Genomic DNA, 69,708 nt, shown 5'->3' with positions numbered 1-69,708 from the left:
CCGGCAGCACGGCATTCAGCGGGGAGCCGGCACGGCGCTCGGCGGGGGGGGGTTCGGGGGGCGGAGCTTTTTTTTGCTGCTTGGGGCAGCAAAAAAGTTAGAGCTGGCCCTGGGCACCACCCGCTGCAAAATGCTTCAAGATGCTCAGAGAGAAACATAAGTACAAAGTACTATGATGAAGGACCCGTGTCATATCCTTGTAAGTGCCCCCTGCTGGCCACCCACTAACATTGCTGTGAGGGGCATTCCAGCCTGTGAGCGCTTTATCCCTGGGATAAAGAACAGAATCCAGCCACTGCCCCAATCTCGGGATCCCTAGGCCCACTCTTAGGGCACAGACTTTGGTGCATGTTGGAAGCTGCTATCCAGCTACCTAGTCCCTCTGGTTGCTTCCCTGACCCCTCTGACTTCCTGATATTTAAACACACCTCTCTCCCAGAACTCCAAAAGGTGTGATGTGTCAGTTGTAGCATTGAACCCCTCGGGGACATGCAGTAGTTGTGAAGAGCGAGACACTTTCCTGAGAGTCTAACACATGAATGCACTTTTATACTTAATCATGTAGAGCACAGGAGAGCGCAGATCATACAAAACAATCAACACTAAACTCATGTCCCTCACCGCTCCAGGGCATTCTCTGGGCTGGGGTCCAAGTCCCTCGGCTTGTCTGCAGTCCTTGGGCTCAGGAAAGTGGGCATGAGGCTGCTACATACTGAGGAGTGCTCCAGTCCTTTAAAAAAAAAGACAAAAGTACCGGAACATGCTTCCAATGCCACCGCTAAGTGATACTGGCAGCACCCAAATGCCATTGCAGCTCCTCAAGAAGGTGCTAGAATGGCGTTCCGGAGTGTTCCGGCACAATTCAAGCCCTGGTGCTGAGTGACCTTGTGACCATGCGGTTCTGGCGGAACCCAACTGAGAGGGCCAACTCAGGACAAATTGCTCAAACAGGGCAGTTACAGCCCAAGCCTGGGGTTTTTCCACCTCTAATGCAAACCAAACCAGCCAGACTAAGAGGACTTCGGTCTCACCCCACTGGCTAACCGCAAGTCTCACAAGCAATTCCCTTAGACACTCCAGTTTCCCAGTATCACCACCAGTACCACTCGTTATGGGGACAAATGGTTATGAAAACCAATACCCAAGTAAAAGAAAAAAGGTTCTCCTGATCCCAAAGGACCAAGCCCCAGACCCAGGTCAATATACAAATCAGATCTTACCCACCAATCACGCTGTTGCCAATCCTTTAGAATCTAAAATCTAAAGGTTTATTCATAAAAGGAAAAAGATAGAGATGAGAGTTGGAATTGGTTAAATGGAATCACTTACATCCAGTAATGGCAAAGTTCTTGGTTCAGGCTTGCAGCAGCGATAGAATAAACTGCAGGTTCAAATCAAGTCTCTGGAATACATCCCCAGCTGGGATGGGTCCTCAGTCCTTTGTTCAGAGCTTCAGTTTGTAGCAAAGTCCCTCCAGAGATAAGAAGCAGGATTGAAGACAAGATGGAGATGAGGCATCAGCCTTATATAGTCTTTTCCAGGTGTAAGAACACCTCTTTGTTCTTACTGTGGAAAATTACAGCAAAATGGAGCCTGGAGTCACATGGGCCAGTCCCTGCATACTTTGCTGAGTCTCAAGGCATATTTGCCTTCTCTCAATGGGTCCATTGTATAGCTGATGGTCCTTAATGGGCCATCAAGCAGGCTAGGCAGAGCTAATCCCAGCTTGTCTGGGATGTCACCCAGAAGCATAGCATAAATTTTCCATACAGACAGTATAGAGCTAATATTCATAACTTCAACTACAAAACTGATACACACATATAGACAGCATAATTATAACCAGTAAACCATAACCTTGTCTTAGACACCCCCTTTGACCCCCTTTATACAAGATTTGGGTGCCACTACAGGACCTTGGTTGCAACAATGATCTATATGGTCCCAGTTTATGTCAATAACGTCACAGACCTCTCTCGCTGGAGCCCCGTTACCTAGCTTCTGTAACCTTGCTCTTTCCTGCCCAGTGCTTTCTCTTCTTGTAGGACTCCTATTTGTTCTGCTCCTGCTACAGTTTTCCAATGCTCCTACCTTCCCTCCCCTTCCCTCCTAGAGTCAGCTAAACTGGTTTCCTAAGGGTGCAGCTCACTCATTATCCCAGATGTTTACATCTGAATAGGGTCGTTAAGTCCTAAGCACCTTCTTAATGCATCTGTTGGGTGCATATGTGCTCCAGGGCCTGTCAGCAGTACTGGCTCCACTGGTAGAGAGACATTCACAATACAGCAGGTTTGCATAATCAGCTTCACAATATCAAGCAGAATTCATAAATTGTGCAGATCGAGCCCTAATCCATCACAGGAGGATCCTATGGGACATAGTTGATGCTCAAAGGATAGCTCTTCTATGGCCAAAGAGGAATGAGAAGCAAGCATAGCCATATAAAAAGGTACACTAAGTACTAAAGACTAATAGGGAGTGATACTTAGAAAACACAGGAAAGCAGCAAGACTTAGGGCCAATAAGCCCCGAAGTCTGCTTTCAGTTACCCCCAGGCCTCCCCAGTCTCATGTTGGGGAATATGGAAGAATAACCAGTTCAGTGTTACAGCCCACAATGTAGATCCCCCCTGACCTGGGCCAAAGAGGGCCATGCTTCCGGAGAACCTCGTTCGCTGTGTCACCAGGGGCTCAGGGACGCAAGCGGGGGCCAGGCACCTCCCACAAACTCTGCAGTCTTGCCTCAGCGTGCCCAATAAAGAGCTCTCCCCCTCCCTGCCCCTCTTGGACCCCTTCCCAAATCCCCGCCCCAACTCCACCCCCTCCTTGCCCGTATTGGACCCATCCCCAAATGCGCGCCCTGGCCCCACCTCTTCCCCAGCATGCCCCATTCCCCCTCCTCCCCTCTCCCTCCCAGGCTTGCCGCGAATCAGCTGCTCAAGCGCTGGGAGCCAGGGGGAGAAGCAGAACGCTGCAGCGCCCTCAGGGGAGGAGGCGGAGGTGAGCTAGGGAGCGGAGCGGGGCGGGGTGGGGACTGGGGAGCTGGGCTGCCCGTGGGTGCTCCAGCCCTGGAGCACCCAGGGAGTCGGCGCCTAAGGCGCCACTTTGGGAGAATGTGCAGTGGGGGAGCGGCCGCTCCCCCTGCTCCCCCCCAGCTACGCTCCTGTGGCTAGCACTTCCTGGCCAACATTGGGTCAGTCATGCCCCCCACTTCTCCACAGGGGCAGGCACCTCTGTGCATGGGGTTCGCCCCTCCCCCAGCAGCGCTATCTTCCCACAAACCCCTTGAAAGGGGTGCTGAAGACAGGCTTCTGTGGAAGTGGGGGTGCTGGTGCCCCAGAGCCGGTGCCCGGGCGCAAAGCCCAATGCAGATGACCCCAGTGTCCCACAGGACCCATGACCTGCTGGGACTGTCCCCTGGAGGGTGCTAACCCCGCCCCGACAGAGCAGGTCAGGAGTTGTTCCTCATGGGTGTGGTGCTGGGCTTTCTCCCAGCGGGGAGGGGGGTGCTCTGGCCCAACGCCGCCCCCTCCCCATGGCAGGTGTTTCTAACTGGACCCCTCAGGCAGGCGGCCGGGCACACGTGTGACCAACTCTGGGCACATGCCATCTCCAGGCTGGCCGACATCAATCGGCAGAACAGCCAATGGGCCCCCTGGAAAGGGATGGCTGAGGTTTTTGGGCGGTGCTGCCGGCTGCGCTGCTGGGCGTGCGCTTCCGGCTCGGCCAGGGCGTCCACGTGCCCACCCGGCTGCCTTCGCCGCAGCCAGTACCACCCCGTGCGTCCCTGGGAGCCCTGCGGCCCACCCACGTGATTTAAAAGGGCCCAGGGCCATGGTCGGTGGGTATCAAAGGCAGGGGGAGGACGTACCTCCCCAACAGACTTGTGTGGCCCTGCCCACACTCAGGCCCCTTCCTGCTTCCTGGGCTGTGCTGCTGGGGGCTCTTCCCCCCGTGGCCGGGGCCCCAAGCGGGGGGGGGGGGGGTAAGGGGAACCGGCCTGTGCTCTGGGGATGGGGGTGGGGTCGTCTCCCGCTCACCCTCCCTCCTGGCACTCTGGGGCTGGCAGCACTTGGGCGGCCTGGGGGTGTGTAAGGAGGGGGGCTGGCTGCTACGCCAGGAGGGGGGGGCACAGCTTCCCTCATGCCACCCAGGGAACCCCCCCACTGGTGCCGTCCTGCAGCAGCGCGGAGATCACCCTTGTTATTGGACATACCCCTTGCTCGGGACAGGTTGGCCGTGAGGAGCTTTGCACCCAGCATTCAGAGCTGCAGGCAAAGTGCCACCGTGACCAGCCAGCAGTGGGGAGTCCACAGAGGAGGGACAGGCTGAGGAGCTGGGTCCTTCTGAAGTCTGAGCAGTTCTTGGGGGAAGGCACACTGCAGGCAGAGGCTGTCCGGGCCTTGTGGGAAGCTGCATTCTGCGCTGAGCCCTGCACTTTGGGCAGGACGCTGGGATGGGGAGAGTTCGAGAACAGCCACCGGGATCAAACGCCTGGGCAGTAAAACCTCTCAGGAAAGGACAAGGCCGGGGGGTGGCCGGTCTGCAGCAGAGGGCCCAGGGGAATTGCAGCCATCTGCAGATCTGCGGGGAGGTCTGGTGAAAAGGACGGGGGCTGATCCTGCCTCCTGGCCAACGAGCACAGAAACAGAGTCCAGCGACTGCAGCAAGGATAATGGAGGTTAAATATCAGGAAAACCTGCAGGACTCCAGGAGCAGAGCAGGGGACTGGACAAGCACCTGGGGGAGGCTGCAGATTCCCCACCCCTGGGGCCCAATCCCCATTGCCCCGTGCCGTCGCTGGCACTGAGCTGCTCGGGACGAGTGGGGAAGCCGGTGACTCGCTGGGCTCAATAATTAGTTGTCAGATATCAGCTCTTGTTAAAGATTATTAATGCAGACAAGAGGGGGGGAGTGGGAGAATAGGCATACTGTCACTTTAAATCTATGGCAGGGAGCCAGGTACAGGTGGCTGGGAAGGGTCAAAGAAGCAGAGAGAGACAGAGCAGCCGTGGGGTTAATCCTGCTCCCCTCACTCTAATAAAGTCCCTTGTTCAGCGTTGGAAGAAAGCGACACTTCTCCTTTGTTCCCTAGGGCAGCTAGAACCCGCTGTGCCGACGGGAAGGGCCTGTCGTCAAACCAAGTGAGAGGAGGGACGTCTCCGATCCCGGTGCGGAGATGAGAGCGTCATGTACGTAAGTCACTCAAATCCCATGGGAAGCCCCCCCGCGGTGACTATCAGTGCCAGAGCGCACGAGTGCTTTCCACGGCCGGGCTGGCTACTCTCCCCTCTGTAGCATGGACTGTTTGTACAATGCTTCACGGGGGCCAGGCCCCTGAGCCTCCCAGAGCAAAGTGCAGACAAACCCCGCCCCAAAGATGACATCACAGAGACACACAAGCACGGGTGGCATGTGAACCTCCACTTCAGGGACGCGAGAGCCCCGGCCCACCCCTTCCGCCCGAGGCCCCGCTCCACCCTTCATCTTCCACCCCCCTCACCCGCCGGAGCCCTGAGGCCTGTCAAAGTCAGACTCAGGACTCACAATTTGTCAGACCACTCTGTTTATTAGCACAGCGCTCTGCTAATACATTCAGATAATGTGAGCCCCCATGCAAGACCCAAAACAGTGTTATTTATACAGATAAAAGGGCGTGAACTAAACAAAGGGACAAAGAGCAAAATTGTAAAATTTACCTGGGGCACAATATGCATATCCTGCTTCCTTACTAACTCGTATCCATCTAAGGCTAATGCTTCACCAATTGCCCTTAAGTGGAGCAATTGTTCTATCTTAATGTCTGCTTTGCTGACACGTGGATCGCAGCATTTCTCATTTCTACTTAAGGTACATACAGCATTCTTTAATTCATTCTATTTCTTTAATAGAATTCGTTTCACTTTCACAATCCCGCCTTTTGGTCAAGTTTACGCAAAGACCAACAATTACTGGGTTCCAAATATTAATCGTTCTTTATCTCTTCGTTCATCAGTGATATTTAACATCATCATATTAGCACACTGTTTTGGGGCAGTCACCTGGGTGGCATACCTTACACAATTCTGGATACAACAGGAGATTAACTGAAAACATACAAAAATCATTAGGATTCCAAACAGGATAGTCAGGAAGTTTCCTATGCCAGAGACATTGAACAGGTTACATAGCCACTTCCATAAAGAACTCAGCTCTTCATGGGGAAGATATGGGATTTGTTCTAAGAGGCTAGCGCGATCTATTACCTCTCTGGTGTCGTCAGGTATAAACACACAACATTCTTTTCCAATGAGAGCACAGGTCCCTCCTTTGGCCGCCAGCACGATGCCCAATGCCTGATGGTTTTGGAGGGCCATCTGTCAGATCGCCCCTGTTTCTTTGGCCAGGGTTTTTAAATTCTCTCCGGTTTCATTTGCCATTATTTCAACTACTGCTTGTAACCTCAGGAGCCTTTTTGCATGGTGTATTACTCCCCCAAGTGGGATAAGGGAACTGCCAATGGCCTCTTCCCAGGTTAAGGGGCTTATGTTATTTACATACCATTGGGCATCTGGTAAGTCCCTTCTTCTTCGCCTGAAATTACGGAGGCGTTCTCGTGGGAAGGACCCTAGCACTCGGAATTGTGGGAAGACTCGGGCGGGATAACAGATACCTGACCAGTTAGCTGGTAACACAGTATAAGCTTTGGTCCCACAAACCCAATGATGGCCTATTAAGGCCGGGAAGGGTCGGTTGCACCCATTTGTCACATAGGTGCCTGCAAAGGAGGAGTAATATCCTTCAAAGGGCACAGGGTAATTCTCCTTACGAGGAGTGGTGTTATTTGCATGGCATTGAAAGATTGTATTGTTTTCACTAAGATTACTGTAGGAGGAACAGGAGATTGATTTTTCTGTTTGATCCCAGGTTGAGAAAAAAATTCATATCCCCATACCCAGCCCGCCACTCTTTAGTTTTGTTTGAATAATCCCATACACCATTGGCCACAATATGCTGAAGGCAACGTTTTTTCCCCCAGATCCAGCCCTGTCCCATTACACACCCAACACCAATGACCTTTTCCCTCCACCACACTTATCCATTTAGATACATTTATTCCCACTGCTTCCCAAGTGTCATTGTTGTTCCATGTTTTGTTAAATGGACAAGGTCCTCCAGTGAGGTCTGGGGAATTGAGTGGGATTGCCAGGACAGGAACACCAGCTTGAGAGTGGGCTGGGATGTGGCTGCAGACCCAGCAGTTAGAAATATTAAGGGTCTGAGCTATCCACACTTGCTGCTGGATAAAAGAATTGTCTTTGTGGACTCCCCAGACCTTAAGACACCAGCAGCCGAGGAACAGGCGCCACCAGAGGCGCATGTTGGAGGCAAGGCCCTTCTGGTTCTGACAACCTCAACTGAGGGAACCGCAGTCATGGTTTTACATCCACCAGGCAGCAGGCGCTAGGCTCGCTACTGCTCCTTCTCGGGCCTTGCTTTAGGTCGTCGGCTGCTTCTGGCAACCCTTACGAGAGTGTAGATTGTAAGGTAGTGCAGGCTGTTCCTCTACGTCTTCTTCCGGAGTCAAAATTGACTCTGCGTGCTCCTGAGGTGATGATTGGTTCGCGGAGGGTGGTGCCTTCTTACACTGCGAAGCATGTATCCATGCTGCGATGCCAGACAGTTTAACAGCCGTCTGGATAGTAAGCAGTACCTGATGATTCTTTGATGTCCTTTAAGTCTCTTTACTTCTTTTTCCTTAACTCTGGCTATAACAATGGCCTTCACACCTTATCTTTCCTGATGCATACATTCCTCATTCACACAAACAGATTGTATTCTCAAACAGTAGTATTCATATCAAGCAAAAAGGCATTGCAAATTGAACCTTGCTAAGTTTTACAATCAATAACCTAGTCAATCAAATCATACATTAATTCTTATGGGACATTATAAAATCGTGCTCCTACATATCCCCCTTTTGACACAAAGATTATTAATCGCCAGTGTCACTTCTTATTTAGTCCACGTAATAGAAAATACTGGGAGGTGATATGGGCCTGTGGCTCTAGCTTTGCATACATTTGTTTTATTCTACAGCACATTCCAAACATTTCAATTAAACACATACAATTTAAAACCCAAAACAATTAGGGGTAGTAACATTAGTATGCCAGTAGTTCTGGGAGACCATCCAGAAAATATGTTATACCAATGGTAAGCTGTTATGTCTTTCTGCAGTGGCAATTCTTAACATGTCCCCATTTGCGTGTATAATATAATGGTTCACATTGCCTTTTTGTTTTGTTTTTAGGAACTATGTTACCTTTTAACAGATGATTGGTAACTTTCTGCCATCCAATGCCAAGATTGATCGAGAACTCAGCTAAATCAGTGCTTACAGTAAGTGGAGACTATTTGTTTCTGTATTAGGTTGTCCTGTAGCTGGTATCAGCTTTTTCTGAAAGACTAACATTTTTCTACCGCTTTTGGGGTGGCATTTATTATTGCTTAAAATATTCCTTTCTTTCACAAATACCCTTGCTGATTGCAGGCAAAACAAGAGCAATTAACTCCATATTTGCCTGTGGTTTTGTTCTATAGGCAGGCCAGGTTTCAATGGCTTCTATCTTTTAAGGGTTATGGGGAAATTATTTCACTGTTCAGTCATTAAATCCATGTGTACCTCAGTTTCTCTTTTCATACAGCAGACCAAGTTTGTAATGTTTTTCCTGCTGTGTTAAGCTTTTAGTTTATTTACAGGTAATAGCTGAGAAGCATCATTACCAAAAAGGATTTTTTTGGAAAAATCCTACACACTATACATTGTTACAGGGGTACTTATTAACATTCAACTCATTTCAATTAAAGGTATCTTGTTATACCGTGCCTTTTATTTAGACAATTTGTTTGCTGACCAGGTATGTCCTTTATCTGTAGCTTCTTTGAGCTGGCAGTTCTCCCCCCCCCCCCCTTCATCAATCAGTTAGGTAATTTGCATAAACAGAGACTTAGCTTTTGGATTCAAAGCCATCAGCAGACACAATTAACTTTTACCGGAGTTTTGATTCCTTTTAACTCTTGCTTCCAAAACACACACACATCTGAAAAAGAAAACACAATCTATTGTGGCTCCATTGGAGCCCTGATAGGATTTTAATTAAGTAGCATGTTTCGCTTGCATTTCTTTCACTCCTTCTATAATAGACACTGCACATGTCCTGGGGAAAATGCACATTCCTTCTATAGTTTAACGTCTACACATATCAATCATGTATCCTTATCAAAGTGACAGTCTGATTACACAGAGCCATCCCAAGGCTCAGTGTTTCTAACATTGCTTCTTTTTGTTTTGTGCACCTCACCCCTGCTCTTGCTTCAGAGGGGCACTGTCTTTATCCTTTTACTACAGCTCATCTGCTATTTTGTTACAAAAAACAAACAAAAAAGAATCCAGAATCTCTCCCTAGTCTCCTGATTTTGACTGCCCTGCTGCAGCCATGACTTGGTCTTTATTTAAAACCATTTTAAATTTTGTAAAAGACTCAAGTTACCCCGTAAGTGTTAAATACCAAATCCCAAAGCCAAACAACACGGATTACCTGTGTCTGGCAAAAAGGTCTTGTCAGTTTTGCAACTTTGAATTAAAGAGTCAAATGGATTTTTAGTGGCATTATTAAAAACAACACAAAACCGATTTATCTTAAACCTACAAAACAGGAGTTTTACAAACCAGGTGAGTTGGTTTAGGTTCTTAGAACCTCACATATTTCCACAGACAGAAACATACACATTTTCTTTTCCTTAACATTCCTTCTACACTGTTCTGTTTTTCATAGCTGTATATAGATGATATTCCCTTTATACATTTGGGTCAGTTAAGTTCCAGTAGAACACCCCCCACCCCCACCCCCGGCCCATGTTCTAGCAAATTTGACTAAATTGTCCATAGTCAAATGATTTCAATCAGAGTGTCTCTTTATTTGGATTATTTACAGACATTCTTTTGGGAAAGGGCCCATTTTCCCTTCAGAATGGCTGCAAAGAAACCAAGACTTTTTTTTTTTTTTTTTTTTAAACATGGTCCTTAACATTTTTACAAGGTTTAATTGCTTAATTCTTTCCAGCCTCCGTAGAGTTAACTTTTCACTCTCTTTCCTTAAATCACTTGTTTATCTCCCAAAATGACACCTTTATCAACCCAGATTTCACCATTTTAAGTATTGTTCCAGGGATTCATGCCTTTTCTTACTCCTGACACTATGCCCTTAGGGCTTCCAACCTGTTTCTCAGTTTCTTTATCTCTTGCTTGCCTGGGCCCGATCCTGCTTTTTCCAATGAACCGTTTTTGTGAGGGATATTGTGGTCACCTCACAATTCCGAAAGAAACGTCCAAGGAAAGGGACCAGAAAGGGTGGGGCCAGCCGAGGAGCCCACCCTCCCTGCTGAACCGGTAGTGGAACAGTAAAGAATCAGTTTCTGAGGCAGACAACAAAGGGGAACAGAACAAGGGGCTTTTTTTCTTCTTTCTTTTTACAAAGAGATGGGAGTATGAAGGGGGTTGAGATCGATCCGGGGTGTTTTTTTTTTTTTTCCCCTCGGAGAACAGGGTAAAGGGGAGCGCTCGGTCTGGTGGTGGGAGAGGAGGCCAGAGGAGCCCTGGCCGAACCATCCCAGCTGCCCCAAGCCCCTGATCTGAGCTGAGTCCCCCCACCAGCTTATACCCGCCACCCATGCACAGAAATCTACCAGACAGACCCACATGGCACCTGCTTTGTCAGGATGAGGACACTGCTCAAAGACACCTAGAAACCTGGCAGGACCCATCAGTTTGAAAGACACCTTTGATTTTCCCAACAGATGCAGGAATTGGCAAGGAGCAGAACCCCCCCCAACTGCCACACCCAAGCAGAAATCTTTCTGCTGCTAGAAATACACCAGGCCGATGCGCATGGCGTACGTCAGCAGCAGATGCCAACACCTGAAGATATGCAATCAGTTCAGAGAGAACTAGGAGTTTTATGGATCTGTCAACATTTCTTCCAAGCCTCGGATATGTATGTGAGCCCGAGACAACTACGGGACAAAGCTGCAGGCTGGACATGGGCACTTTAGCATGATGTAGCCTGCAACGTATCAAGGAGCAGGTGACCAACTATCCCGCCATGAAATACTAGGGTGTGAATGGAGAGACAGCCTGGCAGTGGAATGGGGCTCGGGGTCTCACTCCTACAAGAGGGAGAGACGGCAGCTTTCACACCAAGGTCGCTGTCGCCAACACAACAAGGAAACGCTCAGTGGAAAAGGAATGTCGTGCAGTAATATTCACAGGTGATCAGGAAACCGTTTGAGTAATGTCAGGTGGGGGTTGCCAGGCCTGGAGCAGAGGTCCCAGCCACGCGCCTCTGCGCAAACATCAACTCCCCTCCTAGGGGGTCAGAGTTAACCCCTGGAACGACCACCACACATAACAGCACAACACTGTTCTGTGACCCGGGCAAAGCCCGGAGCAGACCCAGGCCAGGATCCCCAGTAGGGGCACGCCTGGCTCGACACACACAGACTCTCTGCCCCGTGCCAATGCAACCCCCTCCCCCTGGGGTCAGCCCAGCCGGCCCGTGATCTGGATGGTGCTGGCGGGCTGGGTGAGCTCAGCCTGGTGGGTCGGTTACTGGTCTCAGCTCCTGTCTGCTGAAGGCTGAGAGTTTACACAAATCCCCTTTTGCCAGCAGCCGGCTCTCCTGCCAGCAGCTCCCGCCCTGCCCCAGCTCAGGGCTCCTGTCCTGCAGCTTCTCTGTTTTCTTTCCAAATTTCCCAGGCTGCCCCACACCATTCGTTCAACCCTCCACCCCCAGGGTCAGAGTTAACGCTGTGTGTTTGAGTGGCACTCCCTCAGCCAATCAGGTTTTTTCAGTGTAGCCTGGGGGGCGGGAGCTCTCTCCCAGCTTCACACCAGAAAGTGACTATACACCAGCTGGTGGCCCCCAAGGGCCTGCCCTACATGCGGCTGATACCGCAATGCCACAGCTCTTAGCCATCAGCTATGAGAAAGGGGCTGGGATGTGCCTCACCGACTTCTTACCCAGAGCATTTACTCTGGCACTTTCCGCTCAGAACCACGTCCATTCCCTGCAGCCTGGCTGCGGGGGTGGGGGGGAAGGAGGAGAACAGCTGCACTGCACAGCTGGAAAGGCGCCCCCTGGTGGGTGCCTGGGGCAAGGCCCCTCCAGCTAGAAGACCTGCCCTTCACCAGAGGCAGCTGGGTTGGGATCCCCCCCACAGCTCTGCCCCAGGGGCCTTGGCCGGTCTCTGACTTACAACAGGACTGGATGGGAACTGCAAGGAGAGAATCTCCCCACAAGAAAAGATTCAGTATTAACGTCCCAGAGACTGGGGAGACCTTGGTGCCTCTGTCGGCGATGGGGCCATCCATAGGCCAGAGTGCCCAGGGCTGGGGAGCTCAGGGACAGGGGGGCAGGTGTATCGGGGTGTGAGGAGCCACTGGTGGACATCACACTTCTGACCAGGGGTTCAGGTCCCTTGGGACTGGAAGTGGAGGTGGGGTTGGGTGCAGGTGGCAGTTACATGGCATTGGCTGGGGTTGGCATGAGTTAAGCCTTGAGAGGCCTTTGTTGATTTGGTGTCTCTTTAGGGGACAGCTAGATCCTGGTGGGGGTCTCAGAGGCCTCCAGGGGGAGGAAGAAAAGCAGCCAGGAGCCACCATTAGGTGGCTCCTGACCAGGGTACGCTTGGCCCCCCATCTCTTCTTCCCCACATGGAGCCTGCAGCTCTATTTGTGGGGGCAGGGTGCGGTGAATGGCGGCACAGCAAGGAGGCCTGCCTGGGGCACGTGGGCAGCGGAGAGTGGTGGTTTGGGGGATTAAAACGGGCTGGGGGAGGCATCTCAAAGGAGCTCTGTGCTGGGGCCGGGCTGCCTACGGTGTGCTGGGTTCGGAGTTGCTGTCTGTCTATTTCTGTTTGTCTGTTTAGACTGGCAGCTCATCGGGGCAGGGACCGTCTCTCACTCTGGTGTGGGCAGCTCCCAGCAATGGCCCTGGTCCTGACTGGGCCTCTTGGCGCTACCGTAACCCAAATCAACACTAATATGAATGGGCCTGCTCTTCAGTCTGTGCCAGCACAAAGCCAGAGGCTGATATGGCTCCACCCTCCCTGATCGGACCCCGGATGGGCCCGCCCGGGCCTTGTGCAGCATAGACCCAGCTGAGTGGTTTGGCTGGGACCTCATTAACTCGGCCCTCCCTGGACGGGACTCGAGGAGGGTTGGCTGGACCCGAGAGCAGCTCGCACGGAACTGAGCATTGCCAGCTGGGATGACAATGACCTCACCCAGCTCAGAACTTCTGATGCCGTTTGGATCCAAACAGTCTGATGCCGTTTGGATCCAAACAGTCTGATGCCGTTTGGATCCAAACAGTCTGATGCCGTTTGGATCCAAACAGTCTGATGCCGTTTGGATCCAAACAGTCTGATGCCGTTGGGATCCAAACAGTCTGATGCCGTTGGGACCCAAACAGTCTGATGCCGTTGGGATCCAAACAGTCTGATGCCGTTGGGACCAGAACATTCCAGGACTATTTAGACCACAACAGTCTGGTGCCCCTTGGATCAAACCCTTGGCTCAGGTCAATCGTGATCCTGTCTCTGCTGCCTGCACTGTGAGATTTGGAGATTTAGCAGGAGAATTGGACCAGAACCGCCATCCCTTCCCCAGCAGAGACCCGGACCTCCTGGCTGGTGGTGGACAGAGAATCCAGGAGGTTTCGAGGATTGTGACAGGCACCAGCCTTGGCCCGAGTCCCCAGAGCCAGGACCATGCTGCACAGCCAGGGGCTTCCTGCTGACGCCCCAGAGACGAATCCTGGAGCTGCCCAGGACGGGTCAGGTGAGCAAGACGTTCCCTGGGCCCACAGGACACTCGGGGGAGAGGCTGGCAGGGGTCCTAGGTCAAGGATGAACTCAAATTCTCTCTCTGCCTGCCTCAGGGAGGTCTCAAAGGGGGAGGGGGAGAGAAACAGAGACCCCACCAGGGCACAGTGGGGGAAACAGACTCCAAGTGGGGAGAGACAGAGCCCTCTAAATGGTTAAATGGAAAAGAGGAAGGGGGAGACACAGACCCCCCCGCCCCAAGGGTGAAGGAGACACCAGGAAGAGGAGATATCTGGGGGCACGAAATGGCTCTTCCATGTAGAGATGCCAGTGCAGAGTCCTGGGCCCGTGGGGTAACGAGCCTAAGCCAGGGGCCTTGGAGATGGGCACAGCCAGGTCTCAGGCTGCTCCTGGTAACCATGCCAGGGTCATAGATGTCAGGGCTGGGGCAGACCAATGGGGCAGAGCGTCCATCCCCCCCAGGGCCAAGGCAGCATCGACACCGACAGGACGTTGTCTAGGGCTCTGTCCAACCTAGTTGCCAGTGTGCCAAGCAAGGGGGCTCCGGCCCTTCCCTGGGTGCAGCGTGTCAGATCCCTGACTGGTCGCTCCGCTGATATTCGTACTCAGTGAGTCCCCTTCCCAACCCCCTCCCCCTGCCCACAGAGGGCCCCTTTGGGCCTGGGACACAGGGCTGGGAGGCGGAGGGGGACGCACCGCAGGGGGGGATGGCCGCAGGAGTTGGGCTTTCATTCTGCTTTCAGAGTCGCAGAGATCAGGGGAGTCGCCCCCTCGTCAGGGGGTCTCTGCCGGGAGCTCCGTTCCTGGGGAAACAGCAGAGCAGGGGGTCTCTGCCTCTGCAGGCCCCAGGGACCCAAACCAGCAGACCTCCACGGCCACATCCGTCACCAGCCACACCTCCGCCCGCGGCGTGCAGCCTGCGGCCTCCAACCGCCTGTGTGCGCAGCCCCCAGGGGATCCACCCGGCGCGGGCGTGAAGAGAAAGCGCTCGGCCCGTGTCAGAGAGGCCGAGGGGGAGGGAGAAGAAAAGTCCCTGTTCTATATGAAGGTCAGGGCCGTGAACGGCGTCTCGGTGGCCTGGGAGACCGGGGCTGGCTTTGGAACCATTAGGAAGCGCCCCCGCATCTTTAAGGCCAATTACAGGGGAGGAGAAAGCTTTGCCGGCTCGGACCTGAGCAGCTCCCACACCAGGTCCGAGCTGGGGGACGTGGACCCCGAGTCAGAGAGCGGCGCGGGGGGGCCAGCAGAGGAGGCTCCGCAGCAGCCCATGGGAGCGCCCCCTGAGTGGCTCCTCACCCCCGAGCAGGGCCTGCGCTGCCTGGCCTGCTGCCGAGTCTTCCCCAGCCTGGAGGCCCTGACCCAGCATGTGAAGCAGGGGCTGCGCGAAGGCTTCAGCTGCCGCGTCTACTACCGGGTGCTGGGGCAGCTCAGGGCGGGAGAGCCGCCCCGGAAGAGACGGCGACGTGGGGGCCGCGAGTGCAGCAAGTGTGGGGGACAGAGACGGCGCCCACGCAAGGCTGCCAGATAGGCCTGGCAAGGACGCGCCGGGGGAGCCCAGCTGCTGGCTGAGACCAGAGACGACTCTGCCAGCAGAGACCTGAATACACAGGGTGGCGACCACAGCCAGCAGCGGGTCTGGGCACACACGCCAGTCGCTGCCCCCGGCTAGGAAGCCCTGCCCGCTGCCGGCTTGCCAGCCAGACCCGATCTCCATGTGAGGCCAGGACAACGAGCTCTGGGACTCACCGTGATACACCCAGGCCCCTGCTTGGGAAACGCCAGCACTACGAGCATCGGGGCTGAGAACTGGCAGCTCCAGCAGTGCCAGGCCAACGGCATCCCAGCCCAGCGCGCCAGATCCACACCAGGCTCCCCCCCGGGGCCAACAGGCCGAACCGGAGCTGCCAGGCTCCCTCCCCTCCCCCAGCCCGGCCGGAGGAGCAACCCGCAGCTCCCGCAGCAAGGCCCTGCCGGATACCAGCAGAGCCCCAGACAGCAACGCCGAGCCCCACCCCTCCATAGGGCTCTGGCCGCACCGCACCCAGCCACCAGGGACAGGGAAAGAACTGACGCCATCAGCCAGCCTTCGCCCTGCCGGGACCCAGCCTAAAGCCTTCGCCACCGCCCAGACGTATGGAGGGTCGGTAGCACATCCGCATCCTTAGAGACGCACACGGACTCTGGCCCATCGACGGGAGGAAGGTGATGAGAAGACGTCTCTCTGCAGCATCCCCAGAGACGGACGCACAGGGCGGCTACGACGCACAGCCCCTGAAGGCTGAGCCATGGAGCAAGGAGCTGGGAGCGCACCCCACCGGCACAGACATCAGCTAAGTAACTTACTGCGGGGGTCTCGTCTGGGGGCGGGGGGGAGGACGCCCTAGGTTCCCAGAGCATCTCAGGGGCTTGTGAGCTAGGGCAGGTAGCTAAATGGTCTGGGCAGGGGGCTGGAGGTCAGGAAGGCAGATGTGGTCAAGGGCTCGGTGAGAGAAAGGGGGGTGTGGGCGGGGGCATGGGTCAGGATGGGAGGAAGGGGTGTGTGGGCAGGGACTAGATGGACCCAGCCCATCCTCCCCCCACCCCACAAAATTCACCTCATCCCCTCCCCCTGCCATTACCCCTCCCTCCTTTCTCCCCACCACAAAATCAAAGTCCTCGGCCTCCCACCACGACCAAATCCCTCCCTCCCCTAGGACTCCATCTGGCTCTCACTACCTCCCTGTGACGGGGTTGGGGACTCACCACCGCAGCGCCTCCTACTGGTTGTCTCGGGAATTAGCTCTGTCCAGTGGAGCGCCCCCTCCTGGTGGTGTCCCGTCCGTCGTCTCGCCCTCGATTGGCTTCTGACCCCGCGTCGCTCCCAACTCGCGGTGTCCTCTTCTGGACCACTGCCCTCCGGCAGTGCCCCTTAGTCCATCCACACCCCCTTCCGGGGCGGGGGGTCAATCAACAGTCTCTTTATCTCCCCACCACCACGTCCAACCACACACCCCAAAGTCTAATCCCTCTTGTCAGGGATCTGGTGTAGTCTATACTGGCTGCTCCCTAGGGCCGATGGCTGGGTGTACTGCAAGGGGGGGAAAAGGGGGACTCAGGCCGACCCACTACTCTGGGTCCCAACCCAGGGACCCTCTAGTGGCAGCCGTCCTGCCCTCTTTCTCTCCCTCCACCTGTCCATGTCCCTGGGCCGCTTCCCCTTCGGCCCCTCACACCGGCTAGGCCCTTCCCCTCAGGGCCTGCAGCCTGGCAGACACCGGGCTGGAGTTACCCTCTGCTCCCCCGGGCCTGCCCAGCCCTGCGCTGTCCCGGGTGCTAGTCTCCCAGCTGTGGAGCCAGACCTTCCCCTCTCGAAGACCTGGGACAAACTGCCTCTCCTCTCTCTGAGCAGCCTTCTTATAGGGCTGAGCCTGGCCCGGATTGGCTGTCTCCAATCTGGGCCCTGATAGGCTCCCAATAAGCCCTTCTCTTATTGGCTGACGGGCTGCACAGGCCCACTGGCCTGCTGCAGCCCCCTCTAACATGGGGGTGGGGCAGACACCCCCCACACTCCCCCTCCTCCCAGTCCATCCAGCCCACCTCCTCCCCAGTCCCCAAATCCACCTCTCCCCCTTCACTGTCCCACAGAGTCCAGCTCCTGTCTTGCTCTCACCCCAAAATGGTTCTGCCCTTTCCTCCCCTCCCCTCCCCAGCTCCTCTTCCCCCATCCGTTTCCTCTGCACCCCACCCCATGAGCTGGATTCAGCTGTCCCAGGTCCGGCCTTGGCTCCTGACCACGCCACACCTCGACCAGCCACCACGGAGCTAAAGCTCTTACCTGCATCTTCACTAGGAGCAGGTGTAGCTGATCCACATTAGATCCACCTGACCTAAACCCCAGCCCATGTTTTAGTCCAGGCAAAGGGCCGGTGTCCTGCTCAGCGCCAGGCCCAGCTCGGTCAGGTGCTAAATTGAGCGAGAGGGACATAAAAATCTGCTGGGCGGCTTTGACATGCTCAGGCTGGCGCTCAGATGCCAGCTGTAAAGCAGGGGAAACATTCTGTGCTCCAAAGTGCACCAAACGCCACAGCCGCCCGCCCGCCCTTCAGCTGAGGGGACGAAAGGCTTTCACCAACATTCATTAATGAAGCTTCACGCCCCTTGTCAGGAGTGGTAGCATCCAGAGCCTTGTGCTGCTGACCGGGAAACTGAGGCACAAAGAGGCAAAATGACTCAACCGAGTTCACGCAGTCACTCTGGGAATCTGACATTTCTTTGTGCCAGACAAAGGCAGAACCCCTTCCATGCAAAACAGCAACTAACCTGGGAAGGGAAGCAGTGCGTGTGACCATCAGAGCATCCCCCGTTTAGTTTGGCTACTAAGGAGCACAGCCTTAACCCCCTGTTCATATGTTACATTCCATGCAGCTATCCATTGTTATCAAGGGCACTAAGCCCTGTCGGAGGCAGTGTCACCTAGTGGATACAGCTCTGGACTAAGCTGCAGGACACCTGGGTTCTAGTCCTGGCACTAGCCAGCTGTGTGACTTTGGGCAAGTCACTTCCCTGCTGCGTGCCTTAGTTTCCCTGTTTGTACAAAGGGGACACTGACCTCCACTGTAAACTGCTTAGCGATCTATGGATGAAAAGTGCTGTATCACAGCGAGGTATTAGTATTAATTCCTTTTCTCTTCCTCCCAGTTGTGAGCCCCAGCTACTGCCATAAAGACCCCTGTGTTCCAGAAAGAACGTCAACCAAATGCTTCCCGAGTGACCTACTCAGGGTGCCACTTGCCCCCATCCAGCCAGGAGGTAAATATCAGAGTGTGGTCGACGTACCGGGTTGACCAAAACAATCGCTTGCCCTTTATCCACAAACCTGATGATTCTCAGACCCAGTTTTTGGTCTCCACCAACCATCCCGCTTGGTAGCAGAGTTTTAGTAGCAGAGGCTGTAGTGAGGACTCGCAGGGCTAAGATCATGCTAAAAACACTGTGGAACATTCATATATCAACCTAAAGGAACAGAGTGCATTGTGGGATATGTTGGCCTCGCCTATCTTTATCATGTGTGCAACTTCCTGGGGGATAGGGTGACCAGACAGCAAATGTGAAAAATTGGGACTGTCCCTATAAAATCGGGACATCTGGTCACCCTACTGGGGGAGGGAGCGGGGGTTGTTTGCAAATTAGCAAATAACCAAACAACAATAGTCACTCCCCGAATTAACGAGGTTTGGCTAGAGAGTTACTAAGGGGCAGCTGGCGCTAGGTGCCGCTGTTGGCTAATGGTAATATCTGTAGCAGTGAGACGTTTCTGTACTTCCACAGCGCTGGGCTAGCAGGGACTTGGCCCTGCAGGCAGCAGGCAGGTGCTTTGGCAGAGCTGGGGCAGGGAGGAGAATTGGACTGGCAGGGGATACTCCAACCTCGGACAGCAGTGCATTGGCAGAGCGGGTGGGAGCTGTGCTGGAGTAGCTGGGAGCGTGGCAGGCCATGGTCATAGTGTATGGACCAGTCTGTGTTGGGGGACCACAGATTGCAATAGCACAAGATGTTGTAGGTCCGATTGAGGTGTGTTGTCAGAGCTGGGGGAGGCAAGTGCACACAGCAGCAGCCCCGCAGCACCGTGCCTGGGCCCAGGCAGCTCTGTCAGCCTCCTGCGTTCAAGAGACCCGATTTCACTCCAAAGAGGAGAGCATTTCCGGAACAAGTGCCTTCGTTCCCAGCATGCTCACAGTAACTGCCCTGGCCACATGGCTGCCTGCCATGAGCAGAGTCTGGGTGTGACTCTGCATTTCTTAAGGGAACCTGCCTCACAGCTCTCTCTCTGTTCACAGAGTGACACTCGCACAGGGGAAGGTCCCGGAAGGAAGTCTGCGTTGCTACGGTTTGCGTCCAGGTTGCGGGGCAGACACAGCAGGAGCTGACCACATCCCCAGCTTAACACTCCCCATTCTTATAGCATCGCCGGGTCCTTTGTTAAGGTCAGACGTCGGCAGCTGAAAAGGAGCTTTACATCTTGTATCACAAGATCTCATTCAAACAGGAAAACAACGAAAGGCAGAAGGCAAACTTTGAGCCCTCTTTGACTTCCTCCTGGTGGTTTGAAGCAAAGCAGTCCCACTGAAAGCAACAATTCTCCATTCTTCAGTAGGGGCCCAATCCTGTGACAGTTTTTGTTGTTTCGGCCGGGCAGCGCGGGGGGTGTTTCGGCGGCACGGCGCTGCGGGAGGGTTGGGGCTTTGGGTAGCCCGGCCCGGTGCTCCAGGGGTTTGGGCGGCCTGGCCCCGCCCGGCGCTCCAGAGGTTTGGGCGGCCTGGCGCGGCGGTGGGGGGCGGGGGTTTGAGCGGCCCGGTGCGGCGCTCGGGGGGGGGCGTGGGGCTTTGGGCGGCCCGGCGCGGTGCTGGGGGGGCGGTTTGGGCAACCCGGCGAGGCGCTCGGGGGGGGAGGCGGGGGTTTGGGCGGCGCAGCACTCGGGGGGACGGGGGTTTCGGTGGCTGGAGGGGGCGGGGGTTTCAGTGGCCCGGTGCGGCGCTCGGGGGGGGGGCGTGGGGGTTTGGGCGGCCCGGCGCGGCGCTGGGGGGGCGGTTTGAGCAACCCGGCGAGGCGCTCGGGGGGGGGGGCGGGGGCTTGGGCGGCCCAGCGCGGCGCTCGGGGGGGGCGGGGGTTTCGGCGGCGCGGCGCTCGGGGGGGGCGGGGGGGTTTGGCGGCGCGGCGCTCGGGGGGGGGTTCGGCGGTGTGGCGCTCAGGGGGGCGGAGTTTGGGCGGTGTGGTGCTGGGGGCGGGGGGGGTGTTACAGTAGGGCGGCGCTCTTCTTTTTTGCCTGGGGCGGTAAAAAAGTTAGAGCCGGCCCTGCCTGAAGCTCACAGAGACGCAGGGTCTGCAGAGAAAGACTGTTAGCTGGCCCCAGAAGAGCAGGGGTACCAGGGCTAAGTCGGGCCTACCTAAATCTGGAGGGAAATTGTCTACATGGTAAGTTAGTGCGCAGCACGTTAGCATGCTCTAGATTCACACCCTGGCTTGCCGTGCACTAACTCGCCCTGTGGACAAGCCCTGAGAGAGGTGCAGCTCATCCCTGAACTGGGACAGGAACAAACTATCAACTTCCACCCTTTCAGTTTACGGACACTGGTCCAAAATTTTCCCTTGCAAGATTTTTTCTGTTGAGAGAAAATGGCCTTTTTCTAGCAAAAAAAATCCATTTTCACCTGAATTGTTGGGGGGGGGGGGGGCTGTAGCAATGTGGGACTCACCCCTGCGGCACCTCCTGCTGGTCATCTCAGGGAATTACCTCGCCAGCCTCCGGAGCACCCTCTGCAGGCCAGTGATCTGCCTTACCGCTGTCCCCGTGTCCCTCCCATACCCCAGTGCCCTTTTATCTGGGGTGCTGCCCCCTGGCAATGCCCCCACACTCTGCCTCTGGGTCTCCCCTCTCTGGGGAACCCCCAACCCTCTAATCCCCACCTTGCCTCACTGTGGGCTACTGCCAGTCACCAACTAGCCCCCGCGCCCTGGGGCAGGTTGCAGTGTCAGCCACTCATCATAGGCAAGGTCAGGTCTGGACCTGTTGCCTCTCTCTGCAACCCAGTGCCTCTATGGGGCCTTGGATAGGGTTACCATACGTCCGGTTTTTCCCAGACATGTCCGGCTTTTTGGTAATCAAACCCCCGTGTGGGGGGAATTTCCAAAAAGCCGAACATGTCCGGGAAAAATACTCCCAGCTTTGCCGGCATCCCTGGCTTACCTTACAGCAGGCTCCGGTGACTGCTGCTGCTCCCCCCAGACACCTCATCTCTGTGCAGCTGAAGAGCTGAGCTGCCCGAGCGCTATCGGCTTCACGGTTTGCCGGACAGCCCCCAGACCTCCAGACCCTGCGTCCCCAGCCGGGCGCTTCCCCTCCCGGGCTCCGGCTGCGCTGGGGAAGCGCCCGGCCCAGTGCGCAGCGGGTGTGGAGGCTGCCCGGCAAACCGTGAAGCCGGTATCGCTCGGGCAGCTGTTTCGCGTGGCTGGGAGGGAGGAGGGGGAATGCGGGATGCTCAGGGGAGGGGGCAGAGTTGGAGCTGGAACTTTGGGGGAGGGGCAGAGTTGGGGAGGGGAAGGGGCGGGGCCAGGGTCCCATGGAGTGTCCTCTTTTTTAAACCTTAAGTATGGTAACCCTAGCCTTGGACAAGGCCCTGCAGCCTGGGGAGTTGTCAGCCTGGAGCTCCCCTGCCCCTCTGGCCTTTCCCCAGCCCTGCCTCACTCTGGGTACCCTGAGCTTCCCAGCAGCCAGGCCAGGCCAGGCCGCCCCGCCCCAGCCTCTCTGGAGGCAGAGAGTCTGTCTGCTCTTGGCCCACTGTCCTCTTATAAGGGCCAGCTGTGGCCTGATTGGGGTGTGGCCACAGCTGTGGCTACTTCCCCAATCAGCCCAGGTTTCAGAGCTGCAGCTGCAGGGAGCAGAGGGGGTTGTATGGGTCAGGAGTTCTGGGGGGGGGGCTGTCAGGGGGTGAGGAGCGGTTGGATAGGCGTGCAGTCCTGGGGGTCTGTCTAGGGGCAGGGATGTGGATAAGGGTAGGGACAGTCAGGGGACAGGTAGGGGGTAGGATCCTAGGGGGGCAATCAGGGGACAAGGAGCAGGGGGGGTTGGAGGTTCTGAGGGGGGCAGTCAGGGGGCGGGAAGTAGGAGGGAGTGGATGGGGGCAGGATGGGGGTGGGGCTAGGGCAGGGTGGGACTCCCTGGGTGCACACCCTAATGAAATGGGCTGCGCACGCCTATACGCCTATGTGTATAACATCTGTATCCTATATGGCAAGGTAGTATTTGAGCAGTTATATTGTAAACCTCTGTAATTGTATAAATCACCTGACTGGAGAGAGAGATTAACTAGTGTGATGGACGGATCTGCAACTGAAGGTGTTACGTCCTGCTTAGCAAGAAAGGCCCATTGACACCGGATGGACTATTGTGGACAAAGGACAAAAGACTTTGTTGCTCTGCTCTTCCCCCCTCCCAATGAAGATGAGTCATGCAATTGGATTCCTCACATCAGTTGAGTTTGCAACTCAGAGCACATGAGAGGAGGGGGGATAAAACCCCTAACAAGGAGGCACTGATTATCTTTGTGCTGCTTGGAGTCTGGGGGGGGCAAGGTTTGTTAGGCATAAGCAAGAGATCCCCAGTTGCTTAGTCTTAAAGGACATATAGAGCTTGCTTATTATAGACTTCTATTACCTTTTGAAACTTAAGATTGTAACTCATTTGTGTGTGTATGTTTACCTGCTTTAACCTTGTAAATAACCCTCTAGTTTCCTTTTCCTATTAATAAATCCCTATATAGTTTATTATAGGATTGTCTACAAACGTTGTCTTTGGTATGAGATTTAAGGTACAATTGATCTGGGGTAAGTGACTGGTCCTTTGGGACTGGGAGTAACCTGAATATTGCTGCGTCTGATGAAGTGGGCATTCACCCATGAAAGCTTATGCTCCAATACATCTGTTAGTCTTAAAGGTGCCACAGGACTCTCTGTTGCTTTTTACGGAATATTGCTGTGATTCTTGGTGTAAGGGACCATCTATCACAAGGGTAGCTCACCTGGGTGGCCAGACAGATTGGAGTACACACGGGGACTGTCTGTGACTCCATGGTTAGGCTCTTTTAGTGCCTGAGGAGTTTGCACTTGATGGTTGGTTGGTGAAATCTAAGGGTAGAACTCACAGCCAGTTTGGGGTTTGTGCCCTGGGGTTGGTACGCAGGCTCTTGGGGCCCGGCAGGCACCATGACAGAGATTAGCTGTAGGGGTAACAGTTTACAGAGGTGCTGAGACAGGTTTTCTAACCTTAGCAATAGATGGGGCTGTGACCGCAGCATTGCTCAGCCCAGGCATTCGAGCACCACTAGTCAGCCTGGCTTCAAAACCATGAGATTTTTTTCTTAGAGTTACACCTGTCTCCCATCCCCGTAGTGTTGGAGCATCCCCCAGTCTCTACAGTATTTACCCTCACAGCACCTCGTGCGGCAGGGCTGGTATCCCCATTGGACAGCTGGGGAGCTGAGGCTGAGACAGACTAAGGCCCAGACGCTCAAAGGTGTTTAGACTCAATGGAAATTAGGTCCCACAGGGAGTCTGCGGCAGCGCAGGGGCCTGAAGCCAGTCTCCTGTGTCCCAGGCTGGAGCGCTGACCTAGGCCCACCGCCGCTGTCTTTTATTTGCCTTCTGCTTTTGAAACTCGAGGGGTCACGTTTCAAAGAAAAACAAAAGCCGAGAGTCCCCTGGGATCACAGGAGTCTGGGAGCTGGGGCTTTAAGCAAAAACACCAAAATCATGAGCTGCCCATGCTGTGACACTGGTTTTGTAAATGAATAGACCCTCTCGTGACGTCTTCAGTTGGATTCTCACCTAAGCTTTGCCCCTGTTACGATACCGCCTCCCAGCGATGTTCTTACACTACGTCATTGCACGGCTGCCCCGGGGATCTTCCTTAAAGGGTTAAAAAAAACATTGCCACTTTGAGCTGAACCGCCCCCTTCATTGCTTGGCTGTAGGGCTGTGCGCCACAAACCCTGCCGGTGCCCATCCCGCTGCAGCCTTGTCTGCACTATTGCTACCGTAACCCACGGTCACATGGTGTCTCTGTCCCCCTCTAGTGGCCAGGCCATATACAGAGGTTTACGTCCCCTCCAGCGCTTGGGTTAACACAGCTGGGTCCTTTAACATGAGCAGCGACCAATCCTGCTTTTAGAGTCTCTCGGATATCAGCTGCGAACGCTGTTTTAAGCGCTCTATCCATGATACCTACTCTGAGCAGGGACAGCTAACACGGTGTGTAAAAAAAGCCAGCAGCCCACCTACCCTCAAGCTCCCACGGCCGCTATGACCCATGGGGCTGGCCCGGTGCTGGTGGGAAGTGTTTGCAAACTTTCCCTGGCTCAGACAGAGTTAAGGAAATACAGAAACCAGGATCCCGACATGAACGTAAATCCCGACCGATTGCGACTTAAACTCACTGCTCGCAAAAACGTATTGGTGACGGGGGGAGCGGAAAAGCCCCCGACAGCTCGTGCCCTCGCAGCTAACGGCTGCTGCATAAGGACCACAAAGGCAGCAGGTCCGGAAAGAATTTGTACCACCAGTGTCAGAGGTCATTGCATCTGGGAGGCAGCAGTGCCAGCAGATGCGCTGTATTTACACAGGCAGTCACTAGAGGGCGCTGGCGCCATTGTATTGTTGCCTTGAACCTGTTGCCCAAAGCACCTTACGCTTAAGCTGAGATTCATTTTTACCCATTGCCACAGGCTGGGCCCTGCCATTTGGACTGTCGGGGCTGTGATGACTGTGATGCCAGAAGCAAACCCCTCCCAAACAGCCTGGCACGCAGCACGCTCCCTGCACCATCCAGCTGCCCACAGTGCCCCTCTGCAGACCAACGGGTACAGCCAGGACCCTGTCCCTTCCCCACGCTAGGTGGGGGCTGTCTACTTTGTCCATGTGCCTCTAGGGGAACAATCTGCTGCCCTAAGCCATTGTTCCTGGCAGCCTCCTCCTCTCCCACCCCCCGGGGGCGGACCCCAATCCAGCGCCTAATTAGCAGCCATAAATCAGTCCCCTTTCTAGCAGACAACTCCAATGGTGCTCCCGGGGCGATCTGCGGCACACTGAGGTGATCACCTGAGTGGGCGACACCGTTCTTACTCCTGCTGGCGTCGCTCAGGCTGTGAGAGCTCGCGGGGACATTTCTGTAACACACAACAGCCCATCCGTTAGTCCGGTAGCAATCCACGTGAGGCTAACGTGGCTAAGCCACTGGGCCACTCTTCAACCTCAAAGATTGGAAAAGGACGTCCCGAAGCCTTGAAAACTGCCACTGGGACTGGGTCGCATTAACCAATGGCTGGCAAAAAGCCAGTGAGAGGAACCACGTGGAAGCTGGATTACATATGAATCAGCATGTCTGGCCAAGGCATCCCAGCATGTTTAGAGATTAGCTACTGACTTTACCAACCCAATGGCACGTGGCTTTGAAAAGCCACAGGGGAACTAAAGTCCCAGAGCTTGTCTGCAGGGGGAGATTCACTGGCATTATCATACCAGTATACTTATAGTGGATCAGGATGTGAACTGAACTAAACTTGAATTAAGGCCAATTTTATTCCAAATTAAAGTGTGAACATAGGGGATTAATCCAGTTTAACTAATCCAGTTTTAATTCACACCTTTACTGGATCCAGATTAATGTTCCTGTGTAGACGAGGCCCAAGAGAAAAGCAAATGAGCTGCCAGTCTTCAAATACAGTAATGAGAGATCCTTAAAGTCCCTCCTGGAAAATCTAGCTTTGATTTCGAGTAAGATAATGGCAGAAATAATGCGTGGAGGCCTCAAGGATGATGGGACCATGAGCAAACGACAACGCTGGGGGTTAGGTGAGACAGGCCGTGGCCACAGCTGAGGAGGCGGTCAAGATTTCATACAATGACTAGTGATTTTGAGGGCCCATCTTCAGACACATGCAAGAGGCCTTATTTTCAGTGCTTATTTTCACCCTCTGAAAATTGGGCCTCTTTAAACTGTGTCCAGTTGGGGCCCAAAAATCGAGGGACCCAAAATCGCTGGGCACTTTTGAAAGTCTTGGCTGGGTGTCTGAGCCAATCGTGCCCAGGGATTAAAAACGGCTCTGATCCCTGTGCTAAGAGGTGCCACAGCAGGCTGATGGTACTCTGAGGTGGCATCGCGGGAACCTCTGAACCGCGGGGAAGTGCCGCATGGTGACTTGCTCTCCCTCTCAGACATCACTGGCAACATTAGCCATCCCGAGTGAGTTCATAGTGTTCTACAGGAATGTGTATTGTACAGCGTCGGGGCCCATCTCTGTCACCTCCCCTAGTGACATAGAGCAGGGGATAAACGGCAGGACACCACAGCAGCAGCGGGGGCCAAGCTGGGAGGAGAGAGAGCGGAAGGAGAGCTGGAGCCATGGGCAGAGAACTGAGATCCCGCCTGAGACAGTGAGGGAACGCAGGGCGCGCTCTCAGGAGTTGCCCTGTCTCTCGAGGGACATCCACACTGTAGATCCACCTTCTGTGAAAGCAGGTGAGCCCCTGGGTGCCAGGGAGAGCCCGGACGGCAGAGGTGGGAGAGGAGAGCGCTGGCGGCGGGAGAGGGGGGGTTGCATTGCAATAAATCACCAGGGAATGATGGGCTCACAGACCTGTAGGTAGCAGAGCCAGGGACTGGGGCAGCGAAGGGTCTTCACTTGCGGGGATGGGAGAGTCTGGCTCTCGGGGTGAGTGTGGTGGGTCCTGGCCTCCTGCCTCTGGCAGACGCACAGGAGCCGTCCGTGGTTCCACACGCAGCCTGGCTGGTTGCTGGTCTCCCTGGGGCGGAGAGCTGGCGGGATGCTGGAATCAGAGGCAGATGGGTGACCATCACCGCCCGGCAGCCCCCTGCAGAGCCCCAGGAAAGCCAGCACTGCCCGGCCCTAGGGCAGGAGAGGCCAGTGGGCAGCTAGAGACCCTGTGCTGGAGGAGCTGAGCCGCAGCGTGGCAAACGCCCAATGGCTGGCCGGTCGCGGCAATGCTGCGGAGAGGTAGGGATGGGGCTCTCAGAGTCTGCTGCTCTGCTGGTCAGTCTCTCCAGGGGAGCAGAGCCGTGGGGACCTGGCTAGCACTTCCTGGCCAACACTGGGTCAGTCATGCCCCCCACTTCTCCACAGGGGCAGGCACCTCTGTGCATGGGGTTTGCCCCTCCCGCAGCAGCACTATCTTCCCACAAACCCCTTGAAAGGGGTGCTGAAGACAGGCTTCTGTGGAAGTGGGGGTGCTGGTGCCCCAGAGCCGGTGCCCGGGCGCAGAGCCCAATGCAGATGACCCCAGTGTCCCACAGGACCCATGACCTACTGGGACTGTCCCATGGAGGGCGCTAACCCCGCCCCGACAGAGCAGGTCAGGAGTTGTTCCTCATGGGTGTGGTGCTGGGCTTTCTCCCAGCGGGGAGGGGGGTGCTCTGGCCCAACGCCGCCCCCTGCCCATGGCAGGCGTTTCTAACTGGACCCCTCAGGCGGGTGGCCGGGCACACGTGTGACCAGCTCTGGGCACATGCCATCTCCAGGCTGGCCAACAGCAATCGGCAGAACAGCCAATGGGCCCCCTGGAAAGGGATGGCTGAGGTTTTTGGGCGGTGCTGCCGGCTGCGCTGCTGGGCGTGCGCTTCCGGCTCGGCCAGGGCGTCCACGTGCCCATCCGGCTGCCTTCGCCGCAGCCAGTACCACCCCGTGCGTGCCTGGGAGCCCTGCGGCCCACCCACGCGATTTAAAAGGGCCCAGGGCCATGGTCGGTGGGTATCAAAGGCAGGGGGAGGATGTACCTCCCCAACAGCCTTGCGTGGCCCTGCCCACACTCAATCCCCTTCCTGCTTCCTGGGCTGTGCTGCTGGGGGCTCTTCCCCCCATGGCTGGGGCCTCAAGCTGGGGGGCTAAGGGGGACCGGCCTGTGCTCTGGGGATGCTCTGGGGATGGGGCGCGTCTCCCGCTCACCCTCCCTCCCGGCACTCCGGGGCTGGAGACACTCGGGCGGCCTGGGAGTGTGTAGGGAGGGCTGGCTGCCGCGCCAGGAGGGGGGGCTCTGCGGGAGAGGCGGGGCCTCCGGCAGAAGGGGTGGTCTGGACCGAGGGCTAGCCTCCCCAAACCCGGGGTTCACCGGCCGCCCATGCCCGGGGCTACCGCAGCAGTGGGCAGGGGCCTCCAGGCCCTTTCAAATCGTCTGGGCTCTTGGGCAGTTGCCCCCTTTGCCACCCCCTGCTGGTGGGCCTGGGGCCTGGTGCCAGTCCCACGCTCCCGGGGCTTACGGAGCCCCCCACGGGTGAGGCGGCTCCGCCCAGCCCCCAGGGCCGGCCCTAAGGATCTAGTGTCCAGCCAGGGATCCAAAGGACAGTGACGGACTCCCCTCAACTGCAATGGGCGTTGGGCCAGGCCCTACCAGCATGGCGCCTTCTCCTCCCCGATGCCCACTGAGGGAAACGGCCACAGTCGTCAGCCCTGAGTTCCCCTCCAGACAAACGCAGGGCCCAGCACTTCCTACTAGTGCCGGGCGCCTTCGTTCCAGACGCTCCTTACCCGCCCCTGCTGGCTCCGCGCAGTCCTCACACTCCCACGGGCCCCTGGTGGCCCCCAGCGAGGAGCAGCGGCGGTGGGTCCCCTGGGAGCCACACGAGTTGCACAGCAGCAGCTGCCACGGGCTGGGAAAGCAAAGAGGTCGGTGTCGGCGTCTCCCAGCTGGAGGCCCAGATCCTCTGAGGGTCCCCAGGCTCCTAACTCCCTTGGGTTTCAGTGGAAGTTAGGAGCCTAAATACATCTGAGGATCTGGGCTGCAGCCCCGGCTCCTCCCTGCAATGAAATGGCGGAGACCAGAACAAAGGCACCCGCCTCCCTTCACGCCCGCGGGCCGGCACACCCCATCCGCCAATCGCCAGCCGTTGCTGTGTGACGCCTGCTGGGCAACAGCTGAGCTGCCAATGGCCGGCAAGGGGCGGGACCTAGACTGACTCCAACCCCACCCCCTCCCCAGCGCAGCATGGACAATGCGCCTGCGGCAAAGCCCTGGGAAGTTAACTGCCTACCCGTCTTCTGCGAATTGCTCTCTGCCGCCCACGTACAGGCAGCAGCCGGCGTCACAGCGGCTGTGTCTGTGATACTGGTCGCTGAACGCGCCGTCTTCCTCCCAGGCGGCGTCCCTGAGGGAGCAATGGGGGGAATTAACGTTCCTCTAGCAGGCATCCACAGGGTGCTAGCACTTCAAATGCTGGGTACCAGGCTGTAAGCTCCCTGGGGCAAGGACCGTTTCTTTCATCTGTGTTTGTACAGCACCTAGCGTAATGGAGTAATGGCCAGGTGACAGCTCATGCCAGGTCCCCGTGTCCCAGCCGGGCACTGACAGTTACAGAGCTGGAATCTGTCTGGCTCACTTGTGGGTTAATATTGATAAAATAGGTATAAGAACGGCCATACTGGGTCAGACCAAAGGTCCATCTAGCCCAGTCTCCTGTCTTCCGACAGTGGCCAGTGCCAGGTGCCCCAGGGGGAATGAACAGAACAGGGAACCATCAAGCGATCCATCCCATCGCTCATTCACAGCTTCTGGCAAACAGAGGTTAGGGACACCATCCCTGCCCATCCTAGCTAATAGCCATTGCTGGACCTATCCTCCATGAACTTATCCAGTTAGAATTATAAGAACGTGGTTAGTGTTCGGAGTCTATCGGATGCTCTGCGTTGCTGCCTGCATTGATCTGACTTGTGATATCTGCGTTCCACATTGCAATGTAACATTTGAGCGGGTGTCGTGTGAGATAAGTGAGTGTCTGAATCGCTAGACAGGAGAGGGACACTAATTAGTGTGGAGAACTGCTCTTCTACAGAAATTGTTACACGTCTCCCAAAAGCGGAGACCTATCCATCCCAGATGGGCTCTGGGCGGATCGTACAACACCCCACAGCTGGGTTGAGAAACCCTCAACAAAAGGACTCTAAGGATATCCTCAGAGGTTTTTAAGGCCCGGCTTGACAAAGCCCTGGCTGGGATGATTTAGTTGGGGTTGATCCTGCTTTGAGCAGGGGATTGGACTAGATGACCTCCTGAGGTCCCTTCCAACCCTGAGATTCTTTGATTCTATGATTGAAGACTCTTGTTTGTTCTGCTCTCCTCCCCATGAAGATGAGCCATGGAGGTGGACTCCTATCAGCTGAGTTTGCAGCTCACAACACATGGCAGGAGGGGGATAAAACCCCAAACCAAAGGAAGTAGGATCTCTATGTTGCTGGGACTCTGGGGGGTGGGGCAAGGGGCTTCTAAGCATTAGCAAGAGATCCCAGCTGCTTGGCCTGGGCTAGCCCTCAAGGACAAATAGAGCTTGTTCATTATAGAAGCCCATGTTCCCTTTTAACACCTAAGACTGTAACTCATCAGTGTGTCTATAGTCACTGGCTTTAATCTTGTAAACGGCTCTCTAATTTCCTTTTCCTAGTTAATACATCTCCGTAGAGTTTATTATACGATTGCTTGCAAGTGTTGTCTTTGCTGTGAGATCTAAGGTGCAACTGACCTGGGGTAAGTGACTGGTTCTTTGGGACTCAGAGTAACTGACTATTGCTGTGATCCTTGGTGTAAGGGGCCATCTATCACGGAGATGTGCTCACCTGGGAGGCAAGGCAGACCGGACACCCAGGGGGACTGTCTGGGACTCTGTTCCTGAGGAGTTGGCACTTGGTTGGTGAAACCTAAGCTTAGAACTCGCAACCACTTAGGGGTTTGTGCCCTGGTTGGTTACAGCCTGCCCTGGTGTTGCCACCACTGGGAGTGTCATAGGGGCCCCTATTTACACCTAATAAATCATCAGCATAGTAATAATATACTAAGGCTCAGCGAATCCAGGCTCTTCTGGGGCACCTTCCCTTTGGTCAGTGTGAATCCCCCTCTTGCCATGGCAAGCCTCATGCTGCGGATTCAGCCAGACAAAATGACTCTGAGAACTATTCTGGAGTTTCCAAGGTCATCAGATGTGTTACCAAAATAGACGTGGAAATATAACGCCGCCCGGCAGTTCTTCGAGAGCGCTCCCCAGCCATAGACGTCAGCATGCTTTACCACGGAGGTCAGTGCCGTTAGCCCCATGGCACAGTGACTTGTCCGGGATCGGCTAGTAGTAAAGCCAGGAGTAGAAGCCACGTTTTGGAAGTGCCAGGCAGGGCCCCGCCCGCCGGCCCATGGCAGCCTTAGCCCCTTTCCAAGCCCTGGAACACTGCACTCTTCCCCCTCGTCGCTTTCAGCCTAGGCAGGAGGCTGTTGTGTCCCTGTCTCTGCAGTCTAGGAGCTCTGGTTCTCTCCCAGTGGGGTGCAATTTACAAAGCGGAGGCTGGTGCAGCCTTTTACAGGCCTGTGCTGTGTTACTAAGAGGAGCCCAGAGCTGGGAGCTGGAGTGGGGCCGGCCTGGAGCCCGCACCACAAGCCCCAGGCTCTTTTCCCCATTTCACGGCACATTTTCTAAGCAATTGAGGACGGCTGTGATCATCCAGCCTGAGCTCCTGCATCAGGGCAGAGCAGATCACACGGTGAGTCCTGCTTCAAGCCCATATCTTGTGGCTGAGCTAGCGAACAAAGAGCACCAAGCTGGGGGGAGAGGTAGATACGCTGGAGGGCAGGGATCGGATACAGAGGGACCTAGACAAATTAGAGGATTGGGCCAAAAGAAACCTGATGAGGTTCAACAAGGACAAGTGCAGAGTCCTGCACTTAGGACAGAAGAATCCCATGCACTGCTACAGGGTGGGGACCGACTGGCTAAGCAGCAGTTCTGCAGAAAGGGACCTGAGGATTACAATGCACAAGAAGCTGGATTTGAGTCAGCAGTGTGCCCTCGTTGCCAAGAAGGCCAATGGCATATTGGGTTGTATTAGTAGGAGCATTGCCAGCAGATCGAGGGACGTGATCGTTCCCCTCTATTCGGCACTGGTGAGGCCACACCTGGAGTATTGGACCCCCCACTACAGAAAGGATGTGGACAAATTGGAAAGAGTCCAGCGGAGGGCAACGAAAATGATTAGGGGTCTGGGGCACATGACTTATGAGGAGAGGCTGAGGGAACTGGGGTTATTTAGTCTGGAGAAGAGAAGAGTGAGGGGGGATTTGATAGCTGCTTTCAACTACCTGAAGGTGGGGTTCCAAAGAGGATGGATCTAGACTGTTCTCAGTGGTGGCAGATGACAGAACAAGGAGTAATGGTCTCAAGTTGCAGTGGGGAAGGTCTAGGTTGGATATTAGGAAAAACTATTTCACTAGGACGGTGGTGAAGCACTGGAACAGGTTACCTACGGAGGTGGTGGAATCTCCATCCTTGGAGGTTTTTAAGGCCCGGCTTGACAAAGCCCTGGCTGGGATGAATTAGTTGGGGATTGGTCCTGCTTTGAGCAGGGGGTCGGACTAGATGACCTCCTGAGGTCCCTTCCAACCCTGAGATTCTAGGAGTTGCTCTTTGTGAAGGTACAAAGGGAACCGACCTGTCAGGGATTTTGATGCCCATTCGAAACATCTCTCTTTGGAATGTCCCCATGTCCCGGCACCTGGGGCATCGGAAATGGTACAAGGCAGCGCGGAGAGCGTGTCCCTGCGGGATAGACACAAACCGGGGAGCAGAGATCACATTCCTGCAGGGGAAAGAGGCGTAAACCCAGCTTGGGAAGACAGGGCTGTGAATGAGCCATTGACTAGCAAAGAGCAAAAGCAACACGCAACTAGCTCGTGTCGGCAAGTGCTGCTCGCGGACGAAACGAGACCGGGAATGAGAAAATCCCCTGGAGCAGGAGGTGGTGGTGCAGGTTCCCAGCCCCACGAGTCGAACTCTAGGGTAGTAAATGGGCTGCCGGAAGGGTAGAAAATCATCCTGGAAGTTACCTTCCAAGTAGGGGAGCTGGCTCTGCCCCTCCTGTACCAGCCCGACAGCCCATAGCCCGCAGAGCAGTGGGGCCTGATTCACGCAGTGGAGAGGAGCTGCTGCTCAGGGTGGATATGGGGGTGATAGTAGGCTGCTGCCGGAAGAAGGGTTCACTCTGGGTCCTAGGTGGCTTTCACCCCACCCTTGCTCTGGCCCTTTGCCAAAGTGTTTCTCCAGATAGGGGTTCGAGCCTCCCCGACTGCTGGACTTTGTGGGGGCCCAGGGACCCTGAATAGGGCTTGTGATCCTAGAACTGCTCCATAAATACTCGCTGAGCCCTCCTCCTGCAGCAGCCAGGCAGATACCTCAGGCCGCGCCCCCAGGGACTGTCCCCAAACATTAATATCAGTGAGGGAACATCTAACAGCTACAGCCCGCGCATGGTTTGGCTCGAAGGTTTTCGTGGCCGTGGGGTTTCCAACCCACCCCCAGGAACCAGCGCGGGAAAAGGATTCGCACCTGGATGCAGCCTCGGTGGAACCAGGCGTGCTTGCAAGCCGGGCACACCATGGCGCTGTGGGAGGGTTTGCCTGGCATGGACTCCAAGCAGATGATGCAGATGGTTTCCGCCTGCTGCTGCCGCCGTCTCACTCGCTGCACTGGCCGGTGCTTCCAGCAGAAGGATCTGGGGTAGGGACAGCACGAGGACAGAGCCGATAGGTGCTACAGTCACTAGATCATGCCTGGGGCTGCAGAGGCCACGGGCTGCAGTGGCAGCTCCACTGCTCTGGGAGTAGGGTGGCCAACTTTCTATTTGCAGAAAACCGAACACCCCTGCCCCGCCCCCTGCCCCGCCCCTTTTATGAGGTCATGCTCCCCCACTCACTCCATCCCCCTCCCCAGAGGTTAAAGGAAGCCGGTACAGTCCGGTATGGTGTTCTGGCAAGAAAGTGTTGACTGTACCGGCAGGGCCGCTGATGGGGGGGCAAAAGTGGCAGCTGCCCTGGGGCCTGGCGATTTAAAAGGGCCCTGGGTTCCCGGCAGCGATTTAAAGGGCCCAGGGCTCCAGCCGCAGGCGTGGTAGTGGCAGCAGTGTCCGGGAGCCCCGGGCCCTTTAAATCACTACTGAAGCTCTGGGTGGCGCGGGCCGGGCAGCGCTGAAGGGCTGGCTGGGGGATTTTGGCCCCAGTCCCCACCTTTCCACCTGAGGCCTTGCCCCTTTCGCCCGAGGCCCTGCCCTTTCCAGGGGCCAAGCGCCACCCCTGCCTTGCCCAGGACCCCAGCTGCTCTGCGTACTGGTAAGTCATCTAAGTTACTTTCGCCCCTGCCCCTCCCTTCATCCCTCGCTCTCCCCCACCCTCGCTCACACGCTCATTTTCACCGGGGTGGGGCAGGAGGTTGGGGTGCGGCGGGGAGTGGCGGTGAGGACTCCAGCTGCGGGTACAGGTAGGGGCTCTGGGGTGGGGCCGGAGATGAGGGGTTCAGGGTGCAGGAGTGGGCTCCGGGCTGGGGAAGGGGGTTGAGGTGCAGGAGGGGGTGCAGGGTGCAGGTTCCAGGCAGCGCTTATCTCAGGTGGCTCCCGGGAAACTGCTGGCATCTCCCTCCGGCTCCTAAGCAGAGGCGCAACCACGTGGCTCCCTGCAGGCACCGCCTCCTCAGCTCCCGTTGGCCGCAGTTCCTGGCCAATGGGAGCAGCTGATCTGGCGCTGGGGGTGGGAGCAGCGTGCAGAGACCCAGTGATCATCCCTCTGCCTAGGAGCCAGAGGGAGATGGCAGCAGCTTCCCGAGAGTCGCGCGGAGCCGTTAGGGAGCCTGCCTGTGCCACCAACCGGACGTTTAGCGGCCCAGTCAGTAGTGCTGACCAGAGCTGCCAGGGTCCCTTTACGACCAGGTGGTCTGCTCGAAAACTGGACACCTGGCAACTGGGAGCGGTTGCAGCATTTTAGAGCTCTTCATCTCCTTGTGCCTCTGGTGCAGGGGCAAGCACTGGTGCCAAGAATCCACACACCCAGGGAGTTTGGCTGCAATTGTATTCTTTTGGAAAAGAGGGGGGAAAAACCAAAGATTTTCCAACCCCTACACTCGGAATCCGTGCCAGGCCTTTGAAGGCTGCTCCTGATATCGGAGTCTCTCAGTGGTAGTGGAACACAGGAGCATTGGCACACTGTAACCTCTCTCTCGTCCCCAGAAATTCCAGCCTGGACCTGAGAAACCTCCTTAGCCACATTTTCACCCCAAACCACAAGAAGTCGCCACAAAAAGTTTCCATTCAACATATCAGCATTTCCCGATGAATTTTCTGTTTGGTCAGAATAACCCCCCCCATCCCCCCCAGCTCTAATTAACGACTCTAAATGAGCTGAGCTGCTTAACGGCTAGTAAGCCTGGGATTTGCAAGGGGTCTAAGGCTTCACTGCAGCAGCTTCTGCACCCGTCAAAAGCACCACTGCAGCTCAGCTGGATGGGAGAACAGGGAGGAAAGGGAGCCGTGCTGAGGGGACTTCTCCCAGGTGAGCCGGGACACTTAACAATCTGATGCTGTTTAAGTTCATTATAAGAAGATCCAGGATCTCTGGCCTTTCAATGTAGGTCAGGGGTTTGTTACAGAAGTGGGTGGGTGAGCTTCTGTGGCCTGCGTTGTGCATGAGGTCAGACTAGATGATCATAATGGTCCCTTCTGACCTTAAAGTCTATGAGTCTATGATGCTAAAGCACTCAGGCATTTTTGAAAATTTTCCCTGGTCACCCTAGAAAACAGATCTGTGATGAAGAGTAAAAACCAGGGCCGGCTCTAACTTTTTTGCCGCTCCAGACAAAAAAAAAAGAGCGCTGTCCCGCCGTAACACCCGCCCCCCCCGAGCGCGCCACGCTGCCGAAACCCCTGCCCCCCCCCGAGCGCCGCACCACCAAAACCCCTGCCCCCCCCCCCCAGTGCCGCACTGGGCCACCGAACCCCCCGCCCCCAGTGCTGCGCCGCCAAAACCCCCGCCTCCCCCCGAGCGCTGTGCCGGGTCGGGCCGGGCCGGCGAAACCCCTGCCCTCCCGAGCGCCGCACCGCCCAACCCCCCCGAGCGCCATGCCACACCGCCCAACCCCCCCCCGCCAAGCGCCATGCCGCCCAAACCCCGAGCGCCGGGCCGCGCCGGGCCGCCCAAAATCCGAGTGCCGCGCCGCGCCAACCCCCGCCCCGCCAGCGTTACGCCGCCGAAGCCCCCGCCCCCCCCGTGCTGCGCCGCTGAAACAAAAACAAACAAACAAAAAACCTCGAGCGCCGCCCCACCGAACCAAAAAAACCAAAAAACCCCGAGCGCCCCCGCCACCCCAAGATTGGCCGCCCCTTCCAAGGTGCCGCCCCAAGCACGTGCTGGGTCGGCTGGTGCCTGGAGCCGGCCCTGGTAAAAACCCTGCACTGGAAAGGAAGGGGTTAACTAGTGACTTTGGGCTCACTTTCAATGTAATTAGCGAGGCAGTGACAAGAAGGGATTGCTGTCCTAGCCTGCATTCGACAAATCCTTCGATTCGGTGCCGCGCCATTCAAAAATCCACTTGAATCGGCTTGGGCGTGAAAACAGGCAGCTGGCGACAAGGGGTCATAATAATAATGGGCAGCAGAACAAGTTGGGCAGAAATTCTAGGAGGCCAGGCGGCCTGCTGCTAAATAGGGTCCTTTACCCTTCGGGTTGGCAGTCACTGACGGGTCTGTAATGCATGTTTCCAAGGACGGTACGGGCTGCACCTAGAAACTCATGTGACAGCCACGTCTGAGCAAAGCCGCTCATGAGGACAATGAAGGTCTAGGAATGACCGTGAGGAGCAAGAGCTCAGAGCAGGAGAAGCCAGCCAGCATTATACAAAGGTCTGGGGTCACAGCACAAAGAGAAGGCCGTTCCTCTCCGTACAGCCACAGCGAGATCACAGCTGGAATGCAACAGCCAGGTCAGGGCAGCCCAGCATCAGGCAGAGAGAGGCAAACTGGGGGTGATGCAGAGAAAAGCAGCCAATGGGCTGGCTGGATGAATTAGTGAGGTCAGATGAACAGAGCAACTTCCCAGGCTCTGGATGGACTCTCCATGCCTGTGAATTTTAAAACCAAGATTGGACACGTTTCCACGAGATCTGCTCTAGTTCAAAAAGGGATTAACTCCGGGACGTTCTCTGGCACACAGGAGGGCAGCCTAGAGACGATCACAAGGGAGCAGCCATCTCTCTGTGCTGCGGGATCCAGGAAAGGGCTGAATGCACCCAAGCAGGAGCGTTGAGCGGTGGCCCAAGGAGGTGCAGTATAATAATAGCAGGTGAAAACTTGGCTCTGGGGGAGGTTTGCCATGGATGTCAGTGGGGCCAGGACTCCACCCCGGGACCCTGCGAGGTGAGTGGTGGGAGTCTCGTCGAATGGGTCATTGAGATGCAGGCGGATCAGCCCGGCCCCTCGGGAGAACCATCAGCCCCCGGGGAAAGGGAGAGCTACTCACCAGGCAGTTCTTGTGCACACACAGCTTACCCCGCTGGCATTTCTGCCCATAGGTGTCGGGGTCGGAGTCAGCCCGGTGGCAGAGCCCGCACTCTGCAGGGGAGGGAAAGGAGACGCCGCTGAATCAGACAGGCTGCTCCTGGGCACAGCAGTCCTGGCACAGACATCCTGGGGTGGGGAGCAGCTACCAGGGACGAACAGCGACTCCCGCCGGCCAACGGGGGAATCACGCTGATGGATTGCCGAGGCCTGCCCACTCCCCGGCTGGCTGGGACGCAGGGGCTCAGTGGGGCTGTCAGATGGAGTCAAACAGCAGCGTGGAAAGAGCAGCGGGATGTGTTGATAGGAATGTGGACAGGTAAGCTCACCAGTACCCAGGGTGTGCTGCGTACAGGGTGAGATACACGTCCCCGTGTGGGATTGTTACTTATCAGTGCTAATACTGGCGCTGGGTGCAGTACATCATGGACTCACATCCAACCCAGAGCCCCCTAGATCTCCCCAATGGATCCAGAGCTTCTCCAATACCCCTCCACACCAGATCTGGATCCCCTCCTCACAGCCAACCCAGAGCCCCCTGGCCACCCCCAACGGCTCTGGAGCTCCCCCAACACCCCCACATCCCAGATCTAGGTCCCCGCCTGTCCCAGGGGGAATAATCTGGCCCGTTTTGGAGCTCCCTAAATCACTGTCTCTGGCCTCTGCAGCCACTGCTCTGCACTGTAATGTGCCTTCCCCTTGCTTTACCCTCTGCTCCCCCTGCCCCTTCCCTTTGTTCACTGTCACCCACGGCCTGCGCCCTTCCCTTCCCCCGGCATGGTCTCCGGTACAACAGCAGTTCCCTCCCAGAGGGGAAGGCCGGCCCCATGCATGGACCCCTTCCTCTGGCTCCCCAGCATGGCTCACAGCGAGTGCCACTGCCCAGGGATGCGCTCGCGTTGCCCCTGCTACAGCCCACCGCAAGGGAGTTTATTCTCACCCTCCTCCTTCAGCTTCAGGGCCCGGCGGTTCATTTCAGGAGCGCTGCAAAAAACAAGGAGGGTTTCATAGAATCATAGAAGATTAGGGTTGGAAGAGACTTCAGGAGGTCATCTAGTCCAACCCTCTGCTCAAAGCTAACTAAATCTAAATCTAACTAAATCATCCCAGCCAGGACTTTGTCAAGCCGGGCCTTAAAAACCTCTAAGGAAGGAGATTCCACCACCTCCCTAGGGAACCCATTCCAGTACTTCACCACCCTCCCAGTGAAAAAGTTTTTCCTAATATCCAACCTAGACCTCCCCCACTGCAACTTGAGACCATTGCTCCTTGTTCTGTCATCTGCCACCTCTGAGAACAGCCTACCTCCATCCTCTTTGGAACCCCCCCTCAGGTAATTGAAGGCTGCTTTCAATCAGCTCCTGGGAAGCCATTGTGCCGTGACTACACTATTGGATTCTAGTTGGATTCATAGGGGTAGCTTTGAAGAGTTGGCTAGTCCTAGCTTAAAGAGGTAGGCTGGGAGGTGGGTTCAATTCCTGCCTCTGCTACAGACGGCATCTGTGTCCTTGGGCAAATCCGTTAATCCCTTCGTTTCTCCCACCTGCAAAAGGGAGCTCAGTCTCCTTCCACCCTTTGCTTGTTTAGATTGTACACGCTACGGGGCAGGGCCTGTCTCTTGCGGTTTGTTTGTACAGCACCTGGCACAATGGGACTCTGAGCTCTCGAGGTGCCTGGTCTGGACAATTGAAAACTCCCACCTCTCCCATGGAGGTTCCTGCATCTCCAACTAGGCCCCATCCGGAAATCACCCTCAAGCTGGTTGTTGGAGGAAGAGGCTCCCTTGACCGGGATTGGCCGCCTACCTCCGCATTTACCCCAGACGTCATTAGTCTCAACCCCACACAAAGGCAGGGGAGGCCTTATCTGGTGTGATTTTGGTGATGTCTGGGGAAAGGTCTCTCCTCTGGGGCTGGAGGGCTCATGATGGTCATTTCTGGTCCCTCCCATAACTTGTGTGCAAGAAGCCATGCGTCACTGGCAGGCCCTCCTGCGGGAGGAGTTATTGGGTGGTTTACTTGGACTGTGAGCTCCTCGGGGCAGGGGAAATCATGCAGCGCCTTAGCAAAAGGGGGCCCCGAGCCGGGTGTGCAGCTCCTAGGCTCTACGGTAATACAAATAATAGTAATGTTCTGGTTGGTCAATAGCGCCGAATCTTTTTCCTTTTACTAGCGAAAGCCACATCCACCTGGCATGTGCTCTGTCCCCATCTACCAGTGGCTAGGTCAACCGGAGATTGATGAGCCTGCTACAGCCATAGCTAAAAAAGCCATGTCCTTTAGCTCAGGTGGTAGAGGCTCATTGAATACTGATCCCGAGGTCCCAGGTTTGATCTCTGTAGCTGGCAACCCACCCTGCTGTGCTAGAGTTACAGTAGCGAGAAATGAGAAAAGACTCGTGGGTGCAGTTCCCCTTTCCTGCTCCCTACACATTCTCCCCACACCCTTCCCCTTAGGGAGAAGGTTAGGCCCCTCACTTGGGTCTCAGGAGACAGGTTCCAGTCCCTGCTTTGACACAGACTTCTTATGTGACCTTGGCCAAGTCCCTTGGTCTTTCTGAGCTTTGGTTCCCTGTCTGCATAACAGGGATTTTAGCACTGCCCTGCCGTGCGAGGTTGTGAGACTAAATGAAGGCATGTGAGGTGCTCAGACAGCGTGGTGAAAGGGGCCAGATAAATACCTCAGATAGGTAGATCTGACAGGGGCTGTGACCTTATTAAGGTATAAGGTATCACATACTCACTTCAGACCGGTCTGTGGTCTGCTCTCCCCCCGCTCCTGGTAGCTGCCCAGTGCTGTCCGGCTGTGGCGTGTCATTTCATTATTCCGGGGCTTTGCATTCACTGGGGGAAAGGGCAGAGGCAGGGGTCCAGACCCCCGTCTTACCTAGGGAAAAAGCAATATTTAGTTACGATTGCTCTAAATACATTTAAAAAACATCACACCCCAATCCAGGGCCGGCAAAACAAATCTGCCTTTTTCCTTTATTAACTGAAAGAGCCAACCCTTCGGTCTCTGGGCAGATAAGGAACAAATGTTATGCACTAGAAACCAATTGGCTTCTAACAGCTAATGAAACAAAGCAAAGGAGCTCAAAGACCATGCAGCTGCCAGAATAATACTTCTAAGACACAGCTGACAGGAGGCCAAACACTGCAGACCCCAAGAATCTCGGATCAGTGAAAACAGACTATGACCCATCAATGACTACAGGGGACTCCATGAGACTATGACATCCAGGGCTGGAGGGCAAGCACCAGCCGAGACTCATTTGGGACAAGCTCCCAGGGCCCACACCACACAATGGGGATGCAACGTCCCGGGGCTCAGCAAATCCGCCTTCCCCAGCAACGGAGCTACCGCGGGGTCCTAACAGTGGTGTCCCCATGGAGCGCTCCACCCTGCACTCCCCTGTACGTGCGGCTGGGTTCTGAATGCTTTGTTCTCTGACTCCTGGAGGTGCCAGGCAGGCGCTAGCTGGATCCTTACGGGGAAGGGAGACACGTTGGTGTCTATAAGGGAAGTGTCTATTGCTGAGTCTCACACTAGGTGTCCTCCGGGGAAATACTTATGTCCATGTCCAATGGATCTGGATCCAAATCCATGGCGGACACTCAGCAGGACTCCAGCCCTTTGCATGTGTAACCCAATCAGCGGGGAGCTCTGTCCCCATCTCCCCGTCTCACAGGGGCGTTGGAACAGGTTTTATAGCAGGGGTGCTGAAAGCCACTGAACAAAACTGTACACCCTGTGTATGATGGAATCCACTTCAAGCCAGCACCGCCAGCACCCCTAGCTCCAGCACCCCTGCCGTCTCGCAGTGGTTGGGCCCCATATAGAGCTTGCTGAGTCTACTACAGCCTTGACCACCAGAGGTGGGTCTTTGAGCTCAGACAGTAGAAGGTCCCGCGCTTGGACTCAGAGGTCTCAAGTTCAGTGCCTGGCCCAGGGGTGTAGAATTACACATCCCTGAACACTCACCTGCTTCCCTCTGGGAGCCTGGTCTTGCAAGGGTTAAGTCTGTTGCCATGTGCAACTCCTGTGGCCTGCAATCCCCATAGCAACCAGGTAAATACACAGCCCATTGACATGTCACCAGTGACCTAGGCAGGAATCCAGGTTCAAACTGCCCCCTACTGGATGGGACCAGAGCTACCCAGCTGCATGTCGCAGCACTGTCCTGAGGGCAGGCAGTGAAGATTTGCCTTTCACTCCAGCGGTGAGGGCCTATGCATTTGGAGTAGGGCAATCTGGTTCCTGTCCCCAGGAAGTTACAAGCGGAGCAGCATGGGGACAGCTGCGTAGCTCCTAGATAGACAGAGATTATATTTATACCAGGGTAAAGTCATCCCTAGGATAATGCCAGTAGCTTCCGTGGAATTACTCTGTGACTGATCCGGCCACTGTGTCTAAAACATGGTGGGTTTCATGAGGCTGCGTGCTGGGCAGGGCCGGCTCCAGGCACCAGCTTAACAAGCAGGTGCTTGGGGCAGCCAAGGGAGAGGGACGGCACCTGCGGCAATTCGGGGGCGGCAGGTCCCTCACTCCCTCTAGGAGCGAAGGACCTGCCGCTGAACTGCCGCCGCCAATCGCGGCTTTTTATTTATTTTTTTTTTTTTGCTTGGGGCAGCAGAAATGCTGGAGCCGGCCCTGGTGCTGGGGCCACACAGAACTTCACAGCCACAGAGGAGCGAAAACTCAGAGCCTCCTGCTGCAAAAGCACCAGCCCCTACCGCTGGTGCCAAAGGAAAATATTCCATAGCTGTTAGCAGTGAGGAGTCCCGGACACACAGTCAGGCAGCTGTGATTCAGCCCCGTAGAGAGCAATGCACCGTTATAAACTAGCCACGGTCACCCAGGTAGTCAGTGATAGACTGGCAATAAAACCCACCCATCTGCCAGCCTTCAGAGCCAGGACTAGAACCCAGGAGTCCGGGCGGCCAGCCCATAGTTCTAGCCTACAAGTTACAGAAGAAGGCAAGGTGCAAACTCAGTCCCGAGGGTTAAGGCCAGAAGCATCAGTCCACACCACTGGAACAGGTCAGAGTTGATGAACCGCACCAGGTCCGAGCCAAGTAGGTCAGCCAAGGCAGGGCAAGGTGTCAGGAGCAGAGCAGGAAGGAGGAGCAAGGCCAGGTATCAGAAGGAGGAGCAAGGCCAGGTATCAGGAGGAGGGCTGGGGCCAGGACCCAGGAGCAGGGCTGGGGCCAAGAATCAGGAAGGAGGAGCAAGGCCAGGTATCAGAAGCAGGGCTGGGGCCAGGACCCAGGAGCAGGGCTGGGGCCAGGAATCAGGAAGGAGGAGCAAGGCCGGGTATCAGAAGGAGGGCTGGGGCCAGGACCCAGGAGCAGGGCTGGGGCCAGGAACAAGGCCAGGTATCAGAGGAGGGCTGGGGCCAGGACCCAGGAGCAGGGCTGGGGCCAGGAACAAGGCCAGGTATCAGAGGAGGGCTGGGGCCAGGACCCAGGAGCAGGGCTGGGGCCAGGAACAAGGCCAGGTATCAGAGGAGGGCTGGGGCCAGGACCCAGGAGCAGGGCTGGTGCCAGGAACAAGGCCAGGTATCAGAGGAGGGCTGGGGCCAGGACCCAGGAAGGAGGAGCAAGGCCGGGTATCAGAAGGAGGGCTGGGGCCAGGACCCAGGAGCAGGGCTGGGGCCAGGAACAAGGCCAGGTATCAGAAGGAGGGCTGGGCCAGGACCCAGGAGCAGGGCTGGGGCCAGGAACAAGGCCAGGTATCAGAAGGAGGGCTGGGCCAGGTATCAGAAGGAGGGCTGGGGCCAGGAACAAGGCCAGGTATCAGAAGCAGGGCTGGGCCAGGACCCAGGAGCAGGGCTGGGACCAGGAACAAGGCCAGGTATCAGGAGCACACAGAAGGGTCTGTTGCAGCACCAAGCCAGAGATCCCCCTAGTTGCACAGCAGCCTACAGGTGTTTTCCCTATGCCTTATATAGCATGCCTGGGCCAATCAGGAAACACCATGGGCACTGCCACTCAGGGCCTCTGTGGGCGGGACATCCGGTGGGGCGTGAGCCAGTAGGACTCATAGCTTGCAGTTCTCCCAGTTGCCAGAGGTGGCAGTATGGACACAGCAGCTGCCTAGGAGCTACCCAACCTGGGTTCCAGGCCTGTGGCTCCTCCCACCTGTTGGTTCTCAACTGGGGGTCCTGAGTCGTGGGAGGGGGTGTCATGAACAGGAATCAGGGGGTCACAACCACCCTCTCCTTCCCATGTTGCTAAGTCAGGGAGGGGGCCTAGTATTGAAAAGGTTCAGAGCCAGTGTTCTAACCACCAGGCCATACTCCCTCCCCCATCTTTGACTAGAGCTGTTCACTCGTGTCTCCAGCCCTGGCCCCACACTGCTCCACTGCAGGCAAATTTCACCCTTGTTTTATAAATATAACTTGGTTTTTCAACCTTATCCCTTTAACTTCCAGCTGTAAAAGGTTGGGGTTGGATTATTTTAATTGGAAATTGATATCGCCAGAGGTATGCTGCTGAGACCCTCATCCCCCCAGATCAGGGATCACTCCTGCAAAAGCTTCAGAGAGACAGCCCGGAGCATTCAAAGGTGCGCAGGCCCAGAGATATGTGTAAACACATCACATTTTATGATCTTGAATCCTAAATCCTCATTAACAGGCACAGCCGAATATTTCAATTGCCTTTTTTTATTTTGTTCAATCAAAAAAAATTGACATTGATTTAACTTAAACACAAATAATTTAAATATAATAAATTGTTGTTCTAGTTCAAAAATAAACATTACAAATAATATATTAAAATAAGTTCTTTGTGGGAGGAGCAATTGCCTCCCGCGACCTCCAGGGGCTTTCGGGACGGTCGCCAGCAGCTGTTGCCGTCAGGGGCTCGTCAGTTTTGTTTCACCTGCTTGATGTACTCCTGGACCCATCGTGTATTGGGATCGGAGCAGACTTCCCGGCCTTTTTTAGTGGTAAAGCTGCAGAGATAAAAACTCGGTTCAGAATCTTCACAGGGAGAAGAAGGAAAGTGGATCCCCTGGGACACAAGCTACGGCAGAGCAGATCGTGGACACCAGATGGATTCTGTGTTGGCCAACAACACTGAGCATTTTTAAAGAATAATCAGCCAATGAGGACTCTGCTTTTTTAAAGGTGAAACCTTCGCTGAACCCTACTGTGGAGAAGCTGATCTGTGACTGACTGCCGCACATGTCAGGCCTATTGTCTCAGCCAATCAGAATGCAGCAGGTCAATAACGTTACAGCGAGTGCCTGTCACTCAGCTGTAGCACCATCCCCCAGACAGAGGGATTTAAGCTGCCTCCGACCTTGGATATCATGGGGATAAAATCACTGGATCAGCATCTCCAGCTTTGACTTTACCACCGGGGCCTCACCCCAGCAGGTGACCTTACCCTGGTGCAATGTCCAGCCCTTGACATAAGGGACATCCTCCTAAATTCTGGTCCCACTGAGCCACTACCCTGGCTCCATGCATATCCCTTCTGCTGACTCACTTCTTCCTCCATGCCCATGCAATGAGTATCAGCGATCATCTAAAATGGTGTGTATCCCTAATCTGAGCGACCCAGGGGGATCACTGCTGCAACCCTTCTTCTTCCTCAGTCTGTCCCCTGCCCACCCTTTGTTACTCTTGCTAGTGGTGTGCTTGCAGGTTAGATCTGCAGCAGGTGTAGCTATGCCCATTTACCCCAGCTGTGGCTCTGGCCCCGTCTGCCCCTACTGGAATGCTCAAGATACCCCGGCTTTCTTGCTGCCCGCTCAAAGAGAGCTGCATGAGAATGCTTTCGCAACCCCCTGCTGCTGAGTTACTCGTGGAACTGAAAGCTGTGTCAGTCCCTGATGCAAGAACCCAGAGCAAGGGCTCACGCATGAACCTTCTCCATGAGTCTGCAAAACATCAATCTGTCCTTGTTCTCTTAAGCTACCTATTGTAGGTATTTTGAAGGCCTCTAGAGGCCACAGGGGAATGTGGAGAACTTTTGAATAATTGTCTTTTACCCAGGGGTTAAAAATGCCTGACATTTGTATTACAAGAGCCCTGCAGATTCCCTCCCAAATCCGTTCATCCTATAGGGTTGTTTCTCTGCATGAACATAGAACATCTGCCCGAAAATCATACTCACATTACAGCCGGCAAGGAGCACTTGATGCTGGTGTGCTGGTACTTCACCACAAGGCTCCGTGGGATTGGCTTGGAAACATAGCTGAAGCAGCAGGAAGTTGGGGTGTTGACGCCATCTGGAAGGAAAGAAGAGACTTGAATGATTCTCTAACCCATCGCTGACAGTGTCTGAGGATTTGAAGGCTTCTCCTGCAGTCCCAATAGGGTTAGCTGACCCTCAGCTCCACCCCTTGCTGTCACTGCTCACGGGCATCTCAGAGAAGGAAGACCCCTGAGATACTTCAGCTAGACCAACTGAAGTTTATGGCTGTTTCATGGGCTCCCTCACTACAAGCCTTCCTACACCTGAAACCAACCTTGACATAGTCTGAACCGCAGTGAGTGAGAGTGAGAGCTCCGAGCGCTGCAGGAAGGCAGAAGAGAAACAGGACTTACCAAGCTGAGAATGGGCCTGGGAGCAGAGGGCAGCGATGAGGAGAACAGCGAAGGCAGCCACACAGACCTTCATGCTTCTGCTGGGTGAGGAGGAGCGGCAGCAGCTGAACAAGTTCTCCTCCTTCGTCTGATGCTGAACCACAGACCTTTGTGCCAGCTTTATACAGCAGAATTTTAGGGAAACACAGACATCAGATCAAGTACGTGATGACACACAGACCCAAATTTTGCTGAGTTGAGAAATCAAAGAGGAAGTTGAAATCTAGAGTGACTCTCAAATTCCATTTCGGTGTTTAGGTCATCAAAAGTCCTGGAAAAAAGGACAAAGGAAGCGAGGACATGAGTCCATCGTGGTAACGGTGGCAGGTTTGTCTTTGAACTAACACACCTGCCTTTGTGGGGGAGTAGGTGTGACACAAGACTCATAATGAAATCGGAAGTCTTGAGTCCCTAATTCAAATCCAGCCCAGGTCATTGGTGATTGAAGGTCATTACCTTAAGCTTCTGGGGACAGGAACCTACTGTCTGTGTGAAGCTCGTTGGGGAAGGGGGCGTCTTTTTCTTCTCCACTGATGGGGATTCCACAACCTCCCTTGGAAACCTGTTCCAGAGCTTAACTACCTTTATAGCTAGAAACAGATATCTTGCATGATCTAAAAAATAAAAAGGAGTCCTACAAAAAATGGAAACTAGGACAGATTACAAAGGATGAATATAGGCAAACAACACAGGAATGCAGGGGCAAGATTAGAAAGGCAAAGGCACAAAATGAGCTCAAACTAGCTACGGGAATAAAGGGGAACAAGAAGACTTTTTATCAATACATTAGAAGCAAGAGGAAGACCAAAGACAGGGTAGGCCCACTGCTTAGTGAAGAGGGAGAAACAGTAACAGGAAACTTGGAAATGGCAGAGATGCTTAATGACTTCTTTGTTTCGGTCTTCACCGAGAAGTCTGAAGGAATGCCTAACATAGTGAATGCTAATGGGAAGGGGGTAGGTTTAGCAGATAAAATAAAAAAAGAACAAGTTAAAAATCACTTAGAAAAGTTAGATGCCTGCAAGTCACCAGGGCCTGATGAAATGCATCCTAGAATACTCAAGGAGCTAATAGAGGAGGTATCTGAGCCTCTAGCTATTATCTTTGGAAAATCATGGGAGACGGGAGAGATTCCAGAAGACTGGAAAAGGGCAAATATAGTGCCCATCTATAAAAAGGGAAATAAAAACAACCCAGGAAACTACAGACCAGTTAGTTTAACTTCTGTGCCAGGGAAGATAATGGAGCAAGTAATTAAGGAAATCATCTGCAAACACTTGGAAGGTGGTAAGGTGATAGGGAACAGCCAGCATGGATTTGTAAAGAACAAATCATGTCAAACCAATCTGATAGCTTTCTTTGATAGGATAAGGAGTCTTGTGGATAAGGGAGAAGCTGTGGATGTGGTATACCTAGACTTTAGTAAGGCATTTGATACGGTCTCGCATGATATTCTTATCGATAAACTAGGCAAATACAATTTAGATGGGGCTACTATAAGGTGGGTGCATAACTGGCTGGATAACCGTACTCAGAGAGTTGTTATTAATGGTTCCCAATCCTGCTGGAAAGGCATAACGAGTGGGGTTCCGCAGGGGTCTGTTTTGGGACCGGCTCTGTTCAATATCTTCATTAACGACTTAGATATTGGCATAGAAAGTACGCTTATTAAGTTTGCGGATGATACCAAACTGGGAGGGATTGCAACTGCTTTGGAGGACAGGGTCATAATTCAAAATGATCTGGACAAATTGGAGAAATGGTCTGAGTTAAACAGGATGAAGTTTAACAAAGACAAATGCAAAGTGCTCCACTTAGGAAGAAAAAATCAGTTTCACACATACAGAATGGGAAGAGACTGTCTAGGAAGGAGTACGGCAGAAAGGGATCTAGGGGTTATAGTGGACCACAAGCTAAATAGGAGTCAACAGTGTGATGCTGTTGCAAAAAAAGCAAACATGATTCTGGGATGTATTAACAGGTGTGTTGTGAGCAAGACACGAGAAGTCATTCTTCCGCTCTACTCTGCTCTGGTTAGGCCTCAGCTGGAGTATTGTGTCCAGTTCTGGGCACCGCATTTCAAGAAAGATGCGGAGAAATTGGAAAGGGTCCAGAGAAGAGCAACAAGAATGATTAAAGGTCTTGAGAACATGACCTATGAAGGAAGACTGAAAGAATTGGGTTTGTTTAGTTTGGAAAAGAGAAGACTGAGAGGGGACATGATAGCAGTTTTCAGGTATCTAAAAGGGTGTCATAAGGAGGAGGGAGAAAACTTGTTCACCTTAGCCTCTGAGGATAGAACAAGAAGCAATGGGCTTAAACTGCAGCAAGGGAGGTTTAGGTTGGGCATTAGGAAAAAGTTCCTAACTGTCAGGGTGGTTAAACACTGGAATAAACTGCCTAGGGAGGTTGTGGAATCTCCATCTCTGGAGATATTTAAGAGTAGGTTAGATAAATGTCTATCAGGGATGGTCTAGACAGTATTTGGTCCTCCCATGCAGGCAGGGGACTGGACTCGATGACCTCTCGAGGTCCCTTCCAGTCCTAGAATCTATGAATCTATGAATCGAGCCGCACTCCGGCTGTGTTCACTGGGCTTGGGTCCGGCCCAGAGTCCCTCGGGGGGCCGGGGCCGGGCCGCGGGGGCCAGGCCGGGCCGGGCGGGCCGAAGCCGAAGCCGTGGGGGCCGGGCCGGGCCGGGCGGGCCGAAGCCGCGGGGGCCGAAGCCGAAGCCGCGGGGGCCGGGCCGGGGGGGCCGAAGCCGAAGCCGCGGGGGCCGGGCCGGGGGCCGGACCCGAAGCCCCGGCGCGCTCGGCCGGAACCGGGGCCGGACTAGGCCGTGCCTCCCCGGAGCCCTTCTCGCGCCCCCCGCCACCCCGGGTTACCTGTTGCTGCCTGCCCCTGCTTCTTTTCAGACTTCCCGCGAACCACTGATTCGCGGGAAGCAGGGGCTGGGGAGGAGCAGGGGGCGGAGCGTTCAGGGGAGGGGAGGAGGGGGAAGTGAGCTGGGGGCGGGGTGGAGAGCTGCGGCGCGGGGCTCTCTTGGCGCGGGGCCCAATTCAGCCGAATCGGCTGAATCGGCCTAAAGCCGGCCCTGCACAGACCTGTAGGTAGCAGAGCCAGGGACCGGGGCAGTGAAGGGTCTTCACTTGCGGGGACGGGAGAGTCTGGCTCTTGGGGTGAGTGTGGTGGGTCCTGGCCGCCTGCCTCTGGCGGACGCACCGGAGCTGCCCCTGGTTCCACACGCAGCCTGGCTGGTTGCTGGTCTCCCTGGGGCGGGGAGCTGGCGGGATGCTGGAATCAGAGGCAGATGGGTGACCGTCACCGCCGGGCAGCCCCCTGCAGAGCCCCAGGAAAGCCAGCAGTGCCCGGCCCTAGGGCAGGAGAGGCCAGTGGGCAGCTAGTGACCCTGTGCTGGAGGAGCTGAGCTGGCCGGTGGCGGCAATGCTGCGGAGAGGCAGGGATGGGGCTCTCAGAGTCTGCTGCTCTGCTGGTCAGTCTCTCCAGGGGAGCAGAGCCGTGGATTGGGGACCTGGCTAGCAGGGGCGTAGCCAGGTTCTAAGAGCAGGGGGAGCGAACACACGCAAAAAGGCATCACCAGGGCCGGCTCCAGGCACCAGACAACCAAGCACATGCTTGGGGCGGCACCTGGTAAGGGGCGGCCAATCTTGGGGTGGCGGGGGGCAGCGCGGCGCGGCATTCCGCAGGGGTGGGGGCGCTCCGGCGGCACGGCGCTCGGCCGGGGGGGGGGGGGCACGGGGCGCGGCGCTCGGCGGGGGGGGCAGCGCGGCACTCGGCGGGGGGGGGGGGCGGCGCGGCGCTCGGCGGGGGGGGGGGGCGGCGCGGCGCTCGGCGGGGGGGGGGCGGCGCGGCGCTCGGCGGGGGGGGGGCGGCGCGGCGCTCGGCGGGGGGGGGGGCCTCCGGCAGCACGGCATTCAGCGGGGAGCCGGCACGGCGCTCGGCGGGGGGGGCTCGGGGGGCGGAGCTTTTTTTTGCTGCTTGGGGCAGCAAAAAAGTTAGAGCTGGCCCTGGGCACCACCCGCTGCAAAATGCTTCAAGATGCTCAGAGAGAAACATAAGTACAAAGTACTATGATGAAGGACCCGTGTCATATCCTTGTAAGTGCCCCCTGCTGGCCACCCACTAACATTGCTGTGAGGGGCATTCCAGCCTGTGAGCGCTTTATCCCTGGGATAAAGAACAGAATCCAGCCACTGCCCCAATCTCGGGATCCCTAGGCCCACTCTTAGGGCACAGACTTTGGTGCATGTTGGAAGCTGCTATCCAGCTACCTAGTCCCTCTGGTTGCTTCCCTGACCCCTCTGACTTCCTGATATTTAAACACACCTCTCTCCCAGAACTCCAAAAGGTGTGATGTGTCAGTTGTAGCATTGAACCCCTCGGGGACATGCAGTAGTTGTGAAGAGCGAGACACTTTCCTGAGAGTCTAACACATGAATGCACTTTTATACTTAATCATGTAGAGCACAGGAGAGCGCAGATCATACAAAACAATCAACACTAAACTCATGTCCCTCACCGCTCCAGGGCATTCTCTGGGCTGGGGTCCAAGTCCCTCGGCTTGTCTGCAGTCCTTGGGCTCAGGAAAGTGGGCATGAGGCTGCTACATACTGAGGAGTGCTCCAGTCCTTTAAAAAAAAAGACAAAAGTACCGGAACATGCTTCCAATGCCACCGCTAAGTGATACTGGCAGCACCCAATTGCCATTGCAGCTCCTCAAGAAGGTGCTAGAATGGCGTTCCGGAGTGTTCCGGCACAATTCAAGCCCTGGTGCTGAGTGACCTTGTGACCATGCGGTTCTGGCGGAACCCAACTGAGAGGGCCAACTCAGGACAAATTGCTCAAACAGGGCAGTTACAGCCCAAGCCTGGGGTTTTTCCACCTCTAATGCAAACCAAACCAGCCAGACTAAGAGGACTTCGGTCTCACCCCACTGGCTAACCGCAAGTCTCACAAGCAATTCCTTAGACACTCCAGTTTCCCAGTATCACCACCAGTACCACTCGTTATGGGGACAAATGGTTATGAAAACCAATACCCAAGTAAAAGAAAAAAGGTTCTCCTGATCCCAAAGGACCAAGCCCCAGACCCAGGTCAATATACAAATCAGATCTTACCCACCAATCACGCTGTTGCCAATCCTTTAGAATCTAAAATCTAAAGGTTTATTCATAAAAGGAAAAAGATAGAGATGAGAGTTGGAATTGGTTAAATGGAATCACTTACATCCAGTAATGGCAAAGTTCTTGGTTCAGGCTTGCAGCAGCGATAGAATAAACTGCAGGTTCAAATCAAGTCTCTGGAATACATCCCCAGCTGGGATGGGTCCTCAGTCCTTTGTTCAGAGCTTCAGTTTGTAGCAAAGTCCCTCCAGAGATAAGAAGCAGGATTGAAGACAAGATGGAGATGAGGCATCAGCCTTATATAGTCTTTTCCAGGTGTAAGAACACCTCTTTGTTCTTACTGTGGAAAATTACAGCAAAATGGAGCCTGGAGTCACATGGGCCAGTCCCTGAATACTTTGCTGAGTCTCAAGGCATATTTGCCTTCTCTCAATGGGTCCATTGTATAGCTGATGGTCCTTAATGGGCCATCAAGCAGGCTAGGCAGAGCTAATCCCAGCTTGTCTGGGATGTCACCCAGAAGCATAGCATAAATTTTCCATACAGACAGTATAGAGCTAATATTCATAACTTCAACTACAAAACTGATACACACATATAGACAGCATAATTATAACCAGTAAACCATAACCTTGTCTTAGACACCCCCTTTGACCCCCTTTATACAAGATTTGGGTGCCACTACAGGACCTTGGTTGCAACAATGATCTATATGGTCCCAGTTTATGTCAATAACGTCACAGACCTCTCTCGCTGGAGCCCCGTTACCTAGCTTCTGTAACCTTGCTCTTTCCTGCCCAGTGCTTTCTCTTCTTGTAGGACTCCTATTTGTTCTGCTCCTGCTACAGTTTTCCAATGCTCCTACCTTCCCTCCCCTTCCCTCCTAGAGTCAGCTAAACTGGTTTCCTAAGGGTGCAGCTCACTCATTATCCCAGATGTTTACATCTGAATAGGGTCGTTAAGTCCTAAGCACCTTCTTAATGCATCTGTTGGGTGCATATGTGCTCCAGGGCCTGTCAGCAGTACTGGCTCCACTGGTAGAGAGACATTCACAATACAGCAGGTTTGCATAATCAGCTTCACAATATCAAGCAGAATTCATAAATTGTGCAGATCGAGCCCTAATCCATCACAGGAGGATCCTATGGGACATAGTTGATGCTCAAAGGATAGCTCTTCTATGGCCAAAGAGGAATGAGAAGCAAGCATAGCCATATAAAAAGGTACACTAAGTACTAAAGACTAATAGGGAGTGATACTTAGAAAACACAGGAAAGCAGCAAGACTTAGGGCCAATAAGCCCCGAAGTCTGCTTTCAGTTACCCCCAGGCCTCCCCAGTCTCATGTTGGGGAATATGGAAGAATAACCAGTTCAGTGTTACAGCCCACAATGTAGATCCCCCCTGACCTGGGCCAAAGAGGGCCATGCTTCCGGAGAACCTCGTTCGCTGTGTCACCAGGGGCTCAGGGACGCAAGCGGGGGCCAGGCACCTCCCACAAACTCTGCAGTCTTGCCTCAGCGTGCCCAATAAAGAGCTCTCCCCCTCCCTGCCCCTCTTGGACCCCTTCCCAAATCCCCGCCCCAACTCCACCCCCTCCTTGCCCGTATTGGACCCATCCCCAAATGCGCGCCCTGGCCCCACCTCTTCCCCAGCATGCCCCATTCCCCCTCCTCCCCTCTCCCTCCCAGGCTTGCCGCGAATCAGCTGCTCAAGCGCTGGGAGCCAGGGGGAGAAGCAGAACGCTGCAGCGCCCTCAGGGGAGGAGGCGGAGGTGAGCTAGGGAGCGGAGCGGGGCGGGGTGGGGACTGGGGAGCTGGGCTGCCCGTGGGTGCTCCAGCCCTGGAGCACCCAGGGAGTCGGCGCCTAAGGCGCCACTTTGGGAGAATGTGCAGTGGGGGAGCGGCCGCTCCCCCTGCTCCCCCCCAGCTACGCTCCTGTGGCTAGCACTTCCTGGCCAACATTGGGTCAGTCATGCCCCCCACTTCTCCACAGGGGCAGGCACCTCTGTGCATGGGGTTCGCCCCTCCCCCAGCAGCGCTATCTTCCCACAAACCCCTTGAAAGGGGTGCTGAAGACAGGCTTCTGTGGAAGTGGGGGTGCTGGTGCCCCAGAGCCGGTGCCCGGGCGCAAAGCCCAATGCAGATGACCCCAGTGTCCCACAGGACCCATGACCTGCTGGGACTGTCCCCTGGAGGGTGCTAACCCCGCCCCGACAGAGCAGGTCAGGAGTTGTTCCTCATGGGTGTGGTGCTGGGCTTTCTCCCAGCGGGGAGGGGGGTGCTCTGGCCCAACGCCGCCCCCTCCCCATGGCAGGTGTTTCTAACTGGACCCCTCAGGCAGGCGGCCGGGCACACGTGTGACCAACTCTGGGCACATGCCATCTCCAGGCTGGCCGACATCAATCGGCAGAACAGCCAATGGGCCCCCTGGAAAGGGATGGCTGAGGTTTTTGGGCGGTGCTGCCGGCTGCGCTGCTGGGCGTGCGCTTCCGGCTCGGCCAGGGCGTCCACGTGCCCACCCGGCTGCCTTCGCCGCAGCCAGTACCACCCCGTGCGTCCCTGGGAGCCCTGCGGCCCACCCACGTGATTTAAAAGGGCCCAGGGCCATGGTCGGTGGGTATCAAAGGCAGGGGGAGGACGTACCTCCCCAACAGACTTGTGTGGCCCTGCCCACACTCAGGCCCCTTCCTGCTTCCTGGGCTGTGCTGCTGGGGGCTCTTCCCCCCGTGGCCGGGGCCCCAAGCGGGGGGGGGGGGGGTAAGGGGAACCGGCCTGTGCTCTGGGGATGGGGGTGGGGTCGTCTCCCGCTCACCCTCCCTCCTGGCACTCTGGGGCTGGCAGCACTTGGGCGGCCTGGGGGTGTGTAAGGAGGGGGGCTGGCTGCTACGCCAGGAGGGGGGGGCACAGCTTCCCTCATGCCACCCAGGGAACCCCCCCACTGGTGCCGTCCTGCAGCAGCGCGGAGATCACCCTTGTTATTGGACATACCCCTTGCTCGGGACAGGTTGGCCGTGAGGAGCTTTGCACCCAGCATTCAGAGCTGCAGGCAAAGTGCCACCGTGACCAGCCAGCAGTGGGGAGTCCACAGAGGAGGGACAGGCTGAGGAGCTGGGTCCTTCTGAAGTCTGAGCAGTTCTTGGGGGAAGGCACACTGCAGGCAGAGGCTGTCCGGGCCTTGTGGGAAGCTGCATTCTGCGCTGAGCCCTGCACTTTGGGCAGGACGCTGGGATGGGGAGAGTTCGAGAACAGCCACCGGGATCAAACGCCTGGGCAGTAAAACCTCTCAGGAAAGGACAAGGCCGGGGGGTGGCCGGTCTGCAGCAGAGGGCCCAGGGGAATTGCAGCCATCTGCAGATCTGCGGGGAGGTCTGGTGAAAAGGACGGGGGCTGATCCTGCCTCCTGGCCAACGAGCACAGAAACAGAGTCCAGCGACTGCAGCAAGGATAATGGAGGTTAAATATCAGGAAAACCTGCAGGACTCCAGGAGCAGAGCAGGGGACTGGACAAGCACCTGGGGGAGGCTGCAGATTCCCCACCCCTGGGGCCCAATCCCCATTGCCCCGTGCCGTCGCTGGCACTGAGCTGCTCGGGACGAGTGGGGAAGCCGGTGACTCGCTGGGCTCAATAATTAGTTGTCAGATATCAGCTCTTGTTAAAGATTATTAATGCAGACAAGAGGGGGGGAGTGGGAGAATAGGCATACTGTCACTTTAAATCTATGGCAGGGAGCCAGGTACAGGTGGCTGGGAAGGGTCAAAGAAGCAGAGAGAGACAGAGCAGCCGTGGGGTTAATCCTGCTCCCCTCACTCTAATAAAGTCCCTTGTTCAGCGTTGGAAGAAAGCGACACTTCTCCTTTGTTCCCTAGGGCAGCTAGAACCCGCTGTGCCGACGGGAAGGGCCTGTCGTCAAACCAAGTGAGAGGAGGGACGTCTCCGATCCCGGTGCGGAGATGAGAGCGTCATGTACGTAAGTCACTCAAATCCCATGGGAAGCCCCCCCGCGGTGACTATCAGTGCCAGAGCGCACGAGTGCTTTCCACGGCCGGGCTGGCTACTCTCCCCTCTGTAGCATGGACTGTTTGTACAATGCTTCACGGGGGCCAGGCCCCTGAGCCTCCCAGAGCAAAGTGCAGACAAACCCCGCCCCAAAGATGACATCACAGAGACACACAAGCACGGGTGGCATGTGAACCTCCACTTCAGGGACGCGAGAGCCCCGGCCCACCCCTTCCGCCCGAGGCCCCGCTCCACCCTTCATCTTCCACCCCCCTCACCCGCCGGAGCCCTGAGGCCTGTCAAAGTCAGACTCAGGACTCACAATTTGTCAGACCACTCTGTTTATTAGCACAGCGCTCTGCTAATACATTCAGATAATGTGAGCCCCCATGCAAGACCCAAAACAGTGTTATTTATACAGATAAAAGGGCGTGAACTAAACAAAGGGACAAAGAGCAAAATTGTAAAATTTACCTGGGGCACAATATGCATATCCTGCTTCCTTACTAACTCGTATCCATCTAAGGCTAATGCTTCACCAATTGCCCTTAAGTGGAGCAATTGTTCTATCTTAATGTCTGCTTTGCTGACACGTGGATCGCAGCATTTCTCATTTCTACTTAAGGTACATACAGCATTCTTTAATTCATTCTATTTCTTTAATAGAATTCGTTTCACTTTCACAATCCCGCCTTTTGGTCAAGTTTACGCAAAGACCAACAATTACTGGGTTCCAAATATTAATCGTTCTTTATCTCTTCGTTCATCAGTGATATTTAACATCATCATATTAGCACACTGTTTTGGGGCAGTCACCTGGGTGGCATACCTTACACAATTCTGGATACAACAGGAGATTAACTGAAAACATACAAAAATCATTAGGATTCCAAACAGGATAGTCAGGAAGTTTCCTATGCCAGAGACATTGAACAGGTTACATAGCCACTTCCATAAAGAACTCAGCTCTTCATGGGGAAGATATGGGATTTGTTCTAAGAGGCTAGCGCGATCTATTACCTCTCTGGTGTCGTCAGGTATAAACACACAACATTCTTTTCCAATGAGAGCACAGGTCCCTCCTTTGGCCGCCAGCACGATGCCCAATGCCTGATGGTTTTGGAGGGCCATCTGTCAGATCGCCCCTGTTTCTTTGGCCAGGGTTTTTAAATTCTCTCCGGTTTCATTTGCCATTATTTCAACTACTGCTTGTAACCTCAGGAGCCTTTTTGCATGGTGTATTACTCCCCCAAGTGGGATAAGGGAACTGCCAATGGCCTCTTCCCAGGTTAAGGGGCTTATGTTATTTACATACCATTGGGCATCTGGTAAGTCCCTTCTTCTTCGCCTGAAATTACGGAGGCGTTCTCGTGGGAAGGACCCTAGCACTCGGAATTGTGGGAAGACTCGGGCGGGATAACAGATACCTGACCAGTTAGCTGGTAACACAGTATAAGCTTTGGTCCCACAAACCCAATGATGGCCTATTAAGGCCGGGAAGGGTCGGTTGCACCCATTTGTCACATAGGTGCCTGCAAAGGAGGAGTAATATCCTTCAAAGGGCACAGGGTAATTCTCCTTACGAGGAGTGGTGTTATTTGCATGGCATTGAAAGATTGTATTGTTTTCACTAAGATTACTGTAGGAGGAACAGGAGATTGATTTTTCTGTTTGATCCCAGGTTGAGAAAAAAATTCATATCCCCATACCCAGCCCGCCACTCTTTAGTTTTGTTTGAATAATCCCATACACCATTGGCCACAATATGCTGAAGGCAACGTTTTTTCCCCCAGATCCAGCCCTGTCCCATTACACACCCAACACCAATGACCTTTTCCCTCCACCACACTTATCCATTTAGATACATTTATTCCCACTGCTTCCCAAGTGTCATTGTTGTTCCATGTTTTGTTAAATGGACAAGGTCCTCCAGTGAGGTCTGGGGAATTGAGTGGGATTGCCAGGACAGGAACACCAGCTTGAGAGTGGGCTGGGATGTGGCTGCAGACCCAGCAGTTAGAAATATTAAGGGTCTGAGCTATCCACACTTGCTGCTGGATAAAAGAATTGTCTTTGTGGACTCCCCAGACCTTAAGACACCAGCAGCCGAGGAACAGGCGCCACCAGAGGCGCATGTTGGAGGCAAGGCCCTTCTGGTTCTGACAACCTCAACTGAGGGAACCGCAGTCATGGTTTTACATCCACCAGGCAGCAGGCGCTAGGCTCGCTACTGCTCCTTCTCGGGCCTTGCTTTAGGTCGTCGGCTGCTTCTGGCAACCCTTACGAGAGTGTAGATTGTAAGGTAGTGCAGGCTGTTCCTCTACGTCTTCTTCCGGAGTCAAAATTGACTCTGCGTGCTCCTGAGGTGATGATTGGTTCGCTGGGGGTGGTGCCTTCTTACACTGCGAAGCATGTATCCATGCTGCGATGCCAGACAGTTTAACAGCCGTCTGGATAGTAAGCAGTACCTGATGATTCTTTGATGTCCTTTAAGTCTCTTTACTTCTTTTTCCTTAACTCTGGCTATAACAATGGCCTTCACACCTTATCTTTCCTGATGCATACATTCCTCATTCACACAAACAGATTGTATTCTCAAACAGTAGTATTCATATCAAGCAAAAAGGCATTGCAAATTGAACCTTGCTAAGTTTTACAATCAATAACCTAGTCAATCAAATCATACATTAATTCTTATGGGACATTATAAAATCGTGCTCCTACATATCCCCCTTTTGACACAAAGATTATTAATCGCCAGTGTCACTTCTTATTTAGTCCACGTAATAGAAAATACTGGGAGGTGATATGGGCCTGTGGCTCTAGCTTTGCATACATTTGTTTTATTCTACAGCACATTCCAAACATTTCAATTAAACACATACAATTTAAAACCCAAAACAATTAGGGGTAGTAACATTAGTATGCCAGTAGTTCTGGGAGACCATCCAGAAAATATGTTATACCAATGGTAAGCTGTTATGTCTTTCTGCAGTGGCAATTCTTAACATGTCCCCATTTGCGTGTATAATATAATGGTTCACATTGCCTTTTTGTTTTGTTTTTAGGAACTATGTTACCTTTTAACAGATGATTGGTAACTTTCTGCCATCCAATGCCAAGATTGATCGAGAACTCAGCTAAATCAGTGCTTACAGTAAGTGGAGACTATTTGTTTCTGTATTAGGTTGTCCTGTAGCTGGTATCAGCTTTTTCTGAAAGACTAACATTTTTCTACCGCTTTTGGGGTGGCATTTATTATTGCTTAAAATATTCCTTTCTTTCACAAATACCCTTGCTGATTGCAGGCAAAACAAGAGCAATTAACTCCATATTTGCCTGTGGTTTTGTTCTATAGGCAGGCCAGGTTTCAATGGCTTCTATCTTTTAAGGGTTATGGGGAAATTATTTCACTGTTCAGTCATTAAATCCATGTGTACCTCAGTTTCTCTTTTCATACAGCAGACCAAGTTTGTAATGTTTTTCCTGCTGTGTTAAGCTTTTAGTTTATTTACAGGTAATAGCTGAGAAGCATCATTACCAAAAAGGATTTTTTTGGAAAAATCCTACACACTATACATTGTTACAGGGGTACTTATTAACATTCAACTCATTTCAATTAAAGGTATCTTGTTATACCGTGCCTTTTATTTAGACAATTTGTTTGCTGACCAGGTATGTCCTTTATCTGTAGCTTCTTTGAGCTGGCAGTTCTCCCCCCCCCCCCCCCTTCATCAATCAGTTAGGTAATTTGCATAAACAGAGACTTAGCTTTTGGATTCAAAGCCATCAGCAGACACAATTAACTTTTACCGGAGTTTTGATTCCTTTTAACTCTTGCTTCCAAAACACACACACATCTGAAAAAGAAAACACAATCTATTGTGGCTCCATTGGAGCCCTGATAGGATTTTAATTAAGTAGCATGTTTCGCTTGCATTTCTTTCACTCCTTCTATAATAGACACTGCACATGTCCTGGGGAAAATGCACATTCCTTCTATAGTTTAACGTCTACACATATCAATCATGTATCCTTATCAAAGTGACAGTCTGATTACACAGAGCCATCCCAAGGCTCAGTGTTTCTAACATTGCTTCTTTTTGTTTTGTGCACCTCACCCCTGCTCTTGCTTCAGAGGGGCACTGTCTTTATCCTTTTACTACAGCTCATCTGCTATTTTGTTACAAAAAACAAACAAAAAAGAATCCAGAATCTCTCCCTAGTCTCCTGATTTTGACTGCCCTGCTGCAGCCATGACTTGGTCTTTATTTAAAACCATTTTAAATTTTGTAAAAGACTCAAGTTACCCCGTAAGTGTTAAATACCAAATCCCAAAGCCAAACAACACGGATTACCTGTGTCTGGCAAAAAGGTCTTGTCAGTTTTGCAACTTTGAATTAAAGAGTCAAATGGATTTTTAGTGGCATTATTAAAAACAACACAAAACCGATTTATCTTAAACCTACAAAACAGGAGTTTTACAAACCAGGTGAGTTGGTTTAGGTTCTTAGAACCTCACATATTTCCACAGACAGAAACATACACATTTTCTTTTCCTTAACATTCCTTCTACACTGTTCTGTTTTTCATAGCTGTATATAGATGATATTCCCTTTATACATTTGGGTCAGTTAAGTTCCAGTAGAACACCCCCCACCCCCACCCCCGGCCCATGTTCTAGCAAATTTGACTAAATTGTCCATAGTCAAATGATTTCAATCAGAGTGTCTCTTTATTTGGATTATTTACAGACATTCTTTTGGGAAAGGGCCCATTTTCCCTTCAGAATGGCTGCAAAGAAACCAAGACTTTTTTTTTTTTTTTTTTTTTAAACATGGTCCTTAACATTTTTACAAGGTTTAATTGCTTAATTCTTTCCAGCCTCCGTAGAGTTAACTTTTCACTCTCTTTCCTTAAATCACTTGTTTATCTCCCAAAATGACACCTTTATCAACCCAGATTTCACCATTTTAAGTATTGTTCCAGGGATTCATGCCTTTTCTTACTCCTGACACTATGCCCTTAGGGCTTCCAACCTGTTTCTCAGTTTCTTTATCTCTTGCTTGCCTGGGCCCGATCCTGCTTTTTCCAATGAACCGTTTTTGTGAGGGATATTGTGGTCACCTCACAATTCCGAAAGAAACGTCCAAGGAAAGGGACCAGAAAGGGTGGGGCCAGCCGAGGAGCCCACCCTCCCTGCTGAACCGGTAGTGGAACAGTAAAGAATCAGTTTCTGAGGCAGACAACAAAGGGGAACAGAACAAGGGGCTTTTTTTCTTCTTTCTTTTTACAAAGAGATGGGAGTATGAAGGGGGTTGAGATCGATCCGGGGTGTTTTTTTTTTTTTTCCCCTCGGAGAACAGGGTAAAGGGGAGCGCTCAGTCTGGTGGTGGGAGAGGAGGCCAGAGGAGCCCTGGCCGAACCATCCCAGCTGCCCCAAGCCCCTGATCTGAGCTGAGTCCCCCCACCAGCTTATACCCGCCACCCATGCACAGAAATCTACCAGACAGACCCACATGGCACCTGCTTTGTCAGGATGAGGACACTGCTCAAAGACACCTAGAAACCTGGCAGGACCCATCAGTTTGAAAGACACCTTTGATTTTCCCAACAGATGCAGGAATTGGCAAGGAGCAGAACCCCCCCCAACTGCCACACCCAAGCAGAAATCTTTCTGCTGCTAGAAATACACCAGGCCGATGCGCATGGCGTACGTCAGCAGCAGATGCCAACACCTGAAGATATGCAATCAGTTCAGAGAGAACTAGGAGTTTTATGGATCTGTCAACATTTCTTCCAAGCCTCGGATATGTATGTGAGCCCGAGACAACTACGGGACAAAGCTGCAGGCTGGACATGGGCACTTTAGCATGATGTAGCCTGCAACGTATCAAGGAGCAGGTGACCAACTATCCCGCCATGAAATACTAGGGTGTGAATGGAGAGACAGCCTGGCAGTGGAATGGGGCTCGGGGTCTCACTCCTACAAGAGGGAGAGACGGCAGCTTTCACACCAAGGTCGCTGTCGCCAACACAACAAGGAAACGCTCAGTGGAAAAGGAATGTCGTGCAGTAATATTCACAGGTGATCAGGAAACCGTTTGAGTAATGTCAGGTGGGGGTTGCCAGGCCTGGAGCAGAGGTCCCAGCCACGCGCCTCTGCGCAAACATCAACTCCCCTCCTAGGGGGTCAGAGTTAACCCCTGGAACGACCACCACACATAACAGCACAACACTGTTCTGTGACCGGGGCAAAGCCCGGAGCAGACCCAGGCCAGGATCCCCAGTAGGGGCACGCCTGGCTCGACACACACAGACTCTCTGCCCCGTGCCAATGCAACCCCCTCCCCCTGGGGTCAGCCCAGCCGGCCCGTGATCTGGATGGTGCTGGCGGGCTGGGTGAGCTCAGCCTGGTGGGTCGGTTACTGGTCTCAGCTCCTGTCTGCTGAAGGCTGAGAGTTTACACAAATCCCCTTTTGCCAGCAGCCGGCTCTCCTGCCAGCAGCTCCCGCCCTGCCCCAGCTCAGGGCTCCTGTCCTGCAGCTTCTCTGTTTTCTTTCCAAATTTCCCAGGCTGCCCCACACCATTCGTTCAACCCCCCACCCCCAGGGTCAGAGTTAACGCTGTGTGTTTGAGTGGCACTCCCTCAGCCAATCAGGTTTTTTCAGTGTAGCCTGGGGGGCGGGAGCTCTCTCCCAGCTTCACACCAGAAAGTGACTATACACCAGCTGGTGGCCCCCAAGGGCCTGCCCTACATGCGGCTGATACCGCAATGCCACAGCTCTTAGCCATCAGCTATGAGAAAGGGGCTGGGATGTGCATCACCGACTTCTTACCCAGAGCATTTACTCTGGCACTTTCCGCTCAGAACCACGTCCATTCCCTGCAGCCTGGCTGCGGGGGTGGGGGGGAAGGAGGAGAACAGCTGCACTGCACAGCTGGAAAGGCGCCCCCTGGTGGGTGCCTGGGGCAAGGCCCCTCCAGCTAGAAGACCTGCCCTTCACCAGAGGCAGCTGGGTTGGGATCCCCCCCACAGCTCTGCCCCAGGGGCCTTGGCCGGTCTCTGACTTACAACAGGGCTGGATGGGAACTGCAAGGAGAGAATCTCCCCACAAGAAAAGATTCAGTATTAACGTCCCAGAGACTGGGGAGACCTTGGTGCCTCTGTCGGCGATGGGGCCATCCATAGGCCAGAGTGCCCAGGGCTGGGGAGCTCAGGGACAGGGGGGCAGGTGTATCGGGGTGTGAGGAGCCACTGGTGGACATCACACTTCTGACCAGGGGTTCAGGTCCCTTGGGACTGGAAGTGGAGGTGGGGTTGGGTGCAGGTGGCAGTTACATGGCATTGGCTGGGGTTGGCATGAGTTAAGCCTTGAGAGGCCTTTGTTGATTTGGTGTCTCTTTAGGGGACAGCTAGATCCTGGTGGGGGTCTCAGAGGCCTCCAGGGGGAGGAAGAAAAGCAGCCAGGAGCCACCATTAGGTGGCTCCTGACCAGGGTACGCTTGGCCCCCCATCTCTTCTTCCCCACATGGAGCCTGCAGCTCTATTTGTGGGGGCAGGGTGCGGTGAATGGCGGCACAGCAAGGAGGCCTGCCTGGGGCACGTGGGCAGCGGAGAGTGGTGGTTTGGGGGATTAAAACGGGCTGGGGGAGGCATCTCAAAGGAGCTCTGTGCTGGGGCCGGGCTGCCTACGGTGTGCTGGGTTCGGAGTTGCTGTCTGTCTATTTCTGTTTGTCTGTTTAGACTGGCAGCTCATCGGGGCAGGGACCGTCTCTCACTCTGGTGTGGGCAGCTCCCAGCAATGGCCCTGGTCCTGACTGGGCCTCTTGGCGCTACCGTAACCCAAATCAACACTAATATGAATGGTCCTGCTCTTCAGTCTGTGCCAGCACAAAGCCAGAGGCTGATATGGCTCCACCCTCCCTGATCGGACCCCGGATGGGCCCGCCCGGGCCTTGTGCAGCATAGACCCAGCTGAGTGGTTTGGCTGGGACCTCATTAACTCGGCCCTCCCTGGACGGGACTCGAGGAGGGTCGGCTGGACCCGAGAGCAGCTCGCACGGAACTGAGCATTGCCAGCTGGGATGACAATGACCTCACCCAGCTCAGAACTTCTGAGCCGTTTGGATCCAAACAGTCTGATGCCGTTTGGATCCAAACAGTCTGATGCCGTTTGGATCCAAACAGTCTGATGCCGTTGGGATCCAAACAGTCTGATGCCGTTGGGACCAGAACATTCCAGGACTATTTAGACCACAACAGTCTGGTGCCCCTTGGATCAAACCCTTGGCTCAGGTCAATCGTGATCCTGTCTCTGCTGCCTGCACTGTGAGATCTGGAGATTTAGCAGGAGAATTGGACCAGAACCGCCATCCCTTCCCCAGCAGAGACCCGGACCTCCTGGCTGGTGGTGGACAGAGAATCCAGGAGGTTTCGAGGACTGTGACAGGCACCAGCCTTGGCCCAAGTCCCCAGAGCCAGGACCATGCTGCACAGCCAGGGGCTTCCTGCTGACGCCCCAGAGACGAATCCTGGAGCTGCCCAGGAGGGGTCAGGTGAGCAGGACGTTCCCTGGGCCCACAGGACACTCGGGGGAGAGGCTGGCAGGGGTCCTAGGTCAAGGATGAACTCGAATTCTCTCTCTGCCTGCCTCAGGGAGGTCTCAAAGGGGGAGGGGGAGAGAAACAGAGACCCCACCAGGGCACAGTGGGGGAAACAGACTCCAAGTGGGGAGAGACAGAGCCCTCTAAATGGTTAAATGGAAAAGAGGAAGGGGGAGACACAGACACCCCCCCCCCAAGGGTGAAGGAGACACCAGGAAGAGGAGATATCTGGGGGCACGAAATGGCTCTTCCATGTAGAGATGCCAGTGCAGAGTCCTGGGCCCGTGGGGTAACGAGCCTAAGCCAGGGGCCTTGGAGATGGGCACAGCCAGGTCTCAGGCTGCTCCTGGTAACCATGCCAGGGTCATAGATGTCAGGGCTGGGGCAGACCAATGGGGCAGAGCGTCCATCCCCCCCAGGGCCAAGGCAGCATCGACACCGACAGGACGTTGTCTAGGGCTCTGTCCAACCTAGTTGCCAGTGTGCCAAGCAAGGGGGCTCCGGCCCTTCCCTGGGTGCAGCGTGTCAGATCCCTGACTGGTCGCTCCCCTGATATTCGTACTCAGTGAGTCCCCTTCCCAACCCCCTCCCCCTGCCCACAGAGGGCCCCTTTGGGCCTGGGACACAGGGCTGGGAGGCGGAGGGGGACGCACCGCAGGGGGGGATGGCCGCAGGAGTTGGGCTTTCATTCTGCTTTCAGAGTCGCAGAGATCAGGGGAGTCGCCCCCTCGTCAGGGGGTCTCTGCCGGGAGCTCCGTTCCTGGGGAAACGGCGGAGCAGGGGGTCTCTGCCTCTGCAGGCCCCAGGGACCCAAACCAGCAGACCTCCACGGCCACATCCGTCACCAGCCACACCTCCGCCCGCGGCGTGCAGCCTGCGGCCTCCAACCGCCTGTGTGCGCAGCCCCCAGGGGATCCACCCGGCGCGGGCGTGAAGAGAAAGCGCTCGGCCCGTGTCAGAGAGGCCGAGGGGGAGGGAGAAGAAAAGTCCCTGTTCTATATGAAGGTCAGGGCCGTGAACGGCGTCTCGGTGGCCTGGGAGACCGGGGCTGGCTTTGGAACCATTAGGAAGCGCCCCCGCATCTTTAAGGCCAATTACAGCGGAGGAGAAAGCTTTGCCGGCTCGGACCCGAGCAGCTCCCACACCAGGTCCGAGCTGGGGGACGTGGACCCCGAGGCAGAGAGCGGCGTGGGGGGGCCAGCAGAGGAGGCTCCGCAGCAGCCGATGGGAGCGCCCCCTGAGTGGCTCCTCACCCCCGAGCAGGGCCTGCGCTGCCTGGCCTGCTGCCGAGTCTTCCCCAGCCTGGAGGCCCTGACCCAGCATGTGAAGCACGGGCTGCGCGAAGGCTTCAGCTGCCGCGTCTACTACCGGGTGCTGGGGCAGCTCAGGGCGGGAGAGCCGCCCCGGAAGAGACGGCGACGTGGGGGCCGCGAGTGCAGCAAGTGTGGGGGAGAGATACGGCGCCCACGCAAGGCTGCCAGATAGGCCTGGCAAGGACGCGCCGGGGGAGCCCAGCTGCTGGCTGAGACCAGAGACAACTCTGCCAGGAGAGCCCTGAATACACAGGGTGGGGACCACAGCCAGCAGCGGGTCTGGGCACACACGCCAGTCGCTGCCCCCGGCTAGGAAGCTCTGCCCGCTGCCGGCTTGCCAGCCAGACCCGATCTCCACATGAGGCCAGGACAACGAGCTCTGGGACTCACCGTGATACACCCTGGCCCCTGCTTGGGAAAGGCCAGCGCTACGAGCATCAGGGCTGAGAACTGGCAGCTCCAGCAGTGCCAGGCCAACGGCATCCCAGCCCAGCGCGCCAGATCCACACCAGGCTCCCCCCCGGGGCCAACAGGCCGAACCGGAGCTGCCAGGCTCCCTCCCCTCCCCCAGCCCGGCCGGAGGAGCAACCTGCAGCTCCCGCAGCAAGGCCCTGCCCGATGCCAGCAGAGCCCCAGACAGCAGCGCCGAGCCCCACCCCTCCATAGGGCTCTGGCCGCACCGCACCCAGCCACCAGGGACAGGGAAAGAACTGACGCCATCAGCCAGCCTTCGCCCTGCCGGGACCCAGCCTTCGCCCTGCCGGGACCCAGCCTAAAGCCTTCGCCACCGCCCAGACGTATGGAGGGTCGGTAGCAGATCCGCATCCTTAGAGACGCACACGGACTCCGGCCCATCGACGGGAGGAAGGTGATGAGAAGACGTCTCTCTGCAGCATCCCCAGAGACGGACGCACAGGGCGGCTACAACGCACAGCCCCTGAAGGCTGAGCCACGGAGCAAGGAGCTGGGAGCGCACCCCACCGGCACAGACATCAGCTAAGTAACTTACTGCGGGGGTCTCGTCTGGGGGGGGGGGGAGGACGCCCTAGGTTCCCAGAGCATCTCAGGGGCTTGTGAGCTAGGGCAGGTAGCTAAATGGTCTGGGCAGGGGGCTGGAGGTCAGGAAGAAAGATGTGGGCAAGGGCTGGGTGAGAGAAAGGGGGTGTGGAGGGGGCAGGATGGGAGGAAGGGGGGTGTGGGCGGGGGTCAGGATGGACGCAGCCCATCCTCCCCCATCCGTTTCCTCTGCACCTCACCCCATGAGCTGGATTCAGCTGTCCCAGGTCCGGCCTTGGCTCCTGACCACGCCACACCTCGACCAGCCACAACGGAGCTAAAGCTCTTACCTGCATCTTCACTAGCAGCAGGTGTAGCTGATCCACATTAGATCCACCTGACCTAAACCCCAGCCCATGTTTTAGTCCAGGCAAAGGGCCGGTGTCCTGCTCAGCGCCTGGCCCAGCTCGGTCAGGTGCTAAATTGAGTGAGAGGGACATAAAAATCTGCTGGGCGGCTTTGACATGCTCAGGCTGGCGCTCAGATCCCAGCTGTAAAGCAGGGGAAACATTCTGTGCTCCGAAGTGCACCAAACGCCACAGCCGCCCGCCCGCCCTTCAGCTGAGGGGACGAAAGGCTTTCACCAACATTCATTAATGAAGCTTCACGCCCCTTGGCAGGAGTGGTAGCATCCAGAGCCTTGTGCTGCTGACCGGGAAACTGAGGCACAAAGAGGCAAAATGACTCAACCGAGTTCACACAGTCACTCTGGGAATCTGACATTTCTTTGTGCCAGACAAAGGCAGAACCCCTTCCATGCAAAACAGCACTAACCTGGGAAGGGAAGCAGTGCGTGTGACCATCAGAGCATCCCCCGTTTAGTTTGGCTACTAAGGAGCACAGCCTTAACCCCCTGTTCATATGTTACATTCCATGCAGCTATCCATTGTTATCAAGGGCACTAAGCCCTGTCGGAGGCAGTGTCACCTAGTGGATACAGCCCTGGACTAAGCTGCAGGACACCTGGGTTCTAGTCCTGGCACTAGCCAGCTGTGTGACTTTGGGCAAGTCACTTCCCTGCTGCGTGCCTTAGTTTCCCTGTTTGTACAAAGGGGACACTGACCTCCACTGTAAAGCGCTTAGCGATCTATGGATGAAAAATGCTATATCACAGCGAAGTATTAGTATTAATTCCTTTTCTCTTCCTCCCAGTTGTGAGCCCCAGCTACAGCCATAAAGCCCCCTGTGTTCCAGGAAGAACGTCAACCAAATGCTTCCCGAGTGACCTACTCAGGGTGCCACTTGCCCCCCATCCGGCCAGGAGGTAAATATCAGAGTGTGGCCGACCTAACGGGTTGACCAAAACAATCGCTTGCCCTTTATCCACAAACCTGATGATTCTCAGACCCAGTTTTTGGTCTCCCCAAACCGCCCAGCTTGGTAGCAGAGTTTTAGCAGAGGCTGTAGTGAGGACTCGCAGGGCTAAGATCATGCTAAAAACACTGTGGAACATTCATATATCAACCTAAAGGAACAGAGTGCATTGTGGGATATGTTGGCCTCGCCTATCTTTATCATGTGTGCAACTTCCTGGGGGATAGGGTGACCAGACAGCAAATGTGAAAAATCGGGACTGTCCCTATAAACCTATATAAGAAAAAGACCCAAAAATTGGGACTGTCCCTATAAAATCAGGACATCTGGTCACCCTACTGGGGGAGGGAGCGGGGGTTGTTTGCAAATTAGCAAATAACCAAACAACAATAGTCACTCCCCAAATTAACAAGGTTTGGCTAGAGAGTTACTAAGGGGCAGCTGGCGCTAGGTGCCGCTGTTGGCTAATGGTAATATCTGTAGCAGTGAGACATTTCTGTACTTCCACAGGGCTGGGCTAGCAGGGACTTAGCCCTGCAGGCAGCAGGCAGGTCCTTTGGCAGAGCTGGGGCAGGGAGGAGGGAGCAGAATTGGACTGGCAGGGGAATACTCCAACCTCGGACAGCAGTGCATTGGCAGAGCGGGTGGGAGCTGTGCTGGAGTAGCTGGGAGCGTGGCAGGCCATGGTCATGGTGTATGGACCAGTGTGTGTGGGGGGACCACAGATTGCAATAGCACAAGATGTTGTAGGTCCGATTGAGGTGTTTTGTCAGAGCTGGGGGAGGCAAGTGCCCACAGCAGCAGCCCCGCAGCACCATGCCTGGGCCCAGGCAGCTGTCAGCCTCCTGCGTTCAAGAGACCCGATTTCACTCCAAAGAGGAGAGCATTTCCGGAACAAGTGCCTTCGTTCCCAGCACGCTCACAGTAACTGCCCTGGCCGCATGGCTGCCTGCCATGAGCAGAGTCTGGGTGTGGCTCTGCATTTCTTAAGGGAACCTGCCTCACAGCTCTCTCTCTGTTCACAGAGTGATACTCGCACAGGGGAAGGTCCCGGAAGGAAGTCTGCGTTGATACGGTTTGCATCCAGGTTGCGGGGCAGACACAGCAGGAGCTGACCACATCCCCAGCTTAACACTCCCCATTCTTATACCATCGCAGGGTCCTTTGTTAAGGTCAGACGTCGGCAGCTGAAAAGGAGCTTTACATCTTGTATCACCAGAATCTCATTCAAACAGGAAAACAACGAAAGGCAGAAGGCAAACTTTGAGCCCTCTTTGACTTCCTCCTGGTGGTTTGAAGCAAAGCAGTCCCACTGAAAGCAACAATTCTCCATTCTTCAATAGGGGCCCAATCCTGTGACGTGCTGAGGGCACTTAACGGCACTCAGGAACCTTTCAGGATCAGGCCCCATAATTCCATATGCCAGGCTATTATCATCATGTAACATTTATACTGCATTGGTGCCTAGAGGCCAGCCAGGCCTGGGGCCAGTTTTGCTGCGGACTCCAACAGACACAGCTAGTGTCTTCCTAGATGCAAACCACACATGCCCATGTGCTGAAATCAGAACACATGGAAAAAGCTAACGTTAGTGTGGTCTCAAAGCATCACTCCAACTAGTAGAGACATTGTCTACACCCAGTGGTCTCTGGTGCCCATTTGTGATACGCTACATGCACAGAAGGGAAGAAGGGAGGTTGGTTCTGTGGGACTGTGAAGAACAGAGGAGATATGTGGATTTTTTTCACAAACTGTCTATTTGATTGCAATCATGAAATCTGCCACATGGATGCAAGGAGTTAACTCAGTCCGAGGTGGCTTTGTTGTGCAGGAACTGAAGTCAGTGGCTATAGACAGCCCCAAACCCCAGTGCATAACAAACAGTACAGGGGTCAAGACCTGCG

At 54.9% G+C, this 69,708-nt stretch overlaps 3 protein-coding genes across 3 annotated transcripts; 2 read left to right on the top strand and 1 right to left on the bottom strand.

Moving 5' to 3' along the window:
• The first annotated feature begins 13,811 nt into the window (after positions 1-13,811).
• On the top strand, positions 13,812-15,414 carry LOC135891043 (protein FAM170B-like). Its single transcript, XM_065418532.1, has 2 exons — positions 13,812-13,881; positions 14,630-15,414. The coding sequence occupies exons 1-2, from the start codon at positions 13,812-13,814 to the stop codon at positions 15,412-15,414; spliced, it is 855 nt and encodes a 284-aa protein (XP_065274604.1).
• A 29,228-nt stretch (positions 15,415-44,642) lies between these two features.
• On the bottom strand, positions 44,643-46,406 carry LOC135890931 (C-C motif chemokine 3-like). The gene is made up of 3 exons (XM_065418407.1): positions 46,334-46,406; positions 45,900-46,014; positions 44,643-44,730 (listed from the first exon to the last, which is right to left on the bottom strand). Exons 1-3 carry the CDS (start codon positions 46,404-46,406, stop codon positions 44,643-44,645), a joined length of 276 nt encoding a protein of 91 aa, XP_065274479.1.
• Positions 46,407-64,003: 17,597 nt separating this feature from the next.
• On the top strand, positions 64,004-65,606 carry LOC135891042 (protein FAM170B-like). The gene is made up of 2 exons (XM_065418531.1): positions 64,004-64,073; positions 64,822-65,606. Exons 1-2 carry the CDS (start codon positions 64,004-64,006, stop codon positions 65,604-65,606), a joined length of 855 nt encoding a protein of 284 aa, XP_065274603.1.
• The last annotated feature ends 4,102 nt before the right edge of the window (positions 65,607-69,708 follow it).

Source organism: Emys orbicularis, chromosome 17, assembly GCF_028017835.1.
Source record: "Emys orbicularis isolate rEmyOrb1 chromosome 17, rEmyOrb1.hap1, whole genome shotgun sequence".
In the NCBI taxonomy this organism is placed as follows: Eukaryota; Metazoa; Chordata; order Testudines; family Emydidae; genus Emys; species Emys orbicularis.
This window is presented reverse-complemented; position numbering and strand designations above follow the sequence as displayed.

Coding starts and splice junctions, on each gene's coding strand:
- LOC135891043 (XM_065418532.1), top strand. CDS start 13,812: ATGCTGCACAGCCAGGGGCTTCCTGCTGACGCCCCAGAGACGAATCCT. Junction 13,882..14,629: donor AGCTGCCCAGGACGGGTCAG/GTGAGCAAGACG, acceptor TTCTGCTTTCAG/AGTCGCAGAGATCAGGGGAG.
- LOC135890931 (XM_065418407.1), bottom strand. CDS start 46,406: ATGAAGGTCTGTGTGGCTGCCTTCGCTGTTCTCCTCATCGCTGCCCTC. Junction 46,015..46,333: donor CCAGGCCCATTCTCAGCTTG/GTAAGTCCTGTT, acceptor CTTTCCTTCCAG/ATGGCGTCAACACCCCAACT. Junction 44,731..45,899: donor TGCTCCTTGCCGGCTGTAAT/GTGAGTATGATT, acceptor TTATCTCTGCAG/CTTTACCACTAAAAAAGGCC.
- LOC135891042 (XM_065418531.1), top strand. CDS start 64,004: ATGCTGCACAGCCAGGGGCTTCCTGCTGACGCCCCAGAGACGAATCCT. Junction 64,074..64,821: donor AGCTGCCCAGGAGGGGTCAG/GTGAGCAGGACG, acceptor TTCTGCTTTCAG/AGTCGCAGAGATCAGGGGAG.